This window comes from Tenrec ecaudatus, chromosome 18 (assembly GCF_050624435.1).
Source record: "Tenrec ecaudatus isolate mTenEca1 chromosome 18, mTenEca1.hap1, whole genome shotgun sequence".
NCBI lineage: Eukaryota > Metazoa > Chordata > Mammalia > Afrosoricida > Tenrecidae > Tenrec > Tenrec ecaudatus.
The window spans coordinates 70,320,255-70,389,656 of record NC_134547.1 but is presented as its reverse complement, the minus strand read 5'-3'; the positions used below and the strand labels follow the sequence as shown (position 1 = coordinate 70,389,656).

General features: G+C 52.2%; 1 protein-coding gene and 1 non-coding gene across 2 annotated transcripts; both read right to left on the bottom strand.

Moving 5' to 3' along the window:
- Positions 1–22,032: 22,032 nt before the first annotated feature.
- Positions 22,033–58,914, bottom strand: BCO1 (beta-carotene oxygenase 1). Its single transcript, XM_075536739.1, has 11 exons — positions 58,851–58,914; positions 55,602–55,730; positions 52,680–52,809; positions 50,055–50,202; positions 48,833–48,980; positions 46,084–46,307; positions 41,645–41,902; positions 30,389–30,494; positions 27,600–27,694; positions 25,879–25,990; positions 22,033–23,238 (listed from the first exon to the last, which is right to left on the bottom strand). The coding sequence occupies exons 1-11, from the start codon at positions 58,912–58,914 to the stop codon at positions 23,021–23,023; spliced, it is 1,632 nt and encodes a 543-aa protein (XP_075392854.1). The 3' UTR covers positions 22,033–23,020.
- Positions 25,430–25,490, bottom strand: LOC142432884 (U7 small nuclear RNA). Its single transcript, XR_012780981.1, has one exon. It is a non-coding gene; the product is annotated as a U7 small nuclear RNA (small nuclear RNA).
- Positions 58,915–69,402: the final 10,488 nt, after the last annotated feature.

The following is a 69,402-nucleotide window of genomic DNA, read 5'->3' as shown; positions in this document are numbered from 1 at the left end:
GTGGGGCAGAGACAGACCAGCAGGGGACAGGTAACTGCTGTCAGGAGTGGGTCACCTGTATAACTGGCAGGTAGCTCATCAACAGGAAACCTTTGTGATTTCAAACCACTGCTCCCAGCACTCCCCACCACCTGCTTCTGCTAGCCAGACTCCTATTCCTTGAGAACCCCGAAGGAACATGACCTTCAGAAACCCTCTGACCGACCAGCTTTCAGGGCAAACAGGTTCAGCCTCCTCTGCCCCCAAGCTCGTTGCACCCAGGCTGCCCAGGCTGTGGTGATAGGCTTCTGAGCCTGGTCCCTCCAAAGAAGTCTCCTATCAGAGGAGAGTTTCCCCTTCATCCATACTCTCAGAGCTCTGTCTACTGCCTGGCAGGCACCCTGGGGAAGCTTTGTACAATTTGATTAAAAGAAGCAGGGGCCAATCAGGCAAATGGGCCCTGCAGAGAGGTGAGAGGGGATTGTGGGAACTGAAGAACACTGGCCCTGTCTAAGGTGGGCCCTGCCCCTCTACTCCAGCTGAGTGTACACAGGGGATACCTGGAACTCACCGGTTTCTCAGGAATCCTGGAAACCCACATACCCTTGCTGAATGCCACAGCCCTTCAATGCGAGCGACTAATTCCATCTGGGGAGTAAATGGGAGGGGGGTCAAACAAACGTGTCTGCAGACAGGACTTCTCCGAGGTCACACTAAGAAGCCTGAATGAAGGCGGTGTTGACTTGAACTCGGGTGCCCCAGGCAGACACATCGGGTGCCCTGGGACATTGAGGGGGATTTCACGTCTGAGGAAGGATTGTGGGGGTGGGGGTGCAGCCCTGCTCTGCAGCCTTCATCTTGCTCAGACAGAGCTCCCCTGGGGAGTCGTCTGCCCAGGAGAATGGCATATTGGGTGTTATTGCTCCCCTGCATTCCCCCCGGGAAATCTGACAGCAACTGCAGTTGTGAAATGTGTAATTCGAGCGATCAGAAGATGCCCTGGCAGTTTCCATCTGGGCCAGCTCCGAGGCGAAACAACACAACGCTCAGAGAAAGGAGGATTCCTTGTCTTCCCCTCCTCCTCGGCTGAAGAGCTTGCTTTGGATGTCTGTGGAGGATGCTCTCCTGATAGTAACGGAGCCGAGCCATTCATCCAGTGCCTGTGTATTCGTGCCTGAGAGACCCGAGGAGGAGCCGTGGTAAAACGCCTGCCGCTAACTGGAAGGTTTGCCTTCAAACCCACCAGCGGCTCCGTGGGAGAAGATGTGGTGGCCGGCTTCAGGGCGGCTCCCTTAAAGCACCGCCCCGGGCAGTGCCAGCCTGCTTGTAGGCTGGTGGATGGCACTGGATTTGGTCCTAGGCTATGTGCTGCAGACACGGGGCTCGGGAAACCGGCCTGAGCATCCCAGTGGGCTCCTTTCAGAGGTCTTTGACTCTCCTCTCGTTTGCCTCTGTTGCCTACACTGTGTCCTCAGCAAGTGCCATTTTGACCGTCTGGGAAGAACAAGGCAGCGGTTTCAATTGACACGCGCACACCACGTTTTGTTCAGCTTTGAACATTGAGCCCTCCAGGACCACGTTGGGTGGGATTTTCTAGTGTTTAAGTCAATGTTAAGGGGACAGGTTAACGAGAGTCCAGTGCCAAGAAAGCATAAAGAAAACCCAGGGATCGCTGGCTAGCTCTTCAGAAAGTATCGAACTAACAGCCCCACTTGGTGGACGAGGGACCGGAGGTCGGGAGGGACGGTGGACGTGGGCAAAATCGCCCACGCTCCAGCCCCAGGTCTGCCGCTGCCCAGCCTGTCCGTTTCCTCAGGACACGGTGCCCACTCGTCCTCCTCAGCCGTTTGTGGAGACAGTCTCTCAATTCCATTTTAGGGCAGTCTTCCGATACATTCCTGGCTCAATCTGTTATTTGTCCAAATCTAAAAATAGCTCCTCTCTCTCCGAAAAGGTAAGCTCTTCCGAACTGCTGACTCAGAGAAACCACCAGTGTTTGGCAGATTGGGGCATTGCTTACATTTACACCGGACTTGGGGAGCCCCTCAGACACTCAGGAGCTAATGGGGCCACGGAGACTGTGGTCACTTCTACCCCAATCCGCGCAGTGTCTCTTGGCTCTCGACCCCAGCCCGGCACCCGACACACAGTAGGTGCTCAGCAAATACTTGCTGGCTGACTAAACACGGATGGATAGGGAGAACTGAGATTGTGTCCAATGTGGTTTTCCACCACCCTTCTCCATCCTGGTACCTCTGGTTGCGTCAACATCTTACGTGATCTCACCCCTGAAACGAAACTTCCCACATCACACCACACCGCTCATCTACCCCAGGGCAGAAATGGCAGCCATCAGCGTCCCCCTCACTCATCTGCCAGCTCCCCGGCAGACTTCGCAGCTATTCCTGTGCATGATCTGAATCCAGCTCCTTCTCACAGCCTCCATCAGGGCCCCCAGTCCTACCACTGGGCAGCACTGCCCAGACCTCTGCAAGAGTCTCTAGACTCTAACCCTCCCTCTCACCTCCACCGAAATCCCGTCCTTCCCGGAATCTCAGAATGGGACTTTATTTGGAACTGGAGCATTTGCCCTCGTGGTGTGGTTATGCTTTGGGCTGTGATCCACAGTTCAAACCACCAGCAGCTCTGAAGGAGAAAGACCGGGCTTTCTACTCCTGCAACCAGCCTCAGTCTGGGAGACTCACAGTGGGTCTCTGCGAGTCAGCATCGCCTCGATGGCAGTGAGAGGCTTTGCAGAGGCTCGAGTTAAAATGAAGTCGCACTGCAGTATGCCTGCTGTTAGCATTGTTGTTAGGGGCTGTAGAGTAAGTTCTGGCTTGCAGCGACCTGTGGAGAGCAGATCAGAACATTACCGCTTCCCGTGCCATCCTCCCAGCTGCTGTTTATCCCACGATTGCAGCCACTGTGTCAGTCCATGTCACTGAAGTACGATGCAGACGAATAAACACAGTGGTCTTGGTTGAACGAGTACAGCTAGGATGCTCCTTAGAAGCAAGGATGGTGCGATACCTCGCATGTACTTTGGGCATGATCTCAGGACATCATGCTTGGCCAAAAAGAGGGTCAGTGACGAGAGAAAGACCCTCCACGAGATGGAACAGCACAGTGTGACTGGGGTTCTTATAGAGAGGAGACACACAGACCCTGGGAAGACGGAGGAGGAGGTGTGATGGACGTAACTACAAGCCAAGGAAATGCCCAGGATTGCTAGCAGCAGAAGCTAAGAGGAAGAAGGCATTCAGAGAGGGAATGGCCAGGCAGCACATTGATTTCAATTTTCTAGCCTCCAGAGCTTGAAGAGAATAAGCAGCTGTTTTAAGCCACCAATTTGCAGTCCCTGGTTATAACAACCCAAGACATTCTTGATCAATTCTCCCTCCCAATAAATGAGTCCAATCAAACCACTTCCCAGCTCCCAACGGCTTTCCATCACATTTGAAACCCAATCCAACTGCCACCGGGTCAATTCCAACTCACAGCCGAGCCTACGGGACGGAGTGACACTTCCCCTTGTGGGTTTCTGAGACTGTGAATCTTCATGGGAGTAGAAAGCCTCCTCTTTCATGTGGAGCAGCTGGGGGTTTTGAACTTGCAGCCCAGTGTGTCCATGCCATCCAGGCTCCTGTTCCCATTGGGGGCCTGGGAGTGCGGGTGGAGGGAAGAATCCAAAGTCTTTACAGAACACAGGAGCCTTGGAGATGCTGCTGGGTAATCCCTGAACTGCTAACTCGAGGGTGGTGGATCAAAGCCACCCGCCACCCCATGGGAGAGAGACAAAGTTGTCTGTAAACGTGTAAACATTGGCAGCCTGGGGAACACTGTGAGTTCCTGGTCACTAAGCGTCAGAATCAACTCAATGGCGGTAAGTTTTACCCAGAACTGACGAAGGCATAGCTGGAGGTCCCGAGGAGTGCGGTGAAGCGCCCAGATTTTGACACTCTGTCCCTTTCATCCCGTGTTTCACACCTTTTTTAAAAAAATCATTTTATTGGGGCTCATACAACTCCCATCACAACCCATCCATCCATCCACTGAGTCAAGTACATCTATACATTTGCTGTTCTTCTTCTTAAAACACGGAAACCCATGCTTATGTTTTCTGAAATAGGCCAGATCTCTGTAGTTAACAATGCCTGAAACTAACGAACACCTGGAAACATTGGTTATCTTGGAAAACGGTCGAGGTATCCAGATGTCACCTACAGGAAGATGTCCTCGTCTTTAGTGGCTGTATGTCCATGTGAAGACAGCCAGGGAATCACCACCCTGACCCAGACCGGACCTAGGACATTTCCAGCAGGTCCCACGGCTCCCCGGACACTGCCCAGAAGAAACCACTCTTGGGACTTCTTCCACGATTGATTAACTCGCCTCGTCTTGAACTTGTGTGCTTGGCTTTGTTGCTCACTGCAGCCCCTGCCCTTGGGGTTCTCCAGTTGTGCCACCTCCTTCCTAGAGTGTGTGGCAGACCGTGGAGCGACCATCCCACTACTTAGCCATTTCGTTGGTGGGCACTTGTCGCCATTGTCGTTGTTTCTGACTTGTCGCTCTTGTCATGAAGCTGTGACAGGTATTCTCAAACCCTCTGGTGCAGGTGCATTTCCCAGCTCCTCCAGGGGCCAATCCCAACTGGAACTGTAACATGCCGGCAGGGGTGGGCTGCAGAGACGACGTGCCCCTATGCTTCACACCAGGACTACCTCCACTCACTGCCACGGGGTTGATTCTGACCCACAGTCACGCTGCAGGACAGGAAGAGCTGCCCCTGTCGGTTTCTAAGGTTGTCATGCTTCGTGGGAGTAGAAAGCCCGTCTTTCTTCCGAGGAGCTGCTGGTGGGTTCGTCTGCTGTCCTTGAGGTTGGCAGTCCAGTAGGGAACCACTGCCCCACCAGGGCTCCTAACCAAAGGCCTGTGGAATTAGGCCAGCCAGTGACACCGTGCTAGCAACTCCTTATAAGGGAAACGAGAGAATCGACACCTTGTTAAAACAGACCAGCCGAACCCCACCTCGCCTCAGGGAGAGGCGGTCCTGAAGGGTGGGTTCCAGACTCAGGCGGCCCCTGATATTAGGAGGAAACGGAAAGTTGGGGCTAGCCGGATACTCCTCAGTGATTTTCTTTTCTTCTCTGAACTAATTTTCTAATTGTTTTAACTAATCAAACTTAAAAAGAAAATTTCCTATTTCCCACAATTCTGGACGCCACAACTGTAGAAACTGGACCGGAGGGACACTCACAGCGCCCTGTGGGCGACCTTGGGGGGGAGCAGTCAGGAGGTCTTGGCTTAGCAACAGGGAAATGATTGACAAGACGGAGTCACCTAAACTAGGGCTATACACCCCTGAAGCGGGGCTTGATACCGCTCATCTTAAACGGTGTCATGCTGCTGAGATTCAAGTTCTTTCTTCAGAGGGCCATCGGATGCACATGGCTCCATGCGACTTTCGAACCACGGCCGCCGCTGGCTGCTCAGATTCCATGAAGAGTTTTCTTTGCGGCAAAACGCGTTCTTCCCCAGTTCACGTTGTGCTTCAGGAAAACGAGCTTCCTGCTCCCTTCTTGTCCCCGATGCACTTCGTGGACGGCTCGTAAAGAGCTGCAGCTGCGTCCGGTGTGCGGCTCTGAGACGTTCCAGAGTGCGATACCAGTCTCCGTTGCTGTCGAAGCACGAAGGTGGCTCACTACTGCGTCCTCCGCTTTCTTCCGGTCTCCATCCCATGGCTGTGTGGTCCACACCTGTCCCATTTTCTGGTTACTGGTTTCCTCACCGGAAACACGGAATGCCCCTCCAAATAACCTATTCCTGGCCAGTCTATTATTATGTTTTTAAATATGAAAACATTCAACATGAAATCCTCACGGTATTTAATTGTAGTTTGCTTTTAAATTCTGTTATGCGTTTCCCTCTTATTAATCCACTGCCACCAAGCCAATTGGGGCTCACAGTGACCCTACAAGGCACAGACAAGCTGCTCCCGAGGGTTTTAGAGGGAGCAGAAAGACTCAATTTTCTCCCTGGGAGCAGCTGGTGGGATTGAACCCTTGACCTTGCAGTTAGTGGGTCAATGTGTAACCCACGACACTGCCAGGGGTCCTTCCCTCGATTAAAAGGGGGCCTACACGGTGTCTGATGCATATAGAGGCTTCATCTTAGCAATGTTTAATTTAGCCATCATTCTCTTTGCATTTCATAATCTTTTTAAGACCTCTTTGTATTCTGCATGCATTTTTTCACATTTTTTTTCATTTAGGTCTGTATATTTCTTCTTTTCTTAATCATTTATTGGGGCCTCATACAATTCTTATCACAATCCATCCATGCATCCATTGTGTCAAGCACACTGGTACATTTGTTGCCATCATCATTCTCAAAACATTTGCTTTCTACTTGAGCCCTTGGTATCAGCTCCTCATTTCTCCCTCCCTCCCCACATCCCCCCTCATGAACCCTTGATAATTTATTAAGTATTATTATTTTATTATGTGTTACACTGTCCGACGTCTCCCGTAACCCACTTTTCTGTTGTCTGTCCCCCAGGGAGAAGTTTATATGTAGATCCTTGTAATCGGTTCCCCCTTTCTATCCCTCCCAGTATCATCCTGAAACGTTCATCTGTCCTGGATTCCCTGTGTTCCCAATTCCTGTCTGTACCAGTGTACATCCTCTGGTCTAGCCAGATTTATAAGGTATAATTGGGATCATGATAGTGGATTGGTGGTGGAAGCATTTAGGAACTAGAGGAAAGTTGTATATTTCATTGTTGCTATACTGCACCCTGACTGGCTCGTCTCCTCCCAGTGACCCTTCTGTAAGGGGATGTCCAGTTCCCTACAGATGGGTCTTAGGTCCCCAATTCGCACTCCCCCTCATTCACGATATGATTTTTTGTTCTTTGATGCCTGATACCTGATCCCTTCAACACCTCGTGATCGCATAGGCTGGTGAGCTTCTTCCATGTGGGCACAGTTTTATTCTAAAAGTTTTCTTTTCCCTCCGTGACCATATAGGTCTATGGTCTACATCACGTGTTTTCTTAGATGCAGTTTGAAATCCAGTTCTTAAGAGGCACAATCATCGGTGCCTTATGTCATGCATTCACATCACAAAGACATTCTATCACCTAGTAAAGACCAAAGGAGGTGGAGCACAGCCTGGCCCACCAGGCCGTGATGATGATGTTCCTGAGTAGAGCAGCCAGTCCACAGAGAGAACAACATGGCTGGCCCCACTATGAGACATGATGCCCCTCAGTGACTAAGGGCGATACAGGGGACAGCACCGGAGACACAGTGTGGGAATTGCACCTGACCTGATCCCACCACACCGAGGCAAATCACTGGGGGAGTGCAGCGGAACAGCAAGGGAATGGAGTGGCAAGGTCCCCAGGGAATGCTGAAAGTGGACTTTGGGGCCAGGGCGTGGTGCCCCAACAGACTGGACTGGAAAACGCTCCTAAGGGCCAGCAAACGATCCCTGAACTAACTACAAGCTTTTCTCTTGTGAACTGTTTTGTTCTGTTCTTTGTCAGTGGTTTGTTTTTGTTGTTTTGTTGTCTGGTTGTATACTGTTGCTTTGTTTTCCTCTGTCTAGTTTTCGTGCATGTTAGTGACTCCACAGGTCTGTCTGAATAGGACAGACTGGATGAACTATCTGGAGGAAAAACAACTGGACCGACAGTTCTGGGGGGACTTGGGGTGGGGGGGTAGGGGGGGTAAGGAAGTGGTGTTAACAAACCCAGGGACAAGGGAAAAACATGGGACCCCAAATGGTAGAGAAGGGGGAGTGGCAGGCCTGGTGGGAAATGATCAAGGGTAAGGTTGCTTAGAGAAGAGGTATACTCTAGCCCAGGTGGCGATGAAGCATGGTAGTAGGGCAGGAGGAAAGTCAAGGGAGATGGAGGAAAGAGCTAGGAGTCCAAGGGCATTCATGGAGGTCTAGACAAAGACATGTACATGCAAATATATATAGGAGGATGGGGAAATAGATCTATGTGTCTATATTTATAGGTCAAGTATTAAGGTGGCGGAAGGACCTTGGGCCTCTACTCAAACACTCCCTCAATGCATGAATACCTTCTTTTATTAAACTGGAACTCTATGATGCTCACTCTCCCGACACAACAGCTGGAGCCAAAGTGGGTGAACAAGTAAATGTGGTGAAGAAAGCTGATGGTGCCCGGCTATCAAAAGAGATAGTGACTGGGGTCTTAAAGGCTTGAAGATAAACAAGCGGCCATCTAGCTCAGAAGCAACAAAGTCCACATGGAAGAACACACCAGCCTGTGTGATCGAGTGGTCCCAAAGGGATCAGTTACCAGGCATCAAAGAACAAAAAATCATATCATTGACTGCACACCTCCATGATAGGATCGCGGAAGACAAATGGGTGCATAAGCAAATGTGGTGAAGAAAGCTGATGGTGCCCGGCTATCAAAAGAGATAGTGTCTGGGGTCTTAAAGGCTTGAAGGTGAACAAGCGGCCATCTAGCTCAGAAGTAAATAAGCCCACATGGAAGAAGCACACCGGCCAGTGCGATCACGAGGTGCCCAAGGGACCAGGTATAAGGCATCATGCAAAAAAAAAAAGATATAAGTGTGTGTATGTATGTGTATATATGTATGTATATATATGTATATATATCATATTAAATGAAGGGGGAAGTGCAGAGTGGAGACCCAAGGCCCAAGTGTCGACCAATGGAGATCCCCTCATAGAGGGGTTTAGGAGAGGAGATGGGTTAATTAGGGTGTGAGGTAGTATCGATGAAGAACACAGCTTTCCCCCGGATCCTGGATGCTTCCTCCCCCCAACTACCATGATCCGAATTCTACCTTGCAGGGCTGGATAGGACAGAGGCTGTACACTGGTGCATATGAGGGTTGGAGGTACAGGGAATCCAGGGTGGATGATACCTTCAGGACCAAGGGTGTGAGGGACGATGCTGGGAGAGTGGAGGGTGAGTGGGTTGGATAGGGGGAACTGATTACAAGGATCCACATGTGACCTCTTCCCTGGGAGAGGGACAGCAGAGAAGGGGGGAAGGGAGACTCCGGATAGGGCAAGCTATGACAAAACAACGATGTATAAATTACCAAGGGCATATGAGGGAGGGGGGAATTGGGAGGGAGGGGGAAAAAAAAAGAGGACCTGATGCAAGGGGCTTAAGTGGAGAGCAAATGCCTTGAGAATGATTGGGGCAGGGAATGTATGGATGTGCTTTATACAATTGATGTATGTATAGGTATGGATTGTGGTAAGAGTTGTATGAGTCCCTAATAAAATGTAAAAGAAGAAAAGAGAAAAAAATGATTAGGGCAAAGACTGTACAGATGTGCTTTATACAATTGATGTATGTATATGTATGAACTGTGAAAAGAATTGTATGAGCTCCAATAAATTGTTAAAAAAAAAAAAAGACCAAAGGAGTCCTGGTGCTACAATGGTTTGAGCAGTGGGCTGCTGATCACAAGGTCGGTGGTTCAAACCCTCCAGCTGCTCCCTGGGAGAAAGGTGAGGCAGTCTGCTTCTGTGAAAACTGACAGCCTTGGAAACTCTCCGGGCTGTCATGCTCTGCCCTGTGTGGTTGCTGACCAGAAGCCCGGGGGCGTGCGGGTTCCACAACAGGCTGCTAACTGTAAGGTCGGCAGTGTGGAACCATCAGCCCCTGTGCGGGGGAAAGATGAGGCTTTCTCCTTCCGTGAAGGGCGACAGTCTTGGAAACCCACAGGGGCAGCTCTCCCCTGTGCCATCAGGTCACCATGAGTCAGAATGGACTTGGTGGCAGTGAGGTCAGGTGGCTGGACAGAGCCACCCAGAGGCAGAGCCTGCGTCAGGGGAGCGGGTCAGAGAAGGCTCACTGAACATCGAGCCCTTTATCGTTTGTCCTGCCTTTGGCCCGTTTTTATTATTTTATGTAAGCTTCTCAGCTGAGGGTTTCCTGTGTTTTCCTTTAGATTTCGTACGTTTTCCTTTAGAAGACATCCATGGAGGCAGTAACTAGATGCGTCGTTCCTTAGAATTATGGCAGAACAGGTTGTGGGAAACGGGGAGCTAATAGCAAGGTCCAGAAAGAAGAAATGTACTGAGTTGGATCATGGTGATGACTGCACGATTCTAAGATATTTAAACTATTGGACGGTATGATTTCTTAATTGTGTGTCCAGAAAACTGCTTACATGCATGTATGGATGTGAATGGAAAGGCTACATTTTGAACTTTTCGTTCAGCATCAGACAATGGGCTTGGGCCATGTGAAGCAATTACCATAAGGCATTGTCCTCTGTGAGAAGAGACTATGACGTGGTCAGTGCCATCCAGTTGACTCCAGCTCATAGTGACCGGGCACGGCAGAAGGAAAGATGTTCCTCTCAAAGGAGTGACTTGAAGATGCGTCTGCATCCTGCCTGCCAGAGGGAGCAACTTGTGATGCCCGCAAAAAACAAGGCAGCCAGGCCCGTCCAGTTCCTGCTCTCACGGTCCCTTGTGGGAGACCAGAAGACCCAGAGGGAACATTTAAGAAACGTACAGGCTGCCCTGGAGGGGTGAGAGTATCCAGAGAGTGGTCACTCACTTGGAAGACGTGAAATGCCTGGGTTACCTGCAACACACCCAGCGGAATGTTGGCAGATGGACTGGCATGTTCTCCACACCCACGACCCTGCCTTGAATGTCCTTCTCTGGTCCCCATCTCCCCCAGGTCAAGTTCAGCTCCCTACACACCTGGACTGGGAGCATCTGACCCATCCCACCCACCTACCCTCGTCTAGATCCCCACCACCCTCCACTGGGACCCCCCAATGCCCACCCTGCTGAATTCCTAACAGAGGGAGTTGCTTTGCCCTTCCTTTCTGGGAACTCTGTCCTTATGACCTTGGTGCCTACAGAGGTCCCTCCACTCAGCCTCTCTGGGCTCTCCCTATCTTCACAAAGCTGGATTCCGGGTTCAGTCTGGCCTCTGTCACTCCCCAGCTCCGGACCCCTGGGCCTGCTCCTTCAATTAACCTTCTAATCCAGAGACTTCTTACGGGGCTGGGGGTGGGGGTGGTAAGTGAAATCCCTCACTTCTGTGGTCTTGTGCACACAATGTCTGGCAACAGAGTTCAGACCAATGAGACAGAAGCCCCGTTGCCATTGGCCGAGTCGATTCCAGCTTCCGGGGACCCTGTACAGCAGAGGGGCCTGCCCCATTTCAAATGCTCCGAACTGGAAACCGTGCCCAGCTGATAGCAGCGGGAGCAGGTGGTGGTGTCGACAGCCTGGGCCGCTCTTGGGAAACGGTGGTTTCGACATCAGTAATTGGTAGTTTGCGACTTCAAGGTGTGCTCGTTCATGAACACACGGCCCCTTCCAGAGGAACAGGTTGTCACTTTTTCATAAAATTTGTCCTACTTAATGCCTCCTTTTGTAGGTGTCTAATTACCGCCCGTTGCTCCGAGTGCGTGGTCACAGCTTCTCAAGCTTTTAAAACGGGGTGCCAAGACTCGGAGCAGGTCCTTGGTGGGCAGGTCCTGGAAGGTGAGCAGGTCCTGGAAGGTGGGTCTCTCCCGCTCCACTGTCACTGTGTGGAGAGCGGGGAGCCACGTCCACTGTGGCCTCCCGAGCTGGGTGAGGCAGGAGTTCAGCATGGGAACTGTCAACATTGCCATTTGAGCACCTGTCTGAGGTGGGACCTTGAGGGCAGTGAGAGAGCAACTACTTGGGGATCCTGCCCTCCCCCAGCCTGCAGCGCGCCCCAGAGCCTAGACTCAGACAGGAACAGCTACCCCGCCCTGGGAGGTGCAGCCATGCTACTCGAGGGCCCCTTCCCCGAAGTGTCCTCTGCCCTTGAAGACATGCAGGAGAGCCTCTGACATTCAGGCAGGAGTGAGCATCCAGGAGCCCTAATGGCATCCTGAGCTCCCGCAAGATCAGCGGTGTGAGATTTTAAGAGTCTCAGAAACTCACAGGGGCTGCACTGCCCTGTCTGACAGGGTCTCGATGAGTCACAATCGAATGGATGGCAGTTAGGTTTGAGGTCTTGGGTGGCACAGTACCGGGTACCTTGTCAGCCCTGCGTGCATTTTAAGGTGAAACATGAGCCAGCACAGTGCTGTTTGGTGGGCTCCTCGACCCCGCCCACCAAGGCCAGGTGGGCGCCCTCCTCTCTGCCAGTGGGAGTGTTCTGGTGGACAGCACTGACAAACGTGGCTGGTGGGATCAGCCTGCCTTAGGTTCCCACTTCCTGGTCTGCTCCCCTACTGTCTCCTTGTGTGACCACGGGCCAGTCGCTGAGCTCTCGGACGGCAGTTTATTCATGACTTTGGTGAGGGTGTGTGCTTCATATAAAGCTTTGTTGCTTCTGTGGTTGCATCTATACTGATGGTGTGTGTGGGGGGGAAGGGTGCAGGGAACAAACCTATCTGATGACACTGTCCCTGTCCTCTGGGTCATCACTGACAGCTTAGTTACTCCCCTGAAGCACACACAGAGCCATCCTGATGCTCAAGACCCCAGAGCGGCCCCGGTTCCTGAGGCTTGAAGGGACACCCCAAATTCACTGCCACTATGTCCACTCTGACCCTCAAGGACCTGACAGGACAGACTGCAGCCATGCCCGTGGGTTTCCAAGGTGGCTAGTCCTCACAGGGACAGAACACCTCCTTTTTCTCCTGCAGAGAGGCTGGTGGGCTTGAACTGCTGGCCTTGTGGGGTAGCAGCCCAACGCCTATCCCGCTTGCCACCAGGGCTCCTGGAAGCAACCCCAGAGGCATGCGCTGCAGGGCTGAGGTCGGCTACCTTGGCACTTGAGCCAGCACCCATTCAGGGTCTTTCACTCAGCCCCCCCCCAGGGGGGCAGGGCAGAGAGTTGTGGGGAGCGGGGGGCTTGCCATTCAAAGTCCTGTCTTTCCTTCCCAAGCCCAGCTCTGCTGGTTCATCTGAATCCTGTGCCACAGGATCTGAGAGAGCTGGCACACACAGGGACACTTGCCAGCACTTTCTGCAAGTCTGCGGTTCCTGAAGCCCCTCCATGTCCCTCGGGTGCATCCTGAGCCCTCCTCCAGCTGCAGGAACCCCCGAGGGACTCAGTGGAACCGGAGAGCCCCCCGGAGTACACATCAGGCAGGAACAAGTGTAAACCTCTGCTTGACAGCCCCCTGGATGGTTCCAGCGCCCCGGGGGCGGGGCAGCATCGCCCACGTAGGGAAACACTGGGCCATTGTGAGCTGCACCCATTTTGCTGATGATGAAACCGAGGCATGAAGGGAATCAACACTCGGGTGGTGGAAGGAGAACCCCGCTTCTCCTCTTCGGCACCCACTGGGTCCCCACTGCGTAAGCTGGAGGCAGCTCCAACCATAAAGCTGGCCCTGACGTCTCTCTTGGGCAAGTGACTTCGATTTCTGGAGACTCCATTTCTCCGCCCACAGAAGGGTGGGGGATTACGGTCGCTTGCACGTAACACGCCCACAGAGATGCACCTCCACATATGATGCTCAGAGGAAGCTAACATGCAAGGGCTGCAGTGTGCACGCACACGCACACGCACATCTGAGCGCACACAGCGTAAGTGTGTGTCACTCGTGTGCGAGGACCAGGAGCACGGAGTTGGTGTCGGCCCACAGCGACCCTTCAGGGCCGAGGAGAGCAGTCCCGTGGGCCCCGAGGCCCGCCGTCCTCCTGCGGAGCGGCTGGTGATTTGGAAGGGCTGTTCTCACAGTTAGCGGCCAGCTCATAAGCACTGTGCCGCCAGGGCGCCTGGCACAGAGCTGGGCAGGCTATGAACGGTCAACACATGATTAGCTGCTGTAACCTTGCTATAAGAACACTCAGATGCTGCCCACAGGCAGTCAGGGGCTGGGGAGAGTGCACAGGAGACGAGGCCCTCCCCGTCCCTTCCACAGGGACTCCGGTGACAATGGAAAGAATGGGAGTTCAGTCTCAGTTCTCCCACTTTTCTCAACCAAGAGCCAGAATGAAGACAGAATCTGATCAAGGTGACCTACAGGTCATCCGTGCTTTCCATGGGCTGCCCACCCCCCCTCCTGCCTCCCCTCAGAGTGCCAGCCCTGTCAGTCCCTGTGGAAGACAGCTCGACTCATAGTGACTCTACAGGACAGGGTAGCACTGCTCCTGTGGGATTCTGAGACTAACTGTATGTGGGCACAAGCAGCCTCCCTTTTCTCCCTGGGAGCAGTTGGTGGTTTTGAACGGCTGACCTTGTAGCTAGTAGCCCAAGGCCTAAGCCACTCCACCACCAGAGCTCCCTAAAAAGACAAACACTCTAATGAAAACTGGCAGAGGATGTAAACAATGCTTCTCTAAAGAAGACCTACCAAGGGCCAAAGAGCAGAGGAAAAGATCATCCACATCCCTAGTCCTCCTCAAAAAGCTCCCTGCCCTGGAGTTGATTCTGACTCACAGCCAGCCTGTAGGACAGGACAGAACTGCCCCCGTGGGTTTCCAGACCGCAACTCTGGATGCAAGTAGAAGGCCTTATCTCTGCCTCATTAGTCCTTAGAGAAATGCAAATCAAAACCGGAAGGAGATACCGGCTCACACCCACTGCCCTGGCAGAAATAGAAAAGGCAGAAGACAACAAGAGCCTGGGAGGAGCCGGGCGAATCAGAATGCCAAGGGGATGTCAAAATGGTGTGGCTGCTTGCTTCAGAAAGCCACCTAGCAGCTCCTCAGAAATGTGCACACACACACACACACACACACACACACACGGAATAGATTCCAACCGCAGCAAACCTAGAGGCCAGAGCTGAACTGCCCAGAGAGTTTCCAAAGCTGTACATCTTGACAGAAGCAGACTGCCTCATCTTTCTCCCGCGGGCTCGAACCGCCGACCTTTCGGTGAATGGCCAAGGGCTTAACCACTGCACCACCAGGCCTCCTCTTCATAGGTCTATCCCAAGAGAAATGAAAACATGCGTCCACATAGCGTGTACAATGTACACAGATGTTCGCAGCAGGGCCATACCTGGTAGCCAGAATGTGGACATAAACAAATGCTAACTCACACGTGGTCCAGCCCAAAAATAGGGCCGTCACGTGTGGTAGAGGGACCATGAATGAGGATGCCGGCCCTCATTGAGATGGGTTGGTGTGGTGGCTGCAGCCAGGGGCTCCAGCACAGGTGTTGTGAGGATGGCCCAGGACCGTGCAGTTCCCTTAGGGTGGGCACAGGGTCGCTGTGGATGGCACCTGGCAGCAACGTAGCCACACAGGGGGCATTTTGCAGCCATGAGAAGGAACGATGTTCTGAAACATGCCACCACATGGATGCACCTCAAGAACGTTGTGTTTAGTGACAGAAGCCAGTCACAAAAGTCCACAAATGGCAAAACTCTATTTAGGTGTACTTTCTAGACAGCGGAACTCCAGGGGCAGAAAGCTGTGTTTTCCCCGGGCTTGGGGAGGGCAGAACGGAGCCTGAGGGTCCTGGGCATGTGGTTTCTAACAACTGAACTTTGGACTGCTGTAAGGGTGAGCTTCCAGGGCAAACTGGTTTCCCACCAACGATGCCGCCACGCTGTGTCTTGCGGCACTGACTGCAGTCCTCACCAGGGGATAGGGCTCCTCCCCTCTGCCTCCTTCCCCTTTTCTACTCCTCCTCAGTTCCCATCCTTTCCTGCCTCCAGGTGGGCTTGTTCTCAGGAGTCCGTCCCTCCCGGGTGTAATTGTTCACCTCCCAGGCCTGTTGTTTTGCTGCAGGTTGATGGAGGAGAATACGTTCCATTCTAGGCTTGAAGGGTGCCCAAGGGGCATAGTCCCGGGGGATGGACCAGTCTCTATCAGACCAGTAAGCCTCATGTTTGTTTTATGATTCTGCGTCTGTCCTCATTTTCTCCCTCTTTATCCGGGACCCCCTGTTGTGACCCCCTTGAGAGGGGTCGGTAGTGGCAGCTGGGCACCATCTACTTTTTCTGGTCTCAGAGTCATGGCGGCTGGAGTGTGTGTGGTCCACGAGTCCTTTAGACTAATTCCCTCCATGCGACTTTGGTTTGCTTCCCTCGTCATTGCTCTGGGCAGTTTCCTGTAGGGGTGATGAACGAGTTCTGAAACTGATGTGGCGAGGTGTGTGTAGCTCCGAATGTACTATGAGCCCACAGCATTGAACACTTTACAGGGGTGAATTTTATGACATGCGAGGTTTCTCTTAAACAAGCTGTTACTTTAAAAACTGATGCCAGCCCTGGGATGTGCTTGAAGAAGCCGATGGAGAGGGCTCTGTAAGGAGGCCAGTTTTAATTCTTACCTGGCCTGTGATTCTTACATGCGGACATGCGCATCGCCTGGCGTGCCTATCAAGGCGGGACTGTGTGCTGAGCATAACTAATGCCACAGGAGTGTACACGTGAAGGGTGTTGACATGGCACATTCTTATTGACCACAACGAAAACAAAAACAACTTTGGCCCCTACAGGGAACACCCGAAGCCTCCTCCTCCTGGTTGAGGCCACATGACTGGCTTGGGAACATAGCCCAGGAAGGCCACAGCACGACAATGGGAGACATGCGACGGGCAGGGAGTGAGTGCTAGCATCTGACACAGACAGAGTGATGGATCATGGGTGACTGTTGATAGTCCAAGCAAGGAAACAACTGCGATAGTCTGGGTACTTTCGAGAAACAAATCCACAGAAACTCATATGTGTAAGAGAGAGTTTTATATAAAGGTTAAGTGCATATCAAAGAAAACATCCCAACCCAGTGCTACTGAAACCCACAAGTCCAACATTAGCCCCTATGTCCAACACCAATCCACAAAGTCCTCCTCCATCTCACAAAAGACATGCAATGATGCCGACTGCAGGAGGAAAGCCGCATCAGTGAATGTGTAAGCATCTCAGCGCTGGCAGGGGTCTCCACACGGCTGCTTCAGGATCCAGTGCTGCATCGGGGTAGGACCATGCGGCTTCTCCTTGGGGATGTCTTGCAGGAAGTGAGCCTTGCCAGCTGAAGCAGGGAACTGGCTAAAGCAGCTGCACCCTGGTCCGACCATCACAAACAAGAGACCCGAGAACTAGAAAGGCAAGGCTCACCAAGCCATTTATCCCTCTGCCTTTCAATTAACCCCACATGTGTTTATCAGCCAGGTTGGCACAATAAACTACCTCAACAACCTAAGTGTCCAACTGCAACAGAGTGGCCGATGCATTGTTGTGTCCCAAGGATGGCATCATATGCACTCATCAGAGTGACTTTAATGGCCTGGGGGAAAGCTTGTATTGTAGATGATGTGGGTGGGAGGGGGGAACCCCACACAAACAGGTGGGTGACCCCTCTGTAACTCTGTAGCACATGGAGTTGATCCGAGTTAGAATGCTGGTGACAGGCTTGTGTGTTTTTACAAGCTGGTGGGTAGGCTGTAAGGGCCCGTGGGGGCACTGTGAGCTTGGCATTGGGCCCCTAACTGCAAGGCTTGAGGTTCAAGGTGTCTGCCCCTCTAAATATCTACAGGCTCAGAACCCCTAGATAGGGTTCCTGTGATTTGTGATATGTAGATGACACACTGCTCACTGAAAGTGAGTAGGACTTGAAGCACTTGCTGAAGATCAAGGATTGCGGCCTTTGGTGCGGATCACAACTTATATATTGCAAAAAGAAACAAGCCCAAATCTGCACAATTGGGCCAGGAGTCAAGCATGCCAACTTGCTGGACTCCACAATAAACACTCATGGAAGCAGTGGTCCAGAGATCAAACGATGCACTGTGTGAGGTCAGTCTGCTGGATAAGAGCTCTTTAAAGTGTGGAAGAGCAAGGAGGCTGCTTTGAGGACTGAGGTGTGCCTGCCCCATGCCATGGCATGTTTCATGGCCTCACGGGCATGGGAATAAGGAAGACTGAAGAACCAGTGCCCTTGAGTGACGGTGCTGCTGAAGACGACCGGAAGTACCATGGACTGCTAGAAGAACAAGCCCCTGTGTCTTGGAAGAAGCACAACCAGGATGCTCCTTAGAGACAGGGATGGTGAGACGGTGTCCTGGTGTTAGGAGAAGGACATCATGCCCGACACAGTAGAGGGGCAGTGAAAAAGATCATCCTTGACAAGGCGGGTGGGCACCACGGCTGCAACAGTGGGCTCACACCGGTCACGTGCGAGGGTGGTGCAGGATGGAGGTCTGCTTCGTTCTGTTGACTGCGAGACAGCGAAGAGGGAGAACGTACTTGGTTTGACGGCGCCGAACATCGTGGGTTGGGACCGACTTGCTGGCAGTGGGCTTGCGGTCTTTTGCGGAAGGAGGGTCAAGGAGCCCTAGTGGAGCAACGTGTGAAGTATTGAGCTGGTGCCCAGATGGAAAGGGTTGGACCCCGTTAGCCCCTCCACGCAGAAAGATGTAATACCCTGCTTCTGTCGGGATGACCCCTCGGGGGCTCCTGGGGCAGTCCCGCCCTGTCCTCGAGGGCCAGTCAGTCGGACTTCACTCATTGCCAGTGTTGGCTTGGGCCTGTCTGCTTTCAGCTGATCACTAGGATGTCAGAGTGCGCAGAGACGCAAAAGGGAAGTTCCAGAAAAACCTAAACCCACCAGGATGATGTCCGTAGCTTTCCTTTAGAGATAGGATGATACACGTGTCATCTTTCTGTTTTCAAAAACTCACCCAGATTTTCTACAATTGTCATAGGGGGTGGGGGCTTCTAAAAGCTTGTGGGAAATTTCCATGATCTTTGAATTCCATTTTCCAAGAACTTTTGGGAACCCACCCCCGCCCCCTTGCACCTGACTTTTGTAACCAGGAAACAAAACATTCCCCCATTTCTCTTCTGCATTCCACTGTCCTCACTCAGGAAATCCATTCTCCACCTGCTCGGTCCTGCTAGCCCACATCCGCCTCCCAGGCCTGGCCCCAGCGCCACCTCAGCCTGCAGGGGCCCGCTCGGTGCCAGGTGCTCCCTCCGACCACTCTGCTGCGGCTGCAGTCCCACCCCCTCCAGAAACCTGCCCTAATTACCAGGAAGAAGAGGGCCTCTCTTTCTCACCCTGCCCAAACAGGATGCACCCACGTCCCGATTTGATTGTGGTATTCAGGGAGATGCCTGCCCTCTTGTTGGGTGTTCCCTGCAGTGTCCAGCAGCTGGGGTGGGGTGGGGTGGGGTGGGGGGTGTATGTGTGATGGTCTTCAGGAGGGTCCAGTGTGGAGGCCAAGTGTGTCATCAGTGTTGGGTGGTGAGGGGAGCATGGGGTGAAGGGTTCTCTATTGGCATGTCCTGATTTTCCACGGGAAGACAACTTCTCCCGGTCACTTCCAAATGGCCTCCAGAATCCCTGAACAGCTTCAGAAGCCATCAGGGGTGTCTGCACTGCACGGGGACTGGTGACAGAGAGGTCAGCCTGCTGCTCGGGACCTTTGGTTGGGAAGGATGGACCGACCAAATGCGACTTGATCTCGCTGATGGAGTGTGAAGGACTGACGTTTTCCATGGCTGAGAGCACACCCAGCTTACTCCTAAAAACAGTGGAACTAGAGAAGGCTGGGGGGTGGGGTGGGGAAAGGAGCCCTGGGGGTGTAGTGGTTACGGGTTGGGCTGTGATCCAAATGATCGGCAGTTCGAAGCCATCAGCAGCTCCCAGGAAAAATGACTGGACTTTCTACTCCTGTAAACGGTTCTGGTTTCAGAAGTCTGTCGGGGCTATGTGTGAACAGCCACAATAACAGGCCTTTGAAGGAAAGTCCCTGCGAGGGTCAAGGGCTTAACATGGTCAGCTAACTAAACAAACAAAGACCTGCTGAAAACTCAGCCACCGAGAGTTCATGATGGTGACTGTGTGGTTGGGCTGACGGAAAGCATCACCGAGTCAACACGCATTTGGGTGCCTACTGTACCCCAGCACTTCCTGCCCGGGTGCTTGTGGAATGCTCCATCAAAGCAATGAACACATGCAAGGTGGTTCCTTTCCCCCTGCAGGCCTTCCTGGTCAGAGACCCTACCCACACGAAGCATATGAAGGGTAATACAGACCCCACCCCCCATGCCCCTTCAAAAACAGATCTCAGCTCTTAGTGCATGTGGGGTTTTGAGCAACCCAGCCCCCTGGAGTACTGGCACCAGGGATCAAGGCCCTTCAACTGTCCTGGCGTTGACCTTTGGTATTTCTGACACCGCCAGAGTGGGATTGGTGTGCCTGGCTTCCTCACTGGTCTGGTCTGGTCACCCGCGCTCTCAAAGCACACAAACCACAGGCATGGTTGTCTTCCACGCAGAACCTGGGCACTGGTTGGCAAGCTGAGGGAATTCAGTAGAAGGCAGGGGGAGGGGCAGGGCGTGGTGGGGAGAGGAGGGGAGGGAGGAAGAGCACTTCTTGCTCTGCCACACAGATGCAGGCCTTGGGGATGCTTTTCCAAGACACTCCGATGTGTAAACGCATCCCCCCACCCACCCCCGGCCCATCTCTCAGACCGCAGGTGCTGGGACTCCCAGAGGAGTCTCTGAGGCAGAGTGGATGGTCTATGCTCTTCCATCGCCGCGGTCTGTGTGTTGAGTGGGGCAGATAAGCCAGGGTGGGGTGGGACCACGGGAGAGATGTGAGTGGCAGAGAGGCAACTACATGGGGAGACTGTAGGAGCCTCTTCCCCACCTTCCCTGGGGCAGCCCCGCCACGGGCTCTTGCTACGTGATGGCACGGCATCGCTTTGGTGGGGCTCTGTCAACTTGGCAAACCTCTGCTGAGTACCTGAGCCGCACCAGGCAGTGCCCTTGGTGCTGAGAATAAAGCAGGGCATCAAACGTACCTCTCGTGTCACAGCCTGGATGTGATGTCAAGGAATTCTGCGGTGGGAGGAAGCCCATTCTGCTGTGGTGGAAATGACAAAATGGGTCAGTGGGGAAGGAGGTGGGTATGATTATATGTAAGAGCCTTGCAGATGCTTGGGGTGAAGGAACTGGTGAACTTGACTGTGGTGGAGGATACAGGAATATATACACGAGATGACGTTATAGAGTACAAAAGACACAGGCAAGTAGTACAAGTACCAGTGGGGCACTCTGAACCAGTGTGGTGGATTGTAGCAATGCCAGTGTCCTGGTGTTGACTTTACACAGAGGCTTGCAAAATGTTACCACTGGGGGCAGGGGGTGGGGTGGGGTGGTGTGTGTGTGTGTGTGTGTGTGTGTGTGTGCAGAGAGAGCTCTCTGTGATTTCTTGCAACTGCATGTGGATCAACCATGATCGCAATGAAAATCTCACGTTTAACTATCCACAGCCAGTTTCCTTCCCTCGTGGAGACTGCATTTCAGTGGACGCTAAGTGGGGCTGCCTGGTGGTGGCTGTAGGACAGCAGCCAAGACCACCTTGGAGAAGCCTGCCCCGTCTGGGCCCTTGCAGGCACTGCTCCAGGAGCTTCGCTGGGCCCCCCTGGGGGACACAGGAGACCCAGGCTCGGAGCAGAGTGAGCATATAAAGACCAGCCCCCCTGATGCTGGGACACAGGCACCTGGGGATCCGTCTCTGGGTCTTCAACCCATGCACCCAGCACCCGCTGATCTGCAAATGGTGACATGTCATTGCTCACGGGAATGCTTCTGGCTTATTCCCAGCTTCTTCCATGGCTGCCACCATCTCCTCCTCCTCCATCCCAGACCCTGCAGCCCTGTCGACGAGCTTGGACAGACACTGGTGACAGGCACAGCTCTGGTCCCCGTGGCAGGCAATGAGTCCATGTGCCAGCCTGCCCCAGGGACTCACTCCCAGGCTGCAGTCAGGGGTGAAGGGCCCAGTCCCTGGGGGAAGTGCGGACTGGCTTGTGATGACGGAGCGGTCGGATTGGAAGTGTGTGGTGAGAAGCATGTGAAACTGTTCACTACAGACGGGGAAGGAAGCACAAGCCAGCCCGTGCCTCCCTTGCTGGCTGGGCGTGCCATCCCCATCTGGGAATGTCAATCTGAAAAGACGTTTTGATTGTGAGCGGAGGCGGGTGGGTAGCCAGATACCAGCCTGACCTAGAAGCATAATGTGGGATGTAGTGAAAAAGATAAAAAGCAAGACAGTTCACTTAAAACTCAAAAACTAATTCAATGCCAGAGTCAGCTCTGACTCAAAAGGACCTTCTACCTCGGGAGTTTCTGAGACTGTAAATCTTTTCGGGAGTTGTTGTTGGGTGGCATCCAGTTGGTTCCGACGACCGTGACCTTGCGCCCAATAGAAAGAAACTGCGCCTGGCCCCGCGTCATCCTCACCCCGTCCTTTCCTAGGCTTGAGTCCCCTGAAGGAAGTAGACAGCCTCATCTCGCTCAGCTTTGTAGTCAGCTGCTCCGTGTGTAGCCTGCTATGCCACCAGAGCGCTAGGAAGCTCACGCATACCCATTCTTACCTTGCCTATTGGGTAACTGGCCCTGACTGCAGTCCTCAACTCTGGCTGGTCGGGCTAGTGCTCTGCTGCAAAGGCGGTTCCCACACCCAGCTGGTCGGTCCCAGTGCCGGGACGTGGAGCAGCTGGCAGCTCTAGTGTCTCAGCCTTAGGAGGACTTCAGAGGCGGACACCGTGTAAACACCATGTCTGGGCTGACCGGACTTGAAAGCTTTTATTATGGAGCCTCATGCCGTGACTTCCACGGATGCCCACAGAGCAAGACAGCCTCCTGCCACACAATGCATTGAGGGCCTGGCTCAGAAGTTGGCACTTCCAAGTGACCCTCTGAGCTTTTAGGAGGGAGGGAGGGTCAGGGAGAGATGAAGAAGGGGAGAGGGTCAGGGAAGTCAAAGTGGGAAGGGAGGGGAGGAGGGAAGAGGGTGTGTGTGTGTGTGTGTGTGTGTGTGTGTGTGTGTGTATGTCTCTCTCTCTCTCTCTCTCTCTCTCTCTCTCTCTCTCTCTCTCTCTCTCTCTCTCTCTCTCTCTCTCTCTCTCTCTCTCTCTCTCTCTGATTCACAGCCAGGGGCTTTCCTAGCAGAGCTGGAGCTAAGCGATACAGATGAGGCTGGTCCTCCAAGGAGCTCTCGCGGTTAAAACAAAACCAAGATACTGACAAGCTCTAAACTCACTCATGCAGCCAACCCAAGCTTCCTGTCAGAGGTGTCTGGCACCTCCCAGTCATCAGGCATGCAGGGGCGCAGCGTGGTCAGGAGCCCCGGCTTGGGCTTCCTGGTCGGATGCTAGCTCCCCTGAGCTCGGGATGAACAAGCCGTGCAGGTCCAGGTGCATGTCCACCTGTACAGAGGCGCGAGCCAGCTCGGTGAAGCTCTTGGCATCCAGAATTAGCAGGAAAGGCGGCTTCTGGGGGTCGGTTGAGACAATCACTGATAAGATAACGCCTTGGAAGAAACCGAAAGAGACACTTTGTAAAGATGAGGCAGATGCTGGCTGGGTCGCCCGGTTCTTGGGAACTTGAGTTCTATCTGGTGTTTTACAAAGTGGGTTACCGCGGCCCCCTGGGGTAGGTGCTGGCCTAGCTTAAAAAATCTTTAATCGCCAGGGAGGGCACTGAGCCTGTTTGTTCTTCTAGTTGGTAAACTCAGCTCACTGCCATCGAGTCAATGCTGACTCACAGCCACCCTAAAACAGGGTAGAACTGCCCTGTAGGTTTCCAAGACTGTCACTCTTGATGGGAGTAGAAAGCCCAGTCTTTCTTTTGTGGAGCGGTTTGTGGTTTTGAACTACTGACCTTGCAGCTAGCATCCCAACGTGCAACCACTACATCATCAGGGCTCCATCAAGGGGTCCCAAATACATTTGTTGGCTGCTTGTTGGACTGCTAACAGAAAGGTTAGCAGTTCAAAACTAGCAGCCACTTCTTTGGAGAACGATGGGGCTTTCTATTCCCATATAAAGTCAGTCTTGGCAACTCACAAGGGCAGTTCTACCCTGTCCTACAGGGTCACTGTGCATGGGCATCAACTTAACACGATGGCACTGAGTCAGACCTGAAGCCAACTGCCATCAAATCCATCCCAACTCAGTGACCCCTGGGAGTTTCTGAGGGTGTCAATCTTTATGGAAGCAGACAGCCTCATCCTTCTCTCTCGGAGTGGCTGGAGGGTATGAACTGCCCACCTTGTGGTTAGCAGCCCCACACTTAACCCATGGTGCTGCCCTGGGTCCTATCAGTACAAGTAGATTTGCTGCTCCATGGATAGGCCAGGGAACTGGAGTCAGAAGTCCTGGCTCTGGTATTGGCTGGGCCCACCAGCCCCCTTTTTTCTCTGGTCCTTGGTCTCCTCATCTGTGCAGTGGGGATGAGGTTGCTGCGGGGTCTCCAGTGTGGTGGGCACCCACCCCCCATGACTGCCTTCCTTCCTGAAGCATCAGCTCAGGGTGGGGATTGGGGGGGGGCAGCTAGTACATGTCTCTCTGCTCTGCCCTCTGCTGGGGGTACTCAGAGACAAGAGCCCACTCACCTCCTGCTGGCAGCCTCAGTCCTCCCCTCTCTAAGGTGGGGACACTCCAGGTGCCCACCCACCAGGGCACGCACATTCTCAGCAGGAACAGCACTCAGGAAGTGCCAGTGAGTCCTCCCAGGCTGCCAGACCCCAGAGCTCAGGCGCAGTCATGTTGACCCGCAGGCACATGAGGTGCAATGATACTTCCCACCAGGGGGATGAGTGGGAGATGGCCGGGGGTGGGGGAGGCACTGTGTTGACTGGCACCCCCACATCAGCGAAGGCAGTGACAGGAGGCCCCTGGCCTGGCGTGCCATGCTGCGATCATTTGCCAGACAAGGCAGGTATAGAACCACTCCCTCTCCCCTGAGGGAAGAAGCTGGCAGCCTCAGTGGGCAGTGCCCTCCCTGGCAGGTGTGGGCAGCCCTGGCACTGGCTTGGCATGGTGGCACCTTTGCCCATGGTTCAGTGACCCCCTGGGCCTGGGCAGGGCATTTCTGGAGCAAAGGCAGAGGCCGGGAAGGAACGATCTTCTGTGGAAACCAGAACAAGAAGTGGGCCCTTCTTTCAGATGCTCCATGACGAGCCAGAGCATATAGCTCACGGCCCTCAAGTCGCCCCTGGCTCACAGCACCCCGCAGGGCAGAGGAGGGCTGCCCCCATGGACTTCCTGTCTGCCCACCCCACTGTTCCGCCTTGGGGTCCCTGCTGGTGGGCTCCTACTGCTGGCTTCCCCATGAGCAGCTGGGCGCTCAGTCCCTGTGTGCCCCGGGCCCCCTTCTACACCTGCATACCCAAGCTCTCACTGCCATCAAGTGGATCCTGACTCAGCAACCCTGTGAGACAAGGTAGAACTGCCCCAGTGGGGCTCTGAAGCTGTCGTTCTGTGGGAACAGAAAGTCTCGTCTTTCCCCCTTGGAGCATGTGATGGGTTGGAAGCCCTGACCTTGTGTTTGGTGGCGCAATGCATAACTGCTACACTACCCGTGCTCCGCCCAGACCTGTCAGACCAAAGCAGCCCACTGGCCTCGAGTCAATGCGGGCTCATGGTGACCCTGGAGGACAGGCTAGAACTGCCCCTGTGGGTTCCCCGGGTTGTGACTCTTTTTTATTTTCTTTTTTTTTAAGGGGTTTTCTGGGAAGACCAGAAAACCTGCTAGACAAATTCTAAAAGAGCTGTAGCACTGGGGTTGTGACTCTTTGTGGGAGTAGACTATCCTATCTCTCCCCCTTGGAGTAGCTGGTGGTTTCAAACTGCTGACTGTGCAGTTAGCAGGCCAATGCATAACCACTATGCCACCTGGGCACCTTCCAGGCTTGAAGCCGGTTGGCATTCTGATCCTGCCACTGCTCTGGGAACCAGGGTCCTATGGCCTTGGGCAGTAGAACATGTGCTCTTCAGACTCAGTGGCTGTGCACGCCAGGGACTGGGTCAGGCTACCCTCTGTGAGCCTTCCTGTCTTCATCTGTATAGGGGCAGGGGTACAGTAACTGCCTGCTGGAGTGGTTGTCAAGGCTGTCCAGGGGCATACCGCTGTGTCTGAGGGTGACCTCGGGCAGGGTGGGCGGTCCTACCGTCATCCTCATCCTCGGCGCCTGGCCTGGGCACGAACAGGGGCTCTGCAGGCCAGCAGTGCTCCTCTCCCCACTTTAAGGACGACTTGGTGACGAGGTCATACTTCAGGATCTGCGCATCCAAGGAGAGATGCAGGCTTGCTCCCGAAAGCGGACAGGCACCAGGCCCGTTGGGCCAGGAGCTTAACCCATCACTTGCCACCCAGCCCCCGCTGAGCTGTGGCTGGTTTTCAGAAGTCAGCCGTCAGGCCTTCCCTCTGCGGTGCCTTCTGCCCAGACGAATGAGTCTGCATGGGCCCTCAGATATAGGCTCCTAGCAGAAGATTCAAGGGGACCGCACAGAGGATTCAAGGGACTGCACAAGCACAGGCCAACACTTGATCCTGAATGATGGGCTGCAGGGCAAACGTGCTTACTTGCCGGAGGCAAGGGCGCTGAGTCACCTTTTTTCCCCCCTGAAAAGGGTGGAGGTAGGCCGAAGAAGTTTGGGCAACTATGCTCTAGGGCATGGGATTAGTGGGGCGTGACTAGAGGTGTGTGGGAACCTTAATTTTTTCCCCTGGATGCATTTCTGCACAGTTGGCACTTAAAAAAAAGCGTGCATTTTATCATCTTAAAACAGGGCTGGTGAGGCCGAGCGACGGCTGCGCAGGTGGCAGGGCCCCTGCAACGCAGGAGTACGGTGGCTGCAACCAGCCGGCCCCAGCGTCCCTTGCTGACTGGGTGCTTCATCCCGTCTGAGATTGTACATCTGAATAGGCTCCGTTTCTGCGGGGAGGCGCTACGGGGTGGGGAAAGTGTCGGATGAAAGCCTGACCGGGCAGCAGAATCTTGGATGGGGTGAAAGAGAAAAGTGACTCATAGTGACTGGAGAACAGGGAAGAGCTGCCCCTGAGCCCCAAGACTGTAAGTCCTTATGGGAGCACAAAGCCTCATCTTTCTCCCATGGAGCGGCTGGTGGCTTCAAACTGCTGACCTTGTGGCTAGCAGCTCACTGTGTCGCCCCCGAACTGCACTCTGGGAAATGGTGGAAGCACTGGGGCTTGGGCGGACAGGCCCACAGGGGGCGTATGTCGGTGTCAGCCGCAATAGGGGGACAATGGCAAGAAAGCGCGGCCCTTCTCGGTTGCTGACGCTATGCTGCGGTCTGACGTCTGGGACGTGCTAACGCGTGCAGTGCTGTGGGCGTGGCCAGAAAGGAACCTACACCGAGGGAACAAGGGCTGTGACACCCTTGGGCACAGCCCTTCAGCGGGTATGACACGCGCGTCTGCGAAGCGCTGTGAAGGGGTGCTCTCTACACCGGGGTGTGCAAACTCCGCCCCATGAAGAAGCAATCACAGCCCCCAGACTTCGGCCACACCCTCTCTGCTGGCGAGACTCTGAGCAGCGGCGTGTAGTAGGTGCTCAGTTAGGACAAACAGAGGGCATACAGGAATCAGCCCCCCATGACCTCCATCCGACCGCCTGCATTCCCCTGGCTCCCTCTTCTGGGGGCGCATTCTCATAGAACTGCCCTTCCGGGGCAGAAAGCTTCGTCGTTCTCTTGCAGAGCGGCTGGTTTCGAACTGCGGACCACAGTCCCAATTGTTTGCCCAATGCGTCCTCACTACGCACCAGGCCGCCTGACTTCAGATGAGTTTGGTCCCAAACCGAGCCCCAGATCCATCCTTCCCAGGGAGCCTCCCTCCTTTCTAGCCAAGGCCGCATAGGTGCGGTACCTTTGACGGGATGGGGCTCCACTGGACTTCGGCAGCGAAGACATAGTGGTACGGCTTCCCGTTGTGGGCATAGTTGATCCTCGGGAGCTCCAAACCTGGGGAGGAACGAGAGCCAGGCTGACTGGCTGCCATCGCGGAGGGTGGGACACAGTGCTCCCCCACTCTGCGCTGGGCATCCCTTCCCACGGGGCAGCTCCCAGTCCCGGCACCCTAGGTGTGGCCCTGGACTGGGTCAACGGAGCTGCCAACGCACAGGAACCGCACCAGGGCCGGGGCAGGGGGAGGGGAGCCGGGATAATGACCCTGGCTCTATTAGGAGGGCAGGAGCGAGTTAAGCTAGACTTTGGTTTATGAAATGTGTAAACATTTTTAATTATCCGAGATAAAAATCAACAAGAATTACATGATTAAAATCAGAAGTTACTGCAATTTGATTTTAAAATTTTTTGTTTGAATACTCTGGGGGAAAAAAGTACTTCATAGCAAAGGAGCAGCCCTCAGAGATTGCCAAGGGGCCTTGGCAGGGCCAGGAGAGAAGGGAAAAACCAGGGGTCCGTAAACTTTTGAGACGGATAGGCCAATCCTGTCCTTCGCAACAATTTTTAAATGGTTTGAGAGGCATAAATGTGTTTTTACAAACAAATGAAACTACATTATCTGAATAATAATCTTTTAAATTTTTATAAAGCAAACATTTAGTTTTATTTTCATTTTCAGTTTTACTTTAGGGCCATGTCAGTACCAAAGGAACCACTTACGGCTTCAGAGCCTCAGTTTGTAGCCCTGCGCCTAGGCTGGCCTGTTGACAGGTGTTAACTAGGAGGAAATAGAGGATGGTGTCCACACGAGAGGGAGAGGGGAAATCAAGGAGCAGAGAAGGATAAGCTACTGAGGGGGGCGGTGATGTGTGGCTTACACTGTTGACTCTGAGGTTGATGATCTGAAATGTACACCCTCACCTAACTTACAATAAAAAATTATTAAGATCAAGAGTACTGATGTGTGTGTAGGCATGTATGTTCATGTGCACGTGTGTGCAAAGAGAAGCTATGGAAAGGCATATGAATGGGGAACCATTAAATAATGGTTACAAATTGGGCTGCGATCCATTGTCAGCAGTTCGAGACCACCAGCCACTCCAAGGGCAAAAGATGGGCTTTCTCCTCTCAGAACCCCCTAGGGGCAGTTCTGCCCTGTCCTTTAGGGTGACTGTGAGTTGTCATTGAATTGATGACGGTGAGTTTGTTTCTTTTGGGGGGGGGAGAGTGATTTCATGTGATAGCATATTGTGTAAAAATGGTATTGACAAAGAACTCTCTTTCCAAGTCTGGGACTGGTAAAACTATGCGAAGATGTCATAACATAAGGTCACTGAAGTGCACAAGTAATCCAGTCATGGCACAAGCTCCAGAGGGAACCGAAGTTAGGACGTCCTGATGGTTTACGGGGTACACTCTAAGTTTTTCAGTGCACATCTGGCCACGTCTGTGTACATTTTGGGTTGTTCTATCAGGGAGAGCAGGCAGTGCTGCTGGGGCCTGTAGGGCAGAGGTCGGTAGGGTATTCGACACTCACAGGGCAGACCCCATCTCAAGGAACTGTCCTTGGTGGTGGAGGTGCCATTGAGCTGGTTCCAACTTACAGTGACCCTCTAGCCAGCAGAAGGAAACACTGCCTGGCCCTGGGCCATCCTCATAATGGTTCCTGTGCTTGAGCCCATAGCTGCAGCCACTGTGTCCATCCACCTTGTCCAGTGTCTTCCTCTTTCTCACTGCCCCTTCGCTGTACCAACCTGGCTGCCTCCAGGTTCAGGTTGCTCCTGATAAAGTGTCCCCAGCACGTGAGACAAAGTCCCACCATCCTCACTTCTGAGGAGCATTCTGGCTGTACACCAAGAGTTAGCTGGCCCCTAAGCCAGCCGTGCTGAGGCAGGGCAACCTGCTCCGGGAGCATCATGAATTCTAGTCTTGGGGCTTTATATGGTGTGTAACTCGGCTACTCCACAGACCCAGTCTCCTCAGCTGGAAAACGGGGCTGACAAGACCCATGTCGCATCCTGTCCCTGGGTCCCGTGTGCTGCCACGATACTAGAAGCTTTGCCACTGATATTTCCAATACCAGCAGGCTCACCCTAGGCGGGACAGGTTTTAGTGGAGTTTCTGGTGTGGTCTAAGGAGAAAGACCTACTTCTCCAAACTCGCTTAGGAAAACTGCACAATCACAAGAAAGCATTGTCCCACTTGTTCATCGATGGCTATGCCAGGGCCTGGTGTGTGGTGAAGTGGAGGGCCAGCGAGGGCCTGGGAGAGGGGCCCTAGGGGAACTGGACTCAGCAGATTCCAATACGCTGCCATCAAGGAGGATCCAGGACCCGGGACCCGGGACCCAGCAGTGTTTCCTTCTGTTGTGGGGTGGCTACCACGATGTGACATGACGTGATGTGACGTAATGGCCATTCTCTGCCCACATACCCACCACCTATCCTACAGGGTTACTGGGAATGGGGTAGAATGAGAATTAAGAATATTCTGTGGCTTGTCAGAAAGTCAAGAACCAAGCATCTTCAAACAGCGAACATGAATGATGTTTGCTCCGACGGCCGCCCACGGCCTCTCTTTGTGGTGTTTGGGGAGATAATCAAGTGACCTCTCCCACAGGCTTGTCACTGGGGTAATCCCAGAGGCCTCCCTGTCTCCTGAGGTGCAGGTGTGGTTCCTCTGGGTGGGAGGGCGGGGTTGGAGTCGAAGGCCTGGCTGGGGACCTGCCCCATCTCCAAGAGCCTGCTTTACCTTCGTACAGCACTTCCGGCTGGCAGTAGACCAGGCCCTCTCCCTCTTTCAGTGCGGTCGCCGTGGTGGAGGACGGCAGGTCTAAACTGGAGCCCACTGCGGCATCCTGCAAAGAATCCGTTTCAGGGGCGCAGAAAAGGGAAAGCTTGTCTTTGCAGATCAAACCTGGGGTTTCCTGTGCGTACACTTGAAAGACACCTGAGCATCTCTTGGCCTGGCTTCCCACGAGCCCGAGGAGGCTTCAGTGTGGAATCGCCTGATCCTCAGTGACAAACTTACAGGAGGGGTGTCAAGACAGAGTGATGACACCCAAGACAGCAGGTCCTGTGGTCTTGATTCTCTGGTCGCTTGGGTACCCCTGGGTCCCTTCACAGGCCAAGTTAATGTGAGCATGGGAGTAAGTTCTGGCTTTGTAAAGGCCCTGTGATTCACCCAAAGACTGCATCAATCATTAAAAGGACGTTTATAAAGAGTTTATAATAGCATGGGAAACGCTCATGATAGAGCCCTGAGTGCGAGAAGCTGCAGACCAAATTGCATATGCAGTCTGAACTTGACCGTGTTAAAAAGAAAAATCACCCCGAAATGGGCCTGGGAGAGAGACCCGGGGAACATGAGCATCGTGGAGGGTGGGGTGGGATTTGAGGGGTGTGTGTGTGTCTGTCGTTTCCTTTTCTTTGCCTCTTTTGTCAGTATTTTCTCCTACAAACACGTACCCCTGGCTGAATCCAAAGCAAACCTGCAAGACCCATCGTCCTAGGCCACTCCTTGGTCTCAAGTGACAGTCTCACTGTGCCCTGTCCAGGACCAGTATTACTGGCTTCGGTGTGACCCAGAAGAGGGCTCTCAAGCCATTTATTACATCGAGTATCGACTGCTCTTGGTTGCCCCACTTCCTCGCTGTGAGATGGGGAGCAAGGGACTCCTCCCCAGCCCTGCCCAGCACACGTCCACCATGGCGTGACAGTGGCTTACATGAGACCAAGCAACGGTTGGAGATGCAGGAGCTGCTGGTGGGTGGTTGGGTGGCTCTTTTGTTGCCGCCAACCTGAGGGCTAAGTACAGAGTAGGTGCTGGAGGACACGTACTGTCGTGGGTGCCTCCTTTCGTGTAAACTTTCCTTTCTGAATTTTCTAGAATGTCATTGGGCTGCTAACTTCAAGGCCCATGGTTCAAACCCACCAGCTGCTCATTACGAGAAAGATGAAACAGTAAAGACTCATTGTCTGGGAAACTCCCAGGGGCAGTTCTGCTCTGTCTTACAGGGCGGCTGAGACCCGGAATGGACGCGATGGCAGTGGGTTATTGGGTATTCTAGCTGAGCAGCTTTCTGCTGGAAAAGGTGTCAGTGGGGTGATGGTTTCTGGCCTCCCAGGCTGTAAACTTCCAAGGTCCTTGGGTATCTGTGTAGTTCTCAAGCTGTGCCTCTAATTTATATTAGAGGAAATAGACAAAACGGAGCCCAAAGAAGGGCAGTGACTTGACCAAGGTCACCTAGGCGGAGGCATTGAGCAGTTCTTCCCAGAAAGAAGTGCATGCATTGCAGGTGGGTGGCAAAGCCGATGCAAAAGCCTGGGGCTGCCCAGCCTCTCCCCTTCAGACTCTGTCTGTAGCAGATTCCAGGCACTCAACCCCTGCTCTGATCATCTTCTGGATTGGAAAAAAAACCAAACCAAACATCAGTCGATTCTGATTCATAGGTGAGGACCGAGTATAACTACTGCTATCAAGGGTCTGAGATCGCAGCTCCTTACAGCCTTGCTGGAGAAAGCCTCGCCGTTCTCTCCAGGAGCAATGGTGGTTTTGAACCGCTGGCCTTGAGCTCTTTAGCAGCCCAACTCATAGCCACCTGGGCAGACGGGCACAACAGGCAGAGGCCTCCCATGCTTGTCTCAGGGCCACTGCTGGGAGGCTCCCGGCTTCAGCAGGAACTGGTCAGACAGGTTGAGGGAGAAATGTGAATTTTTCCACAGTAGCAAACATGACTGGGCTTCCCTTCAGGCCAACAGGCTCAGCTTTGGGGAAAATCGCTTTCCAGCCAGAATCCCAAGGCTGGCTGGAAATCCCTAGGCTGCAGGGAACTCCCAGGAGAGGGAAGCGTCTCAGAGATCCTCCCAAAAGAGGTTTTGGGGACACACAGTGCCCCCTCCCCCCACGGAGTCCAGGCAGAACCTCGGCTTTGCTCGAACCTGTCTCCTCATCAGTAAAGTGGAGGCGCGATCCTTAGTTCCTGGGCTGACTGGGAGCCCTGGGGAGGCTGCTCCGACCTGCCCTTGAGGATTATGGGTAGGATTAAATGAAGTAATAGTCTGAAAACACGTGGCACAGGGCCAGCTCCACTGTAGATCCAGAAGCCGGGCAAATGTGGACTCAAAATCCCATAGCAAGCCTGCCACGCTGGGCAACGACATTCTCTGCCAACGGCAGACTAGGGGACAGCAGGTATCTCAGAGGTGTGATTTGAAAGAAGTCAGAGAACACAACAAGCCTTCACCACCACCACCAACAACAATAACAATAAACACTGCCGTTAGGCCGATTCTGACCCATACTGCCCAACAGGACAGAGCAGAACTGCCCCTGGGGGTTGGAGACTGTGTTTTTCTGGGGACCAGAGTCTCATCTTTCTCCTGGTGGGTTTGAACCATAAACCCACTCCGGCGCCACCACGGCCACGGCGAGCGTGCAAGTGGAGGCCACCAACCAGGTGTTTACGTAAGTTGGCAAGAGGGTTGAGTAAAACACAGCTCTCTCTCCCGACTTTGACAAAGACCCTACTCTGGTATTGTTGGCTACCACCTGTCTGTCAGTCTGTCCCTGCTAGAAGCAACAGCACTGCTGTATCAAATGCCAGCGGTGTCGTCTCTAGTGGACTGGTTCTGATGGTGCTTCCAGCCTAAGACTAGTAAGAAAGGCCTGGTGCCCTACTCCTAAACATGATCCCATGAAAACCCTGTGGATCACAAGAGAACATCATCTGAGAGGGTGTTGGAAGATGACCCGCCAGGTTGGAGGGCACTCACAGTGGGTGGCAGCCACGGGCTCAAGCAATATTTCATTCACCTGGACAGGTAGCAAGTGTTTTGTTCTGTTGTGTGTGACGTCTCCATGAATTAGTGACAGCTTGATGCCAGTGGCCAACAATACTATGCAGTTCCACTGGGCAACATGGTTATCACTAGCTCATGTGACCGCTGAAGTGTCAGGGGGTTCTGAACTGGACCAGGGGGGGCCCTGCCTGTCTCTCCCATCACTGTTGCACCCCTCACTCTGATGGGCTTTGCTTGTGCTGAGCAGGGGGGTGCCGGCTAGCACACCCGAGCCAGCAGCCAACCTCGGTATGCATAGAGCGGAGACCCAGACTGCCCTGAACAGGACCAGAGCAGCCCTAGACGCAGGCCAGGGTGTTTGGACAGGGAATTCAGATCCCAGGCTCTGTGTCATGTCCTGGGCCCTGTGACCTTGTCACCCTTGGCAGAAGGGGCCTGATCAGGGACCTCTAATATGCCAGCCAGTGGCCCCTCTCACAATCTCTGGGAGCAGAAAAGGGACTTCAGGGTGCATGGCACAGAGAAAGTTGTGCCCGGGTGAAGGAGTGGCAGCTCCCTTCAGTGCTGTGCCTTCCCTTTCACACTTTGACGGCAAGGGACAAAGTTGGGCAGTGTCTGGAGGCCACCCCCTTCCACACTGGAGAGCAAATTCCTGGGAGGCGCAAACGGTTGACTGGGCCAGAGGCGAACTGGAAAGCTGGAGGTTCGAATCCACCCTCTGACAGCTCTGTGGAGCCGGTGTTACTCTGCATCATGAGCCCGCCACAATGCCAACTGGGCTGTGCCTGGTTTGTTGAAGGTCATGTCCAAGGTACCTCTCTGCTGGGGTTGCCCCTAACACCCGGGCGGACAGACAATCACCAAGTGGAGGACACTGTGCATGACCTGCCTCTGAGGCTTCCAGAAGAGGGCAGGGAAACTGTCCAGGCTGTCTGTACATGCCCGCTCCCTCTCCGCCCAGCCCCTCCTCCCCCCGGCCCTGCCTTAGACACCCCTGCGCCGCCCTACATAAACAAGCCTGCTGAGCGCCCCACCTTCTCTCTGACCCTAGCTGGCCCAAAGCAGAATCTGGAGCAGTGGGGGCAGCCAGGAGTTCCTGGGTTTATGCCCCCCCTCTCCATCGCCTGTCCTACAGGAACGTGCTTTTCTCGGGCAAATGTCCTCTGGGCTGAAGGGCCCCTGTGCCCTTGAGACCCTGCCCCACAGTTTCCACTGACTCTCTCATTTGCCCACCCACCCACGATATCGAAGGGCTTCGTGAGCATCCCCTGAGAGTCAGAACAGAGCAAGGGAGTCCCCTGTCCTCTCAGGGAATCAGAAAGAGGGACTGGACACACTTGAGACAAATGGGGAGGCAAAAGCTGCGTGTGCTGGCAGCGCGGGCCCTGCACCTGGTATGAGTGGCCCCCGAGGCTGAGCACTGGAGGCTGAGCTCACCTGGCCGTGCTCAGTCGGTGGGCCTCTCCTGGGGTTCATCATCTTGCAGCCCTCACCCTGGTAGTCCTCACCTAGTGGCTCCTATCTGGTGTCCTCAGCATGAGGCTCACCCTGGCTGCACATTGAAGTCATCTGGGAGCTTTGAAACCACGTCCACACCTGAGCCCAGCTCCCAGACACTGAGGCTTAGGGTCTCATGTGTGCTGGGCAAGTGACAGGAAGAGGGGACAGCGGCGTGTGAGGCCCCAGAGTGGCAGGAGAAAGGGCGTTGGTCCCCATGGCCCCTTCCTTAATAGCTGTTGGACGGGACGTAGCCAGGACAGCCAGGCCGGACTTCTAAGGCCACGTGCACCTGCCTGATGTGCCTCTTTCAAGAGACAGGCAGAGTGACTTGAAAGTGAACAAGAAGCCATTTTTTAAGGGACAATAAACAGCAATTAGAGAGCGTGGCCAGGCTCCTGTTCCCAGACTTCCTTCTTGGCTACTTTCAAATCAGCTGAGGGCTCAGAGGATGGCTTTTCAAAGTCTGTGAGTGGACCTGCTCAGCTCCACCCCAAGGCAGCAGCCGCTTCTGCAGCGGGAAGTGAGGTTTCAGAGTCCCAAGGTAAGTGTGGGAAGCAGTGGGAGGGGAGGGCGCATTCTTCTGTGCATCAAACCTTGGCTTGGGCCTGTGGGCGTGAGGGGGGTGGGGGTGAGGGCTTAGGCCTTGTGGTTTGCCACCTGTGAGCCTGCCCCAGGTCTCTTGCTTCCTGGAAACCAGAGAAGGAAGCAATCCAACCCAGAGGTCTGTAGCACGAGGGTAAGTTCAATCAGTGGCCCTGAGTCATGTGGGAGGAAGCGGAGTTGTCTTCAAATTTTTCTGAATGCTGCAAGCAGAAGGTCTCAGACGTACCGTGTTCACATTAACATGCCCCGGCCCCTACCACTGTCACCATGTGTGTCTGATCCCGTGCCAGTCATGCCTTCAGCATGCTGAGCCACCATCACCATGGTCTGGTCCCAAAACACTTGAACCCTCAAATAGAAACTCAGTGCCCAGTGGGCGGTGCCACCCCAGGTCTCCTCCACACCCTCTGGGAAGCTCTGCTCTCTGTGCAGGGGCCTGTTCGAAGTCTCTCCTATCAGGGTAATCAGGCAATGTGTGTCCTTTTGTGTCTGACGAATTTCACTCGGCACAATGTCTGTCTTCGTGGTGCATCTGGGCTACAGTGGGAAGCAGGGCTCCGTGTTTTGTTCTGGCTGAATAATGCTCTACTGTATGTACACACTGCTTAGCCATTCAGCCATGGGCGGACACTTGGCTAGTGTGAGCCGTGCTCCAGGGAACAGGCGTCAGTAGGCTCCTGGCCTTCCAGTCTTGTGGGGAATTGCTGGGCTGTTTGGTCAGCTTGTTTCCTTTTAGTTTTGCTTTCTTTAAAAAAAAAAAACCCTTTTATTGGGGCATAATCTATGTATCATACAATGCAATAGTTCAATCCTATCAAGAAGAGTTGTAAAATCATTGCCACATCAATTTTATAACACTTTCTCATTTCTTGTACTTCTTATTAGCTCCCCATGTCCCCCAACCTCCCTGTCGCATGCCCAGGAAACCATGAATCCAGCTACTGCTCTCCAGAGTCCCCCCTCCTGGAGCTCACCTACCACAAAGCGAATAACAAAAAAAACCCTAACAACAATGACAAAGTAAAACCAAGAAAAGTCCTGGTTGAAAAGAAAGCAGAAAATATTCAAAACTAGAACAAGTCTAAAGTGGGTCAAAGGGGAGATTAATGTTAAGGTGTGAAATTTTACCTAACTACATCTGCCACAATCCACTTCCTAATGCATCCCGGCTATTCACATCCCTGGTCTGTGTTCAGAGGGGATTCACCTGCGACGGCATCCACATGTACTTCCCCTTCACTTTTTTTATTAATAAAAACAAACTGATAACAATTTTAAATGGATTGAAAGGGGAATCAAGTAAAATGTTCCATTTAACTTTACTGGATCAGCTGTCATCATGGCTACAATGTTCGCTGTCCGATATCAGGCTAGTCCCATAGTCACATCCCGAGACTAGGATCTGAAGGGATCCACTGGAGGCTTCCTCCCTGCCAATGGGCTTCATTTTCTGAGGACCCGCTCAGCTGTTTCCTACAGGAGCTGCGCCATCTTACACCTACCTGCCACTCCACAGCCTCGCCAACACTTGCCATTTTCCTTCTGTTCTGATAATTAATGAGGACTTCTAAAAGGAGCCCTGGGTGCACAGTGGTTACGAATTGGGCTGCTAACTAACCCAAGGTCAGCAGTTTGAAACCACCAGCTGCTTCATGGGAGAAAGATGAGGTTTTCTACTCCCATAAAGAGTTACAGTCTCAGAAATCCACGGGGGCAGCTCTATAGGTTCGTTGCGAGTTGGTATCGACTTGATGGCATGAGTTTGGTTTTTAATACTGTTAAATCAGTCTCAAAAAAAAAAAAGTCAGGTCTTGGCGAGGTCTCTGGGTAGAACCGGAAGACCCTTGGTTCCCTCACCCACCCGCCCCCGCGGCTTCATTTACATAATGGCTTTGGAGGTGCAGCTGACCGTGCTGGTTTTCCACTGGGCTTGCTGATTCTTTCATACTCAGTCCCAGCGAGCAAGCTGAGGGGCACAAAAGCAGGCTCTGTAGGCCTTAATGGAAGTGATAGGAAAACCAGCAGCAGCTACGTCAAGACACCTACGTGACCACGGAGCCAAAGCACTGGAGAGCTGGAAAAGAGGCCCGATGCGGGGTCATGCAGACCTGGGTTCAAATCCTGACCTCCCATTTGCCCACTGGTCCGGCCAGCTCTTGAGGAGCCTACGTGGGGCCTTGGCAGCTTGGTGTTTGGGGGAGGGGTTTGGAGGTCGAGGGGAGAGAAAGTTCCAAGGCTCTCTACGAATACCCTCCACCCCCTACCTGCAGGGCCACCAGAAGAGCCAGGAGACCCACCTGGACTTGTTCCAGGTCAGAAGGCTCCCTGGGGGGGAGCCACGGAACCACTACCCCTGAGTCATACAGACGTGGATTTGGAGGCAGACAGGTGGCCCTGAGCACCTGCTTTAACCTCGCTGAGTCTCAGTTTCTTCATCTGCATAGTGAGGTGAACGTGAGACTAAGTTAGAACGCACTGCTAGGACGCTCCAAATAGGAAGTATCTGAACATGTCTCTGTGACCAGTGAATGGCTGCAGACAAGTTCTCTCAGTAAACACACTGGGTTTAGTCTATTTAAGGCGCCTTCAAAAAAACAAAACAAACCCCAAACCAAAGGTCTCATCAAAACGGTGGCTTTCCCAGGGAATCTGCTGGGCCAGCACGATTCACAGCAGAGAGATCAGCTCAGAAGGCCAAGACAACTACTTTTAAAAATTATTATTATTTCCAGAACATGGGAATGGTGAGGGCCAGGTCTAGGGAAGTGGCACCCGGTACTTTTTCCCCACCCACCATGACAAGGCACCTGTGAGGGAAGCCAGGGCTGTCCTGGAAGAATTTCAAAGAGAAACCTTACCCCATCCACTCTCCTACCCACCTTGCCTCATTCCGGCTTCTTTCCGCGCCCCCCCCCCCACTCGAAGGCCCTTGAAAAGGAACGTGATCTGCTTCCCTCAGGTGTGCTCCCACTGCTGTTTTGACATGTTGTGAATCAGAGTTCTTTAGGGAGGGCCTGGAGGGATGGGAAGAGTGTCTTCAGAAGCATACAGGCCCGGATGCAGGGCACGCGGAGTTGCAAGAGCTTCCCATTTTGGTCTTTTTGTTCCGGAAGGTCCCTGTGACTGTGCAGCGCTCCTTGCTGATCGGCCCGTGTAGGAGGAGCCTCGAGCCTCTCCCCTGGGCCCTTTGGGCCATTAGGGAGGTAAGGAAAATAGTGAGGAGAGTGCCTGGCACAGAGTATGCATCCAGTAAATGAGAGCCATCAGAATTTAATTTAATGTAATTTGGTTTCATTTAAATTAATTAAGCCATGAAGTCAGGGAGTTCTGGAGCCAGCAGCCTCTGTGGCCTCCTTAAGTCAAGTCCAGAGCCCTGGCAGAGTGCCCTGAGGAGGACAACATCTTGCCCGGTGGTCATTTTTAATGCAAGGACAGGACTCAATAACCAGTGATTGGATAAGCCTGAGAGGCAAGTGATTAAAATAATGTTGTCTAAGAATAACACCATGGACAGATGTCTAGATATACACATAGGTGAGAGGGGGGAAATGACTGAAAGTGGCTTGTAACTATCTGGTGATAAAAACAAATAGCGCAGTTGGCATGACATGGCTCACAGGAATCATGATCTGTATCCTTACAAAGGGAGTAGTGTCTGAGAGCCCACAAGCTTGCCAATTGCCATCTGAGGCGCCTCCACAGGTCTTGACTGGCCAGGAGCAAAACTGTAACAAGGGAACCAACAACGCCAAGAAGAAACATGTCTCATGAGTCACAACCTCATCTGTCCTGAGACTGGAAGAACTAGATGGTACCCGGCCACCACCACTGACTGGTCTGACTTGGGTCACAAAAGCTGGTCCTGGATAGAATGGGAGGAAAATGTGGAGCCAAATACATGTGTTTTTGGGTTTGTTTTTTCCAGACTAGAAAAATTGACAGGACTCACTCCAACTACTGCCCTTAAGCAATCTTTCAACCCAGACCTGAGTCCTCCCCCAGACCACGCTTTAGAAAATGGGCACACAAAAGAAAGGTTACTCCCCATGAGGTAGGTAGGTGGTCTACTTAAACGCCATCAGTGCTTGAGACCTGAAAGTCAGTCTTACCCAGAAGCAAAGATGGGATCGTCAGGGGGACAGGGAAAGCAGAGCCCTGGGAAAGGAACAGACTCAACACAGTGGCAGGGGATGTCGACCCATCATGACGAGTAACTCGCCCTCCCAGAACAACGTGTGTGGAAACTGTCAGAGGAGAACCCAAGTTGCGATGGAAACTTTCACCAAAGACTCGATGAAATGTTATTTTCAAAATCCTACAGGAAGGAAGGTGGGGGAGAAGGGGGAACTGATCGAAGGGATTGACGTACAAAACCCCCCACCCCCGACGGCAGTTAGTATAAACTATGAAAATAAAAATAACTTATAAATTATCAAGGGTTCGTGAGGGTGGAAGGGTGGGGGAGAGAAGGGGCAAAAGTGGAGCTGATACCAGGGGCTATAGTAGAAAGAAAATGTTTCGGAAATGATGATGGCGACATATGTACAAATGTGCTTGATCCAATTGATGCATGGATTGTTATAAAAGTTGCAGGAGCCCCCAATAAGATGGTTTATTAAAATAAAAAATCCTATAGGAAGCAAACAGAAGACAGAAACGCTTGAAAGAAAAAGAGACTTGATACGTTCTACAACAACCTTAAAAGCATTAGACTAAGGAAATGGAGCTAGTCGCAAAAGATTGGATATCAAAGGAGTTCTGATTCATTAGAAATCCGAATCCACAAATGCGGAGACCGAAAGTAGATTAGTGATTGCCTAGGGACTGGTACGCGGTGAGGTAAGAGTGAGCTGCCAACCAGCCACTCTGAGGGTTTCTGCTCCCATAAAAATTTATAGTCGGGGGTGGGGGTAAACAGTAAAGGCATAGAAAAAAGAGTAGTCAGGAATGGGCAAAGCGTATTTCCATCATGGCAGAAAGTTCTTTTGTGCCTCCCTCTAGAGGCATGACCCAATTGTTACAGCCAGCCACTAGATTGACAGTCTTGGGAACCAGAAGGAGCAGTTCTACTTTGTCCAGGAGGGTCTCTGTGGCCTCGGTGGCAGTGGAGAGACTTGAGGGTGGGGCTGGGGGAGGGTAGGTAGGAGGGATGAGGGTGTGGTGATTGTTTCACTACTCTGTGAATATCCTGGGGGACAATTATCACTGACTTGTATACTCTCAATAGCTGGGTTTTACAGGATGTGAGTTATATCTCAATAAAGCTGTCTATACAGTATTACTGCCTTTCTGAGAACCAAGAAATGGATTTTATAAATACTACACATAGCCATGGACCTCAGAGGAAGCGTCTAAAAAGTTGTGGGAAAGTTCCATTATCGTTTCATTTCACTTTTCCATGAACTTTTTGAAGCCTGCTCCCATATCTATGGTGGGGGGAAGGGGAAAGGTCACTGTGGAGTTGATCCCCACTCAGGGTGATCCCAGGGGTTACGGAGGGCAGCTGCTCCACAAAGGAGAGCTGGGATCTCTAAGAAACAGGTTGTGATAAGAGCTATATGAACCCCTAATAAAACGATTAAAAAATATATGAAAAAAACAAAAAAGTTTTAAAAAACTGATTATACAACTGTTCTACATAAACTTAAACTATTGAATTGCCTGATACGTGAATTATATGCCAATGAAACTGTTGAAAAACAAAACAAAAAGAAGCAGGTCACCAGTTCTTTCTTCCACAGTGCGGTTGGTGGATTTGAACCACTGACTTTGAAGACAATAGCTGAATGTGGCTTTGAACTCCTGAGTGTGTGGTGAGCAGCCTAACTTGTTAACTCCCTAGTCCCCAGGCCCCCTTTCACATATCCACATCCACATCCATAGACAAGACTGGGGAGCAATACAAGAAACATCTCAGGGGGTGGGGTTTGGGCGGTGGTTTGTTTGTCCTTTATGCGGATCTAAATTCCCTAAGATGTTTACTATGAATGACTATGCACCACGTATGGAAAAGATCCTGGCACACGTTGGCTGCTTGGGTATTGAAAGACAATCGGTCACTTCCCATCCTGCTTACACCTTGGTGGCACTCAGACAGGCTTACCTTGTCCACGTGGAGGGGCACTGCGAACCTCTTGAGGGTGGGGACAGAGGTGAGCCTGGAGTTCTCGGCGAAGTCCCGGTTGAGGTTGGCCATGTAGAAGAGCTGGTAGAGGCTGCTGTCCCTGTAGGCAATGACGTCAAAGAGAATGCAGCCATCCTCCTCGTAGGCGTTGACGTGATGGAAGACCACCATGGGGTCCGTGTAGTACTTGGTCACTACTGGCTTCCTAGTCCTCTGGTCAATGATGTGGATGTGAGTCTACAGGAAGACGGACATTGGCAATCAGCACCCCAGAATTCTGAGGGCCCAGTTCTGGGCCATCCTGGTTCTGGTGTAGACCAGTAGGTGACCTTGGAACCCTCTTCACACTGAGCCTGTGCCCACCCTACCGCAAAACTGCCAGTCGATAAACCCAACCCAAACTCACTGCCATTGAACTGATTCCAACTCACAGTGAGCCTACAGGATGGAACAGAACGGCCCCCGTGGGTGTCTGAGGCAGAAACTCTTCATAGGAGCAGAAAGTCTCATCTTTCTCCCTCAGAGCGGCTGGTGCGTTTGAACTGCTGATCTTGTGTGAAGCAGCCCAAAGTGTAACTCACTATGCCACCAGGGCTCCCGCTCAGCCGATGGGAGCTGTCCTCGTGATCCTATCTTCGCAGTGAGAGGAGGGAAGAAGCTTTGAACCCCCTGGCCCCTGGATTGGCCTCCAGGACAGTGGTTGGGGAGAGGACGCACAGTCCTCTCACTCAGCAGCCTGATATATGGGGTTTGTGGGTGGCTGGATCGGGGGGGTCATGTTAGCTCTCTGGGGATGGTCAAGCAGGGAAGACATGGCCAGGAATCAGGGTCCTCGAGACGGGAGACCCTAACACCATCAACTGCCATTGCCCCACTTCAGAGCCCGCTGCTGCATCCAGTTTGCCGAGGCGTGGTTGCCATCGCAATGCCAGCCCCACCTGCCCGGAGGGCTGCAGTGCGGAGCTGCTCTGACCTCGCCTCCCAGGGAGTGTCAGCTCCTTAGGCAGCTAGCTCCTCTCTGGGTGTCCCACGCAGGCAGTCTCACTCTGGGCAGAATGAGCCCTCCCTGCAGCCTGTTGCCCAATGCAAATGGGAGCGGTGTGCTTTCTTGCTACAGCGTCGGTCTAAGCATCCTCCTGTCCAAACAGCTCTTGCTGTCCCCCCCACCCCCTATCCCTCACCCCTCCTGGCTTGTTTGCCTCGCTCTCCTCTGCTTCAGAGTCAAAGTGTGAGTTTTAGGAGGGGGGTTTGGAAGGGGCAAGCTCTGGTAGGGGGGGGGCGTTACAGAAGAGGCAGGCTTTGACTAGTAGTGTTGAGGTGTGCAGAAGACGAAGGCTGGTGGCATTGAGGGGTACAGCAGAGGCAGGCTTTGACAGTGTGTGGGGGTGGGTGGGGGTAGCCGAGGAAGGCTCTAGTAGTTGAAGGTCAAACAGAGGCAGACTTTGGTTGCGTTGGAGGGGATTCTGTAAGCAGAAGTAAATATAGGGGTGCTGCTTCTTAGGCCTTTGACTCCCCATGTGCACTTTCCAGAAAGCTCTCTCCTAAGGCCTTCCCAGACTCTTGGGCCGGGCGATTTCCCTCCGTGGTCCACCGATTCAGAAAGCTGTTCAGGGGGCTGTGGAGCACAGGCCTCCGGGCCCGGCTCCTTCTGGCTGCGGGCATGTCATGGCACCCCCTCGGTTCGCCGGGCACGGCATCCAGCAGGCCCGCTGCACTGTTTCTCCAGCAACCTGTGCTCCCGAGTGTCTTGGGTCCCGGACCTTCTTGCACTGCTCTGGAACCGCGCACAGTGCACCGTGCTCTCGCCCACCTGACGGCCGGAGGGGCAGCGTGCGTGCATGGCTCGTCAAAAGCACCGCCAACACCGGGCTCCGTTTTCTTGTGAGACTTGCGAGATGGTGCTATTTGGGTGCCAGCTCTCAGGAGGTTTGCCTGCATGGCGCTGCCAGGGGGTTGGGTTCTTTTCCTGAGGAGCTGGAGAGCCACGACTGCACCGACGGCCGCCTGGGAGCTTAGTTTGGAGAAATTCTGCCAACAGCCAAGGACTAGACCTTCCTGTCAGGGGCGGGGTGGTGGTGGTGGTGGTAGTGGTGGGTGTTGGGTGTTGGGTGTGCGTGTCACAGACAGGTCTTGGGAGGGGTTGGGCGGCCTGAGACCCAGGTGAACTGAGGGGGTCGCTGGTTAAGAAGATGCCCTGAAGGGGCTGAGTCACAGGTAGAAGCAAAGCCTTTGGCGTCTATTCTGAAAGAGCTGGAAATTTCTAGAAGATTCTGAATGGACGAGGCATCTGGCTTGACCCCCTTGCTCCCTTAAACATCTTTCTCCCGCCCCTCGAAAACGAGAGAAGACGGACTTTAAAGCAGGTCCAGCCACCACGTACATAGAACTGTATGTGAGTGCTTAGCAAGGGCAGCCCAAGGTGACCCAAGATGGCGGTGGGTCCCTCTGGAGAGGAGGGGGCCAGGGGCCTGCCCGGTGCTGCCTCCTACACTTCCCTGTTGTGTGAATAGGTAACACTGAGAAGGACTGGCTTTCTTTGGGAACAGAGCAGAAGCAATCAAAACAACCCTTCAAGCCCTCAAGTGTACCTGGAATGAAGATGACATTCTACCTTGCCACGGGCTAGAGGGTCTGTGGGGACGATGTCTACAGAGCCTACGGCTGGGGATTGCAACTCATGTCAGGAAACCAAATGTGTACGCACTGTTGAATGGAACACCAATTCACCCAAATAGGAAACATGAAGTGAAAAATCACCGATCACACCATCTCACCCTAACACGTGGTGATGGGGAGTTGCCAAAGGGCCAGGCTCTTCCTGGACTGCTCTGGCTGTCAGGGAGGACGGCCCTGTTGGGAGTCAAAGGTTTTCAGGGCAATCCCCTCAGTAGATTAAAAATTATAAGGGCCACACCAGCCTGTGTGATCGAGTGGTCCCAAAGGGATCAGTTACCAGGCATCAAAGAACAAAAAATCATATCATTGACTGCACACCTCCATGATAGGATCGCTGAAGACAAATGGGTGCATAAGCAAATGTGGTGAAGAAAGCGGATGGTGCCCGGCTATCAAAAGAGATAGTGTCTGGGGTCTTAAAGGCTTGAAGGTGAACAAGCGGCCATCTAGCTCAGAAGCAAATAAGCCCACATGGAAGAAGCACACCGGCCAGTGCGATCAAGAGGTGCCCAAGGGACCAGGTATAAGGCATCATGCAAAAAAAAAAAGATATAAGTGTATGTATGTATGTGTATATATGTGTATATGTATATATGTATGTATATATATGTATATATATCATATTAAATGAAGGGGGAAGTGCAGAGTGGAGACCCAAGGCCCAAGTGTCGACCAATGGAGATCCCCTCATAGAGGGGTTTAGGAGAGGAGATGGGTTAATTAGGGTGTGAGGTAGTATCGATGAAGAACACAGCTTTCCCCCGGATCCTGGATGCTTCCTCCCCCCAACTACCATGATCCGAATTCTACCTTGCAGGGCTGGATAGGACAGAGGCTGTACACTGGTGCATATGAGGGTTGGAGGTACAGGGAATCCAGGGTGGATGATACCTTCAGGACCAAGGGTGTGAGGGACGATGCTGGGAGAGTGGCGGGTGAGTGGGTTGGAAAGGGGGAACTGATTACAAGGATCCACATGTGACCTCTTCCCTGGGAGAGGGACAGCAGAGAAGGGGGGAAGGGAGACTCCGGATAGGGCAAGATATGACAAAACAACGATGTATAAATTACCAAGGGCATATGAGGGAGGGGGGAATGGGGAGGGAGGGGGGGAAAAAAAAGAGGACCTGATGCAAGGGGCTTAAGTGGAGAGCAAATGCCTTGAGAATGATTGGGGCAGGGAATGTATGGATGTGCTTTATACAATTGATGTATGTATATATATGGATGGTGATAAGAGTTGTTGAGTCCCTAATAAAATGTAAAAGAAGAAAAGAGAAAAAAATGATTAGGGCAAAGACTGTACAGATGTGCTTTATACAATTGATGTATGTATATGTATGAACTGTGAAAAGAATTGTATGAGCCCCAATAAATTGTTAAAATAAAAAAAAAATAAATAAAAGAATGGATAAAAAAAAATTATAAGGGCCAGGGTCCTCCCCACTCACCCCCCAACCCTTTTTCCAACTTGGGACATCTCTTGAAGGATGGATCATCCCAGCTTCAGAACTCTCCAGAGGGTTGGCTAATGCTCCTGGTAAGGACATTTAGTAGCGTACCTCCTTCCTTCTCCTGACCCTGCTTCCTTTCCCCTGAATCCATCCCAGGGAGGGCCTTCCCAAATCTCCAGTCCTCTAACACTAAGCCTTCATCTCAGAGGGTCTTCCCAGGACCCTTTGCAACTTGGCCTGCTGTGTGCCTTCTGGTGGCCCGGCTGGCAGCCCCCACCTGGACCTCACCTTGTCATCCTTGTGGAAGGTCAGGCAGGATGCCCAGCTCACTCCCCGGATGTACGCGGTCGCCATCTTGAGAATGTCCAGCTTGAAGGGCTGCTCGAGGAAGATGATGTAGTTCTCGGTGAGGCCAAAGCTGTGGTAGTAGCTCGGGGAGAGCAGGGAGCGGGAGGGGATGGAGCAGAACACCTCAGTGTGCTTCAGGCAGCTCGCCCCTTTCTTCTTGTCCTCTACAAGAGAGCAACCCTCAGGAGCTGCAGCCGCCTGCCTGCCCCAGACCACCCTAGCGTAAGAGCCAACACGTCAACCCAAGAAATGAAGACATTCACAGAGTACTGCCCATCGAAGACTGGACCACCACCAAGACACAGTTAGGTCTCTAGGCCAGGGGTCACAGACTTCAGCCCAGGAGCCAAACCCAGCTCCCCACCTCTCTGTGTAGATAAAGCTTTATTGGAACACATGTCCTGTCTACGGCTCCTCTTGCTTTTGAGCTCCAATGGCATGGCTGAGTTGGCTCATGGCTGGAGCCATTTGTTGACCTCTGCTTTAGAGACTACTCAGTCCATTGCCATCAACTCGATTCTGACTTCTAGTGACCCTCCAGGGCAGGGTAGGACTGCTGGCTTTCCAAGACTCTATGTCCTTACAGGAGCAGACAGCCTCATCTTTCTCCAGCAGAGCAGCTGGTGGGTTTGAAGAGAGGACATTGCAGTTAGTAGCTCAGGGTTCCTACTAGGATTCCTTTGCCCTAGAATAGTGCTTATCGAACTTGAATGTGCCTGTGAGTCTGCTGAGCAGTGGGTACCAGTGGACTTTGATGCAGTCTGCTGGGGTGAGGCCTCATTTCTGTCCAGCTCCTGGGTGATGGCCAGGTATCCCAGGATTCACTCATACTCCCTGCCAACAAGTCGATGTCAACTTACAGCGACCCTAAAGGACAGGGCATAACTGTCTGAGTGTCTGAGACTGTAACACTTAAAACAGGGGTAGAAAGCCCCATCTTTCTCCCGTGGAATGGCTGGTGATTTCGAACTGTTGACCATGTGGGATCACAGCCCAATGTGTAACCACTATGCCATCAGGACTCCACCCCAGGACCAAGCACTGACATTTTGCTGGGGACCTGCTGGCACATATTCACAGGGTTTCCACGAATTTTCTCTTGACTCTGCCCATTTTGAAATGCTGGCGAATGGGATGAATTACCCACTGCAATGAGAGGCTTTTAAATATATCTTGACAACTTAGGTAGGCTTTCTAGCTCCCCTGTTACAGGTGGGACACTGAGGCTTGGCAGCAGAGGCTGTCATTCTGACCAGAGTCACAGACTTAAGGCAGGAAGACACATCCTGCAGCCCAGGCTGTTTCTTCTGTGGTCAGCAAAGTGTGCCACCCCCAGTGGGAAAGAAGAGGATGGGAGTTCAAGCACCTGCCCTGCGCCCACAACACCCTGTGTGCTTCGTACCAGCTCGTGTTGCTGTTTCCTCTGCCAGGCTGTGTCTTCACCCACTGACCACAGAGCCTCCCCACCCAGGCCTGAGGCTGGTTCCCCCGTGAGCGATCTGCTAGCCTTCCTGGTGGCTGCCTGTACACACTGCCAAAGAGCAGGCTGCAGTGGGACTGTGGGCTGGTTCTTGTCTCCACAAAACAAATGAGCAATGAAGGAGAGAACCCAGGCCTGTGAGGCAGGATGCTGGCTGGAACCCCAAGGGGGCCCCACCCTGGAGCCTCTCCTAGGAAACAGGTCAGTGGCTCCTGTGAGTGGGGTGACTGTGGCATGCTCCCTATCTCCCATACCTTACTGCCCCTGGACTTGGGCACGTAGGTGGAACAGGCAAACACCCAGGTGGCCCTGAGCTCAGCATCTCACTAGTTCGACCCTCTTCCCTTTGGTGGCTTAGAGTCCCCATAAGAATAATTGTGGAGTGTCTGCCAGTTGCACATGGTACCCTCTGACCGTGGGGCTGGCACTACCTAGCAGAGCTCAGCAGGGGCTATGGAACTAGGGCCTTGGGTGGAAAGCCATCTTCCTCATGGTTCTGCTCTCTGTCCCCGGAGTCTTATACTGACTGCCGTCTGAAGTCTCGTCTCCTGGGTGTGGCTCCCCAAGGGTCTTGGGCAAACACGACCCAGGAACCCTGCCTTCCGTCCCATGGGAACCTGCAATCGACCTGGGCTGTGCTCCAGGGTGCTGGCCCTAAGTGGAGAAGGTGCAGGAGGCCCGAGAACAGGGTGGGGATCTGGATGCTTCCCAGCTCATCTGAGCTCCTGAGTAGCCTCTTGAGCTTGGCTTCAGGGGCTGGGCATGAAAGTGGGTGGCACCAACCTACCATACTAGAGTTTGTCAGGAGACTGACAAATAAATGGGCGAGTGGGTGAGTGGATGGATGGATGGATGGAGGGAGGGAGGGAGAGAAGGAAGGAAATTCGGGTGGATGGGCAGGTGAATAGATGGTTGGAGGGAGGTAGGGTGGGTGGATGGTTGAGTAGATGGATGGGTGGGTGTGCTATAAATGAATTAATAACTAAACCACAGCCTAAAGATGAGAACAGAAAGTCAATTTCTTCCTTCCATCTTCTCCCAAAGAAGCTCAGCCACTTCCCTTCTCCTCTACACGAGAATCCAAATTCATGGTGAACAGAATCACACGGAGGGCAGTGTCTTTCTGTAGAAGGGGCCACCCTGAGCCATTTGTGCTTCCTGACACATATCCCCTCACCCTATCCTCCCAAGCCTTCAGCCGTCTCCTACCTGGCACCGTGCTGGGGATCCTAAACAACACATATTTCGTCTTCCCCTTGTCCACGATGGACGTGCCCATGTTGAGAACGTTCCCAGCTGTGTCATAATGAGGATGGGACGTAGCCAGGTTCACAGCCACGTACTGCCGGTAATCAACCTGCAAAGAGATGGCAGCCACCAGTTTGGAAAAAGCAGGGGGTGAAGAAATCCTCACTTCTAGATCCACATGGCTAACGGGTATTTCCACACGTCCCCTGGCCTGGAAAGCAATGAAGATCACTCTTTGAAAAGGCCACTTACAAGTGTGACCCGAGACAGCCTTACCAGGCACCTCCTCTGGGAAGCAGGTCTCAGGATAGCAGGGAGCTGGTTCTGTTTGGTTGGCTGTTGTTCCAATCCCACTGCCTGGCCCAGCGGGGCCATCTCAGCACTGGAGACAAGATACCTGACCACACAAAGCTCGAGAGAGTGGCGGCCAGAGGGGAGGGGGACTGGAGAGCTCACCTTGGTGGTGCTTCTAGACCATTTGGTGAATTTACTTACATCCTCCCCACAGAGGCACACATCGCCTCTCTGATAGGTTTCTTCTGGGAAAGGAGATGTTACAAGGACACGTGGCAAAGGGACACTTGAGGTGACTGATGCCAGCTGCTCTCCACGGCTCTGAACAGGCCACAATCTCAGAACAATGGGGTGGCCAGAGACCAGCAGCTGGTTCTGATTCCTCCCCTAGAACAGCACAGCCTCCGGCCAAGAGCCAGGTAACGGTCCACTTTCCAGTACTAACTCTCTCACTTTGTAGACAGCGTACACTGGTTGACTCTGTGCTGTCTCAGACAGAATTTCACAGCTAAGAAAAGCACTCGCTCTAACAGATCGTTCAAATGCATCTCCAGGATTTCAGGTTGGAGAAGAGTGAAGGCTGGGCCTATTGATTTTCAAGAAAATGTTGACTTGCTTCCCCTTATTTCTGTGCCCTTGCTCTCTGCCTCCCCCTTCAGGTCAATCCTGGGTAGGACTCCCGGGAACCCTGGGCGGTTCAGCAGTTCAGTCAGTCAGACTCTCTGGGAGCTCCTAACTCAGTGTCCGGTGAAAAACACCCCAGCTCCTGCCCTGCAGGGTCTTAGAATCGCGTGCTCCTGGGACAGAGGAAGTCCAGCAACCCAGGGGATGAGTGGAAAGGGCTCCTCCCTTGAGTGCCTGTGTGGCCAGAGCCAGGAAGTGCTGGTACCTTCTCCAGGGTGTCCAGGGTCTGGGGGTTGATTTTCCGGATGTAATTGGTTTCCGTGGTGGCGTAGAAGTCCTGGCCACACCGCATGATGTTAATCAGGCAGTTGTCGGTGAAATCAGGGATGGTGTGGGACAAGTAGGAGAAAGCTCTGGGGAGAAAAGCGAATGGCCGTGCTCACCAGCTGCAAAGTTCGGCCCGGCACCGGCCCGATTTGCCCACCACATAAAACCCTGGACTTCAACGCAAGGAGAAAAGCTAGCGTGTTGTTAGCGTGTTCTAGCGGGCAATGGAAGGAATCTTGGGAACTCAGCTAGCAAGTAGTCCAGAGATGCTACCAAGCTGAGTCAACTATGGGGTGAGTCAGCCTGGTCTCCACGGCAGTCAACTGGTCCTCCTCCCCCCCACCCCCAAGCCAAACTCACTGCCATTGAGTCGATCCTGACTCATCATGGCCCTTCTCCCCAGGCTATCAGAAATCCAAAGGGCTCCAGCAGTGAGAGCCAGCAGGAGTTTCTCAGCAAGCGTGCAGAAGACGTGCATAGACCATACTGACAATACAGCGCATCCCAGCTGTGGGCAAGAATGGGGGTCCACAGGGGTGCCTTCAAAAGTGCCGATATATATACCATAGTGAATGAAGGGGGAAGTGCAGAGTGGAGACCCGAGGCCCAAGTGTCGACCACTGGAGATCCCCTCACAGAGGGGTTTATGAGAGGAGATAGGTCAGTCAGGGTGCGATGTAGTACCGATGAAGAACACAGCTTTCCCCCAGATCCTGAATGCTTCCTCCCCTCAACTACCATGATCTGAATTCTACCTTGCAAGGCTTGATAGGGCAGAGATTGTACACTGGTGCATATGGGAGCTGGAGGCACAGGGAATCCAGGGTGGACAATACCTTCAGGACCAGGGGTGTGAGGGGTAAGGCTGGGAGAGTGGAGGGTGAGTGGGTTGGAAAGGGGGAACTGATTAAAAGGATCCACATGTGACCTCCTCCCTGGGAGATGGATGGCAGAGAAGAGGGGGAAGGGAGACTCCGGATAGGGCAAGATATGACAAAATAACAATCTGTGGATTATCGAGGGCTCATGAGGGAGGGGGAAAAAAAAGATGACCTGATGCAGAGGGCTTAAGTGGAGAGCAAATGCCTTGAGAGTGATTAGGGCAAAGAATGTGCGGATATGCTTTATACAATTGATGTATGTCTATGTGTGGATTGTGATAAGAGTTGTATGAGCCCCTAATGAAATGTAAAAAAAGAAAAGAAAAAAAAGAAAATGATTAGGGCAAAGAATGTACAGGTGTGCTTTATACGATTGATGTATGTATATGCATGGATTGTGATAAGAGTTGTATGAGCCCCTAATAAAATGTTTAAAACAAAACAAAACAAAAAAGCGCCGACACAATGAGTGTATGAGAAACGACGGCACGCTTCTAAAACCAGGGGCACCGGGTCTTAATTCATAATGAGTTCCATTGGAAGGAGGAGGCATCAAGGAGGTTCGGTGGTGAAGTCGCACGCCCTGGGGTCCACGTAGTTGGTTTGTGCTCCCCCTACTGACAACTAATGGAGCAGCAGGGAGGCCTCACACGTGGCTCTAAGTCCCTTCCTTGATTGGCGGCTCTCAGGCTGCTCCTGCCCTCCAAGTGTGAGGTCCCGCCCCCACCCCATACTAGCCTCGGCTCTGGGCCTGACACTGGAGAGGTAACCCCAGTCCTGGCGGGGGAAGGGTGGGGAGAGTGACCTTCTGTCACCTGGTCACTGAGGGCGCACCCGATGGCCGGGCCGGCAATGCCTTTGTGGAACACACACTCCATTCACACACGCCCAATGTCCCAAAGACTCATGCATGACTCATATGCCCCCATTTTTCTGTCTCCACTTTGCTTGTGACTTTGACCAGAGCTGATGCGTTAGTTACAAGCCAAAACAAATCTCGGCTTCCTCCTCCCCTTTGATACAAAACATAGCCTGTTGTATGTTTTCTGCAGCCTCCTTTCCCCCTCCACCTTATAGCCTCCAGGGGCTCAGGTGGTGTAGTGGGTTACATGGTGGGCTGCTAGCTGTAAGCTCCACAGTTCAAAACCACCAACGGCTCCTCAGGAGGAAGATGAGGCTTTCTAATCCCTTCAAGAGTTACAGTCTCGGCAGCCCAAAGGGGTAGATTTACTCCGTTCTCTAGGGCGGCTATGAGTCAGAATCAACTTGACGGCAGCGAGTCTTGTGGTTTTTACAACCTAGAGGAGCCCTGGTGAGTTGGAATTGGCTTGGCGGCAGTGGGTTTGGTTTGGGAGTTACAGCGTAACTTGGACACCTTGTTGTACAGGACATGAGGACATCCTATTCCTGTTATTGCTGCCTGGATTCTCCTCTGTGGCTTTGCTGTGCTGTACGTGTGACAGTCGGTTTCTATAGATTCACAGCCTTGGAGACTCTAGGGGGCAGTCTGCTCTGTCCTCCGACTGGACAGCAGTGGGTGGGGTTTAGGTTTTACGAGCCTAGCTAGCAGCCACGGGCAGCCCGCCGTCCACCATGCAGAGGATGGTCAGAAGGGCTCAAGCTAGTTGCTTGGACCATCAAGACCACCAAAAGGCGCAACGAGATTCAAAACGGACAGTTACTTGGAAAAAATGTTTTTGCAGGGGTCTGGATAGGCCATCGTCCCGAACTCCGACACCACGATCCTGTTGGCCTCGATGTTGGCGGTGTATGTGTCGCTGCGCAGGTATTTGCTCCTGTAGTAGACCTCACCTGAAAGAGAACGCACAGCAGCGGCTCAGCCGGGCGCCTGTGCTGGGCTGTCCCTTCCTCACCGGCCATCCCAGGACAGTGGGCTCGGTCAAGGGCAGGCTCCCTGAATGTGAGCTTCCGCTGCAGCTAGACTCTGGGGACACCGTCACCACCTCTGGCTTGGAATCTACTCAATGGCGGTGGGTTTGGAATCACATGTCACACCCTTTACCACCGGGGGAAGGAGCTCAGGTGGCATCCTGGGTTATGGGGTGGGCTGCTCACCACCAGGTCAGCAGTTCGAACTCACCAGTCTTTCCATAAGAGAAAGAAGAGACCGTCTACTCCTGTAAGGGTCTGCAGCCTGCGAGACCTCACGGGGCAGGTCTGCTCCGTCCTATTGGGTGAGTTGGAATGAACTTCATGGTCATGGGTTCCGGTTTACTAGGGGGCGACCTAACCCCCAAGTTTGTGTGCACCGGGAGGGTCACCCATGGGGGTTCACCATGCCCGAGTTCATGCATGCATGCATCAGCAAATATTCATCCAATAGGATGAAGGGCTGGAAAGGGGGTATAATTGTGAGCAGGGTGGTGGGCAAGGCTCAACCCCTAAGGAAAGAAAGTCTTCCTGTGGCTTCTCAGGGGCCACAGACTGTCTTGCTGGGCTTGGTCCCAGGTCAGGGGCGAGTCTCAAGCCTGAGATACGATGGTCAGAACACTTTCTTACAGAGTCACCGTGATAGCTAATACTTGCCAAGTGTTTACAGAGAGATGGAACAACACAATACTTGGGAAAATCTGTGGGAAAACGAACTGGCAGGATCATGGGATTATCCCATGAGCTTTCTGAAGGCCCCTTTACAGTCTCCCCAATGGACGCAAACATACCACCAATCAGGAAGACAGTGACTAGCTGGCAAGGTTTCCTTCTGTTTTGCATGAGGCCACCATGGGTTAGAATTGCTTCAGTGGCAACCGTGGTCCTCACCACACCACCCAAAGTGCCTGGCATGTAGTCGGGGCTCAACACAAACTGCAGGCAATACTGAGATGCAGAAGACATGGTGGTCCAAGCCTTCGGCTCTGGGGTTAATCAGAATCCATGCTTTCTAGCACAGCTTTGTACCTCATTGTAATTCCCCCTCGTTGTACCTCAGTTTCCACACCTGGAAATTGGGAGTCCAGAGCCCTACCCCTCCGAGGACTGGGAGGATGAAGGGAGATGATGGGGTGCCCTTGATTGGCGAAGGTTAGAATTCTACATTGCTCAAAAAGATCCTGGCACTGGCAAGACTCTTCTGGGGATCTCAGAGATCACGTGGACATCTGCCTTATGGTCATCCTGGTGGCCCCTGTGCCAGCTGGTCCTTTGCTGGTCCCACTATGCAGAATGCCATCCACAAGGCACTGACTAAGGCTCTTAGGGCCCTCTGCACACTCTGGTTGGAATATCGTGCTTTGTTCGCTGGAAATGTAAACACTCTGCCCAGGCTGGATTGAAAACAGGCAGCCCGTTTCCCATAAACAGCCCGCCACAGAGCGTGCATGCAGACACCCCGGGGGCCAAGGGGAATGTGTCTCTGGAATCGCTCAAGGCTGGTGCGGGGAGGACGCTGAGGTTGAGTTGAAAGGGAGAACCCGGCACATGCCCTCCCACCCAGGGCGGAAGGGCCCAATTAGCCACATTTCTCCAGGGGGACCCACGTAAACAGAACTGGTCAACGTGGGAATCTTTAGGGGGAGGGAGGAGGAGAGACATGCATCTGGGGGTGGGGGGAAGCCAACATTCTGAAAGGCTACTCTGGAATGACCGCAGTGGAAAGGCGCCAGCTTTGGGGGAGCGAAGTTCTCAGGAGTGCATTTGCTTGGAGTCTGGTGGAGCAGTGGGGTATGAGTTGGGCTGGTAACTGCAAGGTCAGCAGTTCGAAAGCACCAGCCCCTCCGAGGGAGAAAGACGAGGCTTTCTACTCAGAGTTAGAGACTTGGAACCCCAAAGTAGTCTGTCCAGCTACTATGAGTCAGAATCGACTCAATGGAGGTACGTTCTTCTGTTTGTTTGTTTTTTTATGGATACCTTGAACCTCGCAATCCGTATGTTCAAATCTTCCTTGTACACTTGCCAGTTGGCCTCATCAAAGATTGTTTTCTTAGGGAGCCTGCAGTTCACTAATCTTGATGCCCTACTGAATAAAAAACCCATACACAAAACGTTTGTACTTCAAAATAACTTTAGACTCACAGAGAAAGAATTCCTGTATTCCCTTCATTAAATGTCCCCTTCTCAGATCCATCTCTCCCCCTCATTCTGCAGGAGGAACTTACCACGCAAAGAACCTTGACTGCCTATCTAGGGAGGCTCGGTGGTAGGCTAAACAATGGCCTTCCAACAGTGCCATGTCCTTACCCCCAGAACCTGTGACTATGCTACCTGTACCAGGGCCTCTGCAGATGTGGATAAGGATCTGGGGATGGGAAACAGTCCTGGACTATCCAGTGGGCTCAGTGCCTTCACAAGGATCTTTATAAATGGTAGGCAGGCAGGGTCAGAGTCAGAGGAGAGATGGTGACACAGGCAATAAGGGAGAAAGACTGGAAGATGCTATGTTGCTGGCTTCAAAGACAAAGATGGGGCCACAAGCCAAGGCCTGCAGGCATCCTCTGGGAGCTGCAGAAGGTGCAGTAATGGGTTCTCCCTTGGGACCCTCTGAAGGTACAAATGCCACTTCTGACCTCAGAGTTGTAAGGAAATACATTCAGGGTATTTGTAGTAAGCTGTACGGCAGCAAAGGGAAATGCACGCAGTGCTCTTACTGTCTCTAATCGTGAAGCTGTGGAGCAAGGCCAGGCCATCAAACCAGTGGTTGTACCTGGTCTCCCCGACCGAGTGCATCCCAGGCCCGTTACGAAGCAGGATTCCCTGCAGCCAGGTTGGAATCTTGCCTGGGAAGAGAAAGGAATGCGGAGTTAGTAAGCCAGGCCAAACCAAAAGGCAGGAAGAAACGGCCGTGGGATGAAGGCCACATGGTCTCACGTCGGATAGGTGGGCAGCTTGGTCTAGGGCAGGGGTTCTCATGCTTCGAATCACCTGGGGGAGGTGTGGGTGAAAACCTGGACTTGTCGGGCTCCACTCAGAGAGCCTGATTCTGTGGGCCTGGAGGGAGGCCCGTGTGTGGGTGCTTCCGGCAGGCCCACAAGTGATGCTGATGTGCGGCTCTGGGGACCACCAACAAGACCAAATCTCGGTGGGCTCTGGGTCCCGTTCAGCCTCCTAGGTTCCAGATTCTCATTTTGTAGTTTCCAAGAGTTTCCACGGAACCACAAAACGTGCCGAAAGTAAGGTATAAAGGTATGTGAAAGTGGTCCAGGCAAACTCTGGAGCACAGGTGGGCGAATTCTGGAGCTGGAAGAGCTAATCCTGTCCCTTGCAACCATTAACAAACGATTAGAGAGCCATCAATACAGTTTCTACAAACAAACAACATCACCGTAGTCTGAATAACAGCCTTGAGAATTGTTCAGCTCCCCTCGGAGACACAGACTGGGTGCCAGAGGAGTCCCAGCGTGCAGAGCCCTGCACCACAGCATAGGCGCTCAGGTTTATTTGGCTTCCCGCCCCCTTTCCAGAACAATCACTCAGCGCCCCGCCCCCTGGCAATGAAAAACGTTTGTACTGTAGCACAGAGGCCAGGGTGAAGTGTGGGTATCTGCTTTTGCAGCCCTCCCCCATCTCTCCGGTGGCCCCCCCACTCCCCGGAGTGGCATAGTCCACTTTGGAAGACACTGGTTTAAAGCATACAATTGTAAGTATTCCAAGATCCCTTTTAAGATGAAAATGAACAGTAAATATACGACTGCTTTTTTTGTGTGAAAAATATAGATCCATCATAAGCCTATATAGTCTATCTCTTAAAACTCAGAGGAAATAGAGACATATTAATAATGCTTAAGAGAGAAGAACGAATTTGTAAAACTATGCTGGATACAATTGATGTATGGAATGTTATAAGAGCTTCCAATAAAATTATTTAAAGAGAGGGGGAGAGAGAAGAATGCAATGGGTGTTGATGCATTTCTTTGTTGTTAGCTGCACTTCCTACTTTTTAACATAAAAAATGTATATGTTGTATATTTTATTTACAATATTGTATAAATGTATAATAAATGTAGTATAAATATATGATATCTGAATCTATCCTGTATAAATATACTCTAATAGAAATATATTTACAAATATATAGTAGGGATATAGATCTATTTACAAATAGAAGTACATCACCTATATATCAACCAGGTGGGGCAAAGTGTCCATATACTTGGCTGCTGCTAACAAAAGGCTGGAGTTTCCACAGAGTTGACACAAAAGAAAGGCCTGGAGATCCACTTCTGAGCAACCAGCCCCTGGAAATGCCTCTGGAGCACACTTCTGCCTGGTCACCGGAGTCAGGATCAACTCCACAGCAACTTTTGATTCAATGGTTTGAGGACCCACACTCACAACCATCGAGTTGATTCCAACGGGTGGAAACCCTGTGGTGATCCTATGTCAGTTTCCGAGGCAAATAGCCTCATCTTTCACCCTTGGCGTGGCTGTTGGGTTTGAACTGCTGGCTTTGGGGTTAGCAGTCCAGCAGTAAACAGCACCACCAGAGATCCTTCGAAGATAGTATCTATATTCTTCTGACTACCCAATAAACCCCAAACCAAGGCAGTTCTTCAGTGATCTCTCTCAGCCTCGCCTCCTGCTCCTGGGAAACACACCCAGCCCAGCAGCCAGAAGGTGAGCCCCCCGCGGATTAGCCCAGCTCGCTGCGGCAGCAGGGCCCAGCGCGGGCATTCTCAGCACAGATCACCAGTGTGGCCCCGGGGCGCCACCCAGCCGCTGCCTACAGTCTACATCCGATGGTGCTGGGAGAGAGGAGGCGAAACAGAGGAGGGGGCCCAGGCTCCCTGGAGGACTGCTGCTGCCTAGCTTCTCTGAGCCAGTGTGGTTGGCTGTTGAGGTTCCCACATGCGGAATTCCCATGCAGGGGCTCAAGGAAGATTGCCCTCCCAATAAGCACGTGCACGCATGGGCCCTTGAGCCCACCTTTCTCTGCTTTGCAAAATTGGTTTGGGATACAGATTGGCACAGATAGAGCACGCATTCGGAATAGGTGATATTTTGAAGTATCAGCCTAGGCTAAGGAGATATTCTATATGATAGTAGAAATCTATTACAGATATAAAATTGTACACATGTAGCTATGGAAAGTAAGCATTCTTAAGTGGAGAGCAAATGCTTTGAGAGTGATTAGGGCAAAGAATGTACGGATGTGCTTTATACAATTGATGTATGTATATGTATGGATTGTGGTAAGAGTTGTATGAGCCCCTAATAAAATGTTTTTTAAAAAAGTAAGCATTCTAGATTGTTATAAACATTAGCTCCTACCTCTATTTTTTTTCCCTCTTGCTAGTTGTTGGAAGCTGCAAGTTGATCCCCCACCCAGAGCCATCCCTGGAGAATGAGCAGGACTGCCCCATGGGGGTTCCTAGGCTGTGGTCCACCATGTCCTCCAGGGTCCCTGTGGATCTGAAGGGACGCCACGGCGGTGAGTTTGCAGTTGCCGTCCTTAGAGGAACAGACGCTCAGGCCTCTTCCTGTAGAAGTGCTGAGCAAGCCCAAACCACCAGCCTTTCGATTCGCAGGTGTTGGAACCGCCAGGGCTCCTACACACACACATGCACGCCAAAAAGCATGTGGGAAAATCCCATCATCTTTTGTTTTTTCCCAAACTCTCTTTTATATAAGAACACGCACACACTCAGTGCCCGGGGTGAGCATTATTCCCAAAACATTTCTTCTGGAAAAACTGAGGCCCCTCGTCTCTCTGGACCCGGTGAACGATGCTGCATGTCAGTAGCCCCCGCGGTTCATGGACAATGCACGGACAATGAGTCCTGGTGCCCAGCATTTTACCCCAAAGAAGACAGCAGGTATTACTTCCACAAGCAGAAAACAGTGTGCCTGCCACCACCCGAGAGAGACTCCACCTGTGACACAACGTGACAGCTGCTCACCTGTCACCTGGGCCCTCACGGGCTCCTGCTGCTCCGTCCTGTTTCGGCCGAATATGACTTCCATGACTGGCGAGAGTCTCTGCCCCAATGCTCAGCTGCAGCTCCCAGGGCCCTCCCGCCCCGTCCTCCCGCCCCGTCCTCCTGGCTGTCTCTGGGATGAATTACCCCTCTGTCCCTGGCCTGGCGTGTTTAGAAGACATTTGGTCAAAGGTCAGCTCTGGGAGCTCTGGGGGCAGAGCTAATCTTTAATCCTCCCGATCCTGTTCCCAGCTCCGCCCCCCTTGCTTTCACTCATGATTTAACCAAGACAAACTGGCCACTGACCCCCCTTCTGTGCCCTCAGCTCACCTTGCACTGAAAGATCCTTACAGGGAGCTGCAGCAAGAGGGAGAAATGCCGCCCCACCACAGGGACCCCCAAAGGAAAGCATTTGCTCCCAAACAAAGCTCAGAAGGCAGGACATGGAGGGGGAGGAAGAGGAAGCCGGGGAGGAAGAGGGCAGACTGCTGGCACCATGAGGGGCCTACACCTGGGGCCACACAACAAACCACCTGAATCCTTGAATGGGAACCTTGTGAGCTCTGCACCGTTGCACCTGAACCACCCACCATAGAAAACAAACGCTCGGTCTGTCCCATTCCCCGGGGGAGGGGGGTAGGGGGGAAGATGGCTAATGCCCAGAGGAAGTGGGGCACTCAGATGAATGACTTCGGAGCCTCAGGGAATTCCGGAACCCCCCAGTTCATTAGCCCATCACCTCCTGCTGCATGGCAGGCACCCTCCTTCTGTCCAGATGGGAATGATATTCTTGAAAGGCCCCTGAAGCTTCCCGTTAAGCAGCTCCGGTGGTGTAATGGCTGCCCCGTTGGGATGAGAGCCACAAGGCCAGCAGTTCAAAACCAGCAGCCACTCCGAGGGAGAAAGAGGAGGTTTTCTACTTAGAAATCCACAGGGTCAGTTCCACCCTGTCCTCTTTGAATGGGGGTGGATGCAGTGGCAGATTGTGGGTTTGGGTTTTGAAAGCTTCTTGCTTGAAACATAGCAAGGGCATCTCCAGTGTGTGACTTTCTTTTTGGAAGGAGGTCATACAAAATGTTGGGGTGTCTTCAGAGATCTGCTTCTTGGAGGCTCTGTGATGGGAAAGGGTCTGGTTTTCGGTGTCATGCCAACCTCACCAGCAAGCCCCAGGGTCTCAAAGCTAACCTCCAGCATGATGTCAGCCGTGACCACGTGCGGGAAACTGTCATTCCCACAAAGCCTCCCCTAACAGCTATGCTGCCTGAAAGTGAGCACAGGGTTGCTTCTGCCTCCCTGTCTTCTCTGGAGGTGAGAAGGGCCCTTAAGCACAGATAAGAGACGCTTCCCTCTGGGAGCAAAGCAGGTCACCCCTCCCAAGTTCAGAACAGAGGCCTTAGACTCTATGGCAGTGGTTCTCAACCTCTGGGTCGCGACCCCTTTGGGGGATCAAATGACCCTTTCACAGGAGTCACCTATTTCATAACAGTAGCAAAATGACAGTGATGGGGTAGCAACAAAAATAATTTTATTGTTGGGGGGTGGGCCACCACCACATGAGGAACTGCATAAAAGGGTGGCGGCATTAGGAAGGTTGAGAACTACTACTCTAGGGGAACAGATCTAGTTTTTCTAGGGCACTTTCGGAGGAGAGGGGATTGCTGCTCTGCAGAGGGTCAAGCAACTTTGTAACCAGGTGTTCTTTCCATTCTATCTGGGCTGTGGCTCTGCGTACCCGGGTCTTGATGTTGTCGGGATTTTCACCAGGCCCTGGCTTCAAGGTTAGGGTGCTAACCAAGCCAGTCCTCACAGTGCCATGTGTTCAGAACTTGTTCCCACCGGGTCCTTGGCTCGTTCCTTTAGGAGGCAGGGCAGGAGCCCCTGTTCTGTCCCTGTCACTTCTCTCCATGGCAAAGACGGCTGCAGCTGTGGCTGCGGAGTTTGGGCTCAGGGGAGAAGATGGAGTCTTGGAGGCCATTGCTGCTGGCAGCCTGTGGGAACACGTGGACTATTGCTGCCAGCCAAGGCCTTCCCAGCCCCCTCTGGGTTTAACCTTGGGGCCTTGGTGGGGCTCAGTCCTGGCTCCACAGCCTCCCTTCACATCCTTGAAAGGGAGGCTCTGTGGCAGCCCAGTCAGCCTGGCCCATTTTGGGTTTTATGTCTGTTTAGCAGTGAGAGAATTAGGAGTTGGGAGAGGTCTTCTCTTAAAGCCACCTGTTTCATGGGATGGGTTGAGCCTATGAGACAGTCACACGGTTAAGAAGGAAATACTGAGTGCAGAAAGAAGCACTTTCTACGCTACAGGGGAAAAGGGCCTTATTTTGCAATTAGGTAGTCTCTACTGCAAACTGTTGCCTGGAATAAGTTAATATTTTCCCTTTGAAGATATGTTATCATATCTAAATTACTGTTTCCCAATTAAGTTAGCTTCTATATATGATGCCTCTAATTAGGCAGCTTGATAAGTTGCATGGATAATGTTGAAATTGCAGACAGCAGGGTTCAAGGTGACAGGCAAAGTCCCCACAGAGCAGAGGTGGCAGCCGCCTCCCTGAGAGAGACCAGCCTTGGTGTAAGTCCTAGGAGGAGAAACTGCTCTCTGCAGACCTGGTTTAGGAAAAGAGTCTAGTGGGTGGTAGCAGAGTCCTCCTGCCCTCCTGGAGTGAAGACTTCCCCATGAAGCAAAAGACCATAAATGATGCCATTCATATTTAATAGCATTTATTCATTCCACAAAGCCTGAGCCACGTGGATTGGTGCCATGCTAGCTACTACCACTGCCATGGAGTCAATTCCACTTCATAGCAACTCTCTAGAGGGTTTTGGAGATGGTAAATCTGTCTTCACACAGACAGCCTCCACTTTCTTCCTCGGAGAAGCTGGTGGTTTTGAACCACTAACCTATTGGTTCTCAGCCCGATGCCTAAACGGGAAATCATAGGCCCTGATCTCAACGAGCTCCAAGGCTAATAAGGGAGATAGGAAAAACAAGTAATAATAATTATAATATTTTCTAAGTGCTATAATTTATGCAATGAGAATCATATGTCCCACTGTGGTAGTTACATCATTTTGTGTCTGCTTGAAGTGTAGGGGTGGAGTCTAGCCTGTCAATCAGGTCACAGTCAGATGGTGTCTCCTGTGGGCGTGACCTTCTCATAAGGAGGGTCCTGGGAATCTTCCCCCACCCTTTCTGCCTTCACCTTCCTGTTGAAGAGCCACACTGAGAGCTGCCAGAGCCCTGGGATGCCGTCACTGCCATTGGATCTGCAAGACTTTGAACCTACCGGCCAGTGATGTTCCTGCATTCTGCATCACTGCATGAGGCGTGTCCGTCTGAAGAGGGACAGATGGACTAGTAATGGACTTAGAGGCTGACATTAGACTTATTGGACTTGATCTGGACTGGGCTGGGATGCTTGCTTGATATATAATTACTTCTAAATATACAACTCTTGCTTACACATATATATATCAATGTCACTAGATTTGTATCTCTCGCCAACCCAGACTAACACACCCACTAACAAAGTGGAACGGGTAAGGTTGAAATGCCGAGGGAAAAGAAGCATCTTCTAATGCCTGAGCTGGAACCGTTCAGTTTCTCAGCTGTGTATGAACGTCAGGCCCAATCAGTGAGGCTTGGCAAAAATTCTATGTAACAAACTAGTGTCCGTGCCACAGTGGAGACACCCCTTGAAAGCACCAAGCTGAGCGAAAGATGCCAGTTGCCAAAGGACAAACCTGGCATGGTCGCAGGTAGAGGAAATAAGACAAGATCTTTGGTGTATCAGAACCAGTTTATTACTGGCTACTGGGGTGGGGGGGGGTGGAGGAGGGAGGACAGAGGAGCTGTGCTTAGGGAGCATCCATTGAAGTTCATGGTGGCAATGATTTAGATGAAGGCAGTGACAATGGATGTAGACCTGGAAGGACATATTCAATGCCTCCACACTATCCAGGTAGAAATTGAGCAGGCCTCCTTTTGTTCTGCATATTTTCATCACAATGAAACTAGTAATCAATGATGAGTGACCAGTTGGATTATAGACTGGGTATTTCTACCTGCCAGGTAATGTTTCTTATTGTTGCCTTTTCTACCCGCACCCTCACTCCTGATCCCTTGGGAAAATCTCTGCCTGGGTCCCCTGCCCTCAGTCTCATCACCACCAGCCCACCTGGCCTCTGCCACAGGAGACCTGGCTGAGCTTTGAACCTGACTGTGCCACTTGGCTGCCTGAAATCTAGAGTTTAGCACAGTGTCTGGCACATAAGAGGTACTCAACATCACTGTAACGGCCAGTCCTATTGGCTCTGCTGACAAAACCAGCCAGGAACGATGGGATGGAGTAGGAGTTGTTGTTGAGGGTGGGGAGCTGATGGACAGAGTGTTCATTGTTGGTCCCAGAATGCCAAAGCCTTCCTTGTCCTCAGTAGCCAGTACAAGCTACAAGTCTCCCCCATGGTCCTCATTGGGAGGTTGGCCATGCCTGGTCACACCTCCACCCCTTTGAACCTGGCACTGCCTCTCCCCAGGCGTGCCTTCCCTGTACACTTGCTACAGACTTACACCCTTTTCCTAGAACACCGTCAGGATGGGTGCCTCTGTTCTCTGACGGCTCCCTAGGGTTGGCGAGGGCTTGTTACCACACCTCCTGTGCCCTCAGTGACATTTCACAGACCCCCTCCGTTTTGTTGTTGTCTGGTGCTATTGCGGCCGTTCCAATTCAGAGGGAACCTATGAAGGGCTGAAGGGGACCCTGCCTGGTCCCCAGCCATCCTCACAATTACTGTCGGTCGGAGCCCACTGGTGCAGTCACGGTATCGATCCATCTTGTTGAGGGGCTTCTTCCTTCTTTGCAATGGCCCTTGACCTTTCTTCTGCAGGCACCAACGTAGCAAGGTGAGCAAACCTACTGATGAGTCCAAGTGTCAACAGTCAACAGCATCAACAGTATCGGCCCTTCCAGTGATGCACCCCCTCCATCCCAGGCATAATAAGGGTCCCTGCGGGGAGGGGATAAGGGTGGTCAAGGAGGGGATAAAGGGAAGCTGATACCAAAGAGTTCAAGAAGAAAGATGTTTTGAAACTGATGGTGGTAGCATTTGTAAAATTATGCTTGATCTAACTGAATCATGGATTGTTATAATATCTACAAGGGCTCCCAATAAAATAATTAATAAAAAAGAAAGTAGTTTGTCTTGAGGTGGCCCAGCAGTGCAGTGGGGAAGAGCGACAGACGCAGAGGGCCAGGCATGACAGGGCTGTATCTGGCCCATTACCACTGTGGGCAGCTATGGCTTAGGGTGGCTGGAACTCATTGGACAGACAGCCAGGTGGACAGACAGGCAGGCCCAGGACTGGGGTGTTGGGGCTGCCCTGTGGTTCTTCTGATAGCCTCGGCGGCGGCTAGTGAAGCCACATTTTCTCATGTGCTGATCCTGCTCACGGACACTCACAGCTGCACAGCTGGGCCAGTCACTGGAAAGCTGCTCACACAGGCCCAGCCATGCTCTGCTGGCTTTCAGAGCTAGCGCCGTTTACACAGCGCTCAAACTAAGGCTGGGGCTGACGTCACCGAGACGTGCCCCATGCCCAGGAGTCTGCAGTCTGTCAGAAAGTCAAGAGCACGGACAGGGAGTCCAGCCTGTAGACTGGCATTCATCATCCATCGTCTCCCAGCATGCTCCAGGCAGGGAAGAAAGGAAGTCTCTCCCCAGAGATAGGTTATCGCTGCGTGGGGCCTTGCACATAGTTTTCTCCTGGGAGTCACTGGAAGTTTGGCCCCTAGAGATAACAGGCCAGCTCTGCCCCAGGCTGTGTCCCAGCCTGCGGGTCAGTGATATAACACAGCATCCTGAAGGACTCTGGCCCCTCCTGACCTCCATCTGCCCGAGTGGTTCTTCCCTCTCTTGGAAAGGGAAGGACCTAAGGGCCAGCCCCAGACCCCCAACAGATGGGGCTGGCTGGGCCATGGAGACAGACAGAGATGAAAAGAAGTTATTTCCCAAAGTTGATAAGGAGGGAGGGGTAAGGCGCAGCCATTGCCTGGGGAATGTGGGTTTTTGTTTCGGTAGCTGGACAAATCTGGAAATGGATAGCAGTAATGTTTGCACTATATGATGGGTGTCACTAATGCCACGGTATTGCACACACAAAAAATGATGAAATGAGAAATGTTTTGCTTTGTGTCTTTTTAGCATACACACACACACACATATAGACATGCCTTGGCACACACACTTATGAATGGGAAAAATTTCAATCTCTTAACCCCATTTCTCCATGATTTTTTAAGGCTCCCTAATATATATGAGAGACATTGTCCTTAGAAAACAGAGAGTAAATCTCAACCCAAATGCCCGTGAACTGGCCAGCCCACAGAACGGGCTGTTCCTCATGCATACGCTAGAGAAAAAAGACTGGTACATGCTACAACATGGATGAACTTCCAGCACCGGAATGCCAGGTGAAAAAAGCCAGCCCAGGAGGTCATGCCCCTCACAGATCCATTTATTTGAAATGTCCAGGACAGATAGACCCATGGAGACAGAAAGCAGATTGCTGACTGCCAGCGGCTAGAGAAAAGGGAAATGGGAAGGGGGTGGGAGTGGGGGGAAAAACTATGTCACAGCAAGTTAACAGTTTAAAACAAGACATGAGAAGGTTATGTTGTCCAAAGTCTTCGGCTACTCTGCCATGAGAAACTATTTTCTTGCTATATTTTCGGAAGATTCTAGAACCCACCATCTTGCATGATGTCCTTCTCCAGCCTCAACCTCCCTACTTCTCTGGTATACCAGTGGACCCCACTCCTTGTTGTGAATTAATAGCGTCAACCAAACCCGGAGGGTCTCTCTATCCCAACCAAAGTGGCCTCTTCAGGTGCTTTCCTGGAGAAACAAATTTTCTTGTCAAGAGGAGTTCTGGCACAAGCAGTCAAAAATCATACTTCTAACCACTAAAGTAACATTAATAATCTTGTCAAAGTGAGTTAATTTAGAAGTTATCGTAATCAACAAGCATTAATCAGACAGGCAGGCAAACAAAGGTAAAGCCCTCCAAACTCTGAGAAACAAATTAATGGCCTTGGAGTCAATGCTGACTACAGGAACCCTGTAGGACAAGGTAGAACTGCCTCTGTGAGTTTCTGAGACTGTCGCTTTTTACAGGAGTAGAAAGGCTTGCTTCTGTGGAGCGGCTGGTGGTTTCAAACTGCTGACCTTGCAGTTAGCAGCCCAACCTGTAAGTACTACGTCACTCAACATTTATTCGAGAAAGTTTTATTGTGTTCAAGAACAAAAGAAAACACAAGTACTTAATGTAGGCTATCCCACAAGTGAATCTTGGCAACATGAAGGTAGGTTCAAAAGGGCCCCCCGTGTCTGACTCCATGTGCCTGCAATACAGAACAGGTCAGTCCTCAGAAACACGAAGTAAGTTTGGGGTTGTCAGCGGCTGGGTGATGTGGGCGTTGTTATTGGGTCTGGGGCTTCCTCCTGGGGTTGATGAACATGTTCTACAATTGCCCTTGGTGGTGGCTGTGTAACCCCATAAATACACTGGACACCACTGAGTTGTGTGCTTGAAATGGGCGAGTCAGTTGGTAGATTAATTCCATCTCAAGAAAGTTCTTGTTACAAAGGAAAAAGAAACGTGAGGACGAAGGGGAGTGTGATAAAAGCGATGAGACAGCCCTACGACATTCACCAAGGAAGTGACTCTTTGGGAGTAGGAATGAAGGTGCTCGGGGTAGAACAAGAGAGAAAGAGGTGATGCTGGGTGGTAGTCACAGTTTCATGTCAACCCCATAGAAGAAGAATGAAGGGGTGGAGTCTGCCCTGCCAGGTCACAGCCTGAAGCAGTCGCCTTGTGGGCGTGGCCTAATCATGAGATTCTGGGAACTCTCTTCCCTCTCTTCCTTCCTGGAGGTGGAACACACTCTCTCTGCTTCACCTTTCTGTGGAGGAACCATGTGGAGACTCATGCCAGCGGCACTAAGATGCTTCCACTGCCACTGGATCCACAAGACTTTCCACCCACAGCCCTGTTATCTTCCTGCATTTGGCATGATTGTGAGTGGCAACGTGAGTCTGAAGAGGAATTCATAGACTAGTATCAGACATATGGGCTAATATTGGACTTATGGACTTGATCTGGAATGGGCTGGTATGTTTTCTCAATAAAAAATTGTTCTTTGATATAAAGTTCTTTCTTACACACACATGAGTGTCTCTGGATTTGTTTCTCTAGTCAACCCGAACTAACAGTTGTTGGAAGCTATGGCACTGGTATTTCAAATAGCAGTAGACTCACCCGTAGCAGACAGGTTCCAGATAACCTGGTGATCTTTTGAAAGTTGGCCAGTGAAAATCTCATGAAAAGAAACAACACAAACACAAAAACCTTACAGATTCTAACCAAATACTGTCCAATAGAGCGTTGAGTTCAGCATTGAATAAGGAAGGCCACAGGAGCGTTTGAACTGAGGTGCTGGCAAAGAATGCTGAAAGCACCTTGGACGGCCAAAAGAACAGACAGATCTGTCTTGAAAAAAGTACAGCCAAGCAAATGCCTTGAGAATGATTGGGGCAGGGAATGTATGGATGTGCTTTATACAATTGATGTATGTATATGTATGGATTGTGGTAAGAGTTGTTTGAGTCCCTAATAAAATGTAAAAGAAGAAAAGAGAAAAAAATGATTAGGGCAAAGACTGTACAGATGTGCTTTATACAATTGATGTATGTATATGTATGAACTGTGAAAAGAATTGTATCAGCCCCAATAAATTGTTAAAATAAAAAATAAAAAGTACAGCCAGAACGCTCCTTAGAGGCAAGAATGGTAAGACTCTGTGGCAGTTACTTCATCTCCTGTCAACTTGAGTGAAGGGGTGGAGACCAGCCTGTCAATCGGGCCATAGCCAATGAGGCCTCTCTGTGGGCATGACCTTCTCCTGAGGATTTTGGGAGCTCCTGTCTTCCTCTCTGGAGAGTGGACACATACACTCTCTGCTTTTATTCCTGATGACAAGCCACATGGAGCCATGTTGATGGAGCCAGAGCCCTGAAGCTGGAGGAGCCATGTGGAGACCCACGCCAGTGCTGAGATGTTTCCACCACCACTGGATCCACAAGACTTTCTACCCACTGGCCCATGATCTTCCTGAATTTGGTGTTATTGCATGTGTCTAAAGAGGAATTTATAAACTAGTATCGACATATGGGGTGATATCGGACTTAAGGACTTGATCTGAACTGGGCTGGGATGTTTTCTCAATATACAATTACTCTTCTTTATAAAGCTCTTTCTTTTTAAAAAAATCATCTTTTTGGGGGCTCCTACAGTTCTCATCACAATCCGTACATGTATCCATTATGTCAATAGGTTTGTACAGAGGTTGCCATCATCATTCTCAAATGAGTATCAGCTAATTTCCCTCATGAACCCTCGATAATTTATAAATTATTATTTTTCATGTCTTACAATGACAGCTGTCTCACTTCACCCACTTTTCTGTTGTCAGTCCCCCTGGGAGGAGGTTATATTTTGATCATTGTGATCGGTTCCCCTTTCTCACTCCACTTTCCCCTTACCCTCTTGGTATCGCTACTCCCATGAATGGTCCTGAGGGGTTTATCTGTCCTGGGTTAACACTCTTTCTTATACACATATAAGCATCTATGAGTTTGTTTCTCTAGTCAACCCGGACTAACAGACTCCATCTCACGTATTTGGACATGTTGTCAGGAAAGACCAGTTTCTGGAGAAGGACGTCATGCTTGGTAGTGAAAAAGAAGAAGGCCTTCGACAAGATGGCTTGTCACAGTGGCTGCAGCGATGAGCTCAAACGTAAGAACAGGCGTGATGGTGGCACAGGACCAGGCAGTGATTCGGTCTGTTGCACCCGGGGTCGTGGTAAGTCGGAACAGACTCGATGGCCCCTAACAACCACAAAAACCATGCTTGGAGATGCCCCCTCTAGGTTGAAAGACACTACATGGTGGCCAACGAAGGCAGGTGCATTGTAAACTCCCCACATGTCATCCAAGAGCCTGCTGTAGAGATCCTGCCAATGTACCCACTCATCACCCATGGGCTCCTGTTTCCCCATGACTTGGGGGGGGTGCACTTGGAAATACTGTTAGGGGCCAGCCCAAACAGAGCATCGTACATCACATTGAACTTGAATTACAGACCCTGGGAACTCATGGAAGGTTTAGGCCGGGATGGAGAAGTAGTGGGGCATGAGGGGAGGACAGTCAGGGTGACTCTGTGAAAGAAAGCTTATCATCTGGATGGCAGCAAATACATTTTGCAGGGAATTTTTATTCTGCAACGTGCAAGAGTGATAGTGTGATGAATCGTGGCGGGTGGGGGTAGGGGAGGCACCGCATCCATCAGGATGGAAGCTGTGCTGGACAGAGGAGACTGTTTATCAATTGGGTCCAGCTGCCTCCATCGACGACAGTGGGGAGCTCCGTGGCCATCCCACCAGCCTCACCTTCCTGCCATGTTTCTTTTATCACAGGC

Coding starts and splice junctions, on each gene's coding strand:
- BCO1 (XM_075536739.1), bottom strand. CDS start 58,914: ATGGAAGTCATATTCGGCCGAAACAGGACGGAGCAGCAGGAGCCCGTG. Junction 41,903..46,083: donor CCTTCCACAAGGATGACAAG/GTGAGGTCCAGG, acceptor GTCTTCCTGTAG/ACTCACATCCACATCATTGA. Junction 30,495..41,644: donor TGCCCCTCCACGTGGACAAG/GTAAGCCTGTCT, acceptor GATTCTTTGCAG/GATGCCGCAGTGGGCTCCAG.